Source organism: Neopelma chrysocephalum, unplaced genomic scaffold (genome assembly GCF_003984885.1).
Source record: "Neopelma chrysocephalum unplaced genomic scaffold, ASM398488v2 Primary Assembly neopelma1_88, whole genome shotgun sequence".
In the NCBI taxonomy this organism is placed as follows: Eukaryota; Metazoa; Chordata; class Aves; order Passeriformes; family Pipridae; genus Neopelma; species Neopelma chrysocephalum.
Genome location: NW_020897750.1, coordinates 294,542 through 366,630, shown reverse-complemented (window position 1 = coordinate 366,630; position 72,089 = coordinate 294,542). Strand labels below are relative to the sequence as shown.

Genomic DNA, 72,089 nt, shown 5'->3' with positions numbered 1-72,089 from the left:
AGACAGACCCACACAGAGCCAAACTTTATCAGCTCCCCTGTTAAAGGAACTGCTTGTTCCACCCCTGCTGTTCTGACAGTAGTAACCCAAAATGACCTCTACTCCCAAAGAAGTGTAGTAACACAAAACAAGTGAGGAGATGAAGGGATCAAACCGCTTTCCCTTGGAAGTAATACAATGCTGAGGTGCACTGGTGGTGAACCCATGTTCATTATGAGGCACTTTTACACTGCCATTGATGTCACGGAGCTGAAAAAAATAAAAATCAGAATAGTCCAACAGGAAAATTCACCACGTGCTTTCTGACTTTTCTGGCTATATTCAAGCAGAAGTTACACAATCACATTTATGCCATGTCCCAATCACTTGATCTATCATTTGCCAAACAACCTCAGTAGCAAGCAGAGGCTCATCAAGGTCACTGCAGAACTGCTTTCGTTCAAGTAGTTTAGCACAAGATCATTCTAAGTATGCCTTGAATTGTGTGAAGTTTTGATGTAGAAACAAACGGGATGTTCTTTTTCCCCAACAGTCACAGACTCAGTTTTGAGACCAGTTCTGCCAAAATTGACTCTGAGTCTCCAGTAAAGCTTCGCTGAAATCAGCAGAGCACTGCATAGCAGATGGCAGTTCAATTGGACATCAAGACTGGGACTGAAACTCATGTGAAAGAACAGAGAAAAATAGGGATTCCTAAAACATGTTATTAAGTCTAAGCATTTACTGGATAATAAATTATTTGCTAAAACTCTAAGATGAACTGAAGCCTTTACTGTTAATTCAATCATTCTAGAGTTCTTGATGTTAAGTTAATTAATTGTTGTTGGCATAATTATGAAATATCTTCAGTTTTATAAGGGGTATAAAGTTCTGAAATATAAATTGAAGATATCTCACATTTTTAATAGTTGTTCCTTAACCTTTAAGGCATTTAGTTTTGTGTGGTCAATGAAGACAATGTGAGCTTTTTTCAATTACATAGAGGACATTATCTGAGATATTATTTATCAGGCAACTGAACAGGCAGTGTTTTGTCTACTTGCTCTTCCCTATTTGTCCCTCTGTGATGCAGCCATACCACACATACATTTGTGGTAGTTCATCTCATTCTGATGCTCAGCAGATGTACCAAGTATGGTCTCCATTTACTCCATCCTGCCCTTTTTCGGTTTATGTAGAGTAGCCTCTCACAGAAGCTGCAGGACAACTTTCTTTCATTCAGTGATCCAGGAGATGCAGTGGTCTCATTCCAAATACATGCAACAGCATTATCTAAATAGGCTACTGCAAACTGACAGAGATGATAAAAACCAATATGCCAATAATACCTACAAACTAGAGGAATCATGCTACAACAAAACAGGATAGTGACACTGTTATCTTGCCTCTGTGGCCACTACAACCCACCTCAACCACTGTACAACTGTGCCATTCTATTCAGCATGCCCTCTGTCTTACTGGGTAGGCACAGGCTGCCAGTGCATCACCCAAGTGCCTCTTTCCCAAATTGTTGCAATAGTCCCTTACAGGAAAGGAGTCAGATTGGTTTCCAGGAGGTTATCAAGTCTTGGCAACAGCTTAGTAGTGGTTAGATGGCCTGAATGTATACCTCTCTTTGCTTTCTATGAGATGACACTTTATTCCTGCTGTGGTTGCACCAATACTTGGAGGATATCCTCAAAAGCCAATCATTAGGGATGGGCCTCCCAAAAACCTCTGTTGTCTATACCTTGCAATGGCCACACTGGGGTTCACAGGCATTATTTCCACTCTCCTTCCACAATGACATTATAGTAAATATCTCCCGATGTACAGATCATCCTCCTTAACCAACTCAGAGCATTGTCAACTTTCAGCTTTATTGAGAGGCACCCTACAATTCTTTGGGGATCCAGTCTTGCCACTGTAATGCCACACCTCTCTGAATGATCACTTTTCAAGGAGGGTGGGAAGCTGAAAGATTTCTAAAATGTATGAAAGTTTGGGTTCTAAGAAACCTGGAGATAGAACAGGAGTTAATGTGACCACAAGCTCAGCTCAAAAATGACTTTTTCATGGTAAATGAGAAATTACAACAACCAGAGATTCTGGGGGTTGTTTTTTCTGCACCTCTTGTTCCTATCAGTCAGCAGAACGTCAGATAAAACTAATTCTTGAGGTGTTTCTTGCCACCCTGTGCCTTCCAGAGAATAAATCACATCTTTGGGATACTTTCCCAAAACATACACAGTCCTAGGGAAAAATTCACCCAGTGGGATCCATTGAGAGCTACATTCAGAACTCAGCTTCTCTCTCAAGGATTCCTGAATCCATCAGCTTAATTGAAAAATAATGAAGATGCCCATGCTTAGCATTTCCCCCAAGGCTGTTGACTGCTACAGTCAAGCTTCTTCACAGACATGTAAAAAATGCTTAAAAGTGCTCATATTTCTTGGGTCTTGCCATGCTGCTTTGTTTACTGCATGTGCAGGACATAACTCAATTAGTCAGAGGTGGTTGCAGAATCTAAAGACATGGCTGGTATTTAACTTGACTATAAAAAAATTATTTATTCCTTCTTCTTTCAGATCTCCAGGAAAGGATTTAAGCTTAACATATGAGCTGAAAAAAAGTCACATTTTATACAATCATGAACATAGGTCATTACTAGTTTCTGACAAGGCTTAATATGTCAGAAGCTAAATCAATTTGAGAATTATAACATTTCAGAGTAAAAGATGCCAAAAGATGCCAAACCTCATAGATTTGAAGGGCAGTGCACTACAATATAACATAAAAAATTAGCCCCCTATGAGAAGCTGTAAGCTTAAAACAAAATAATTAAACAATAGGCCCTAGTGGCATCACCTCCACAGCTTAACTTCAGCAAGACAACATCTCTGCAGTTCTTACCCAGAACTTAACATTGCCATACCAAAGAGACCACCCACATTTCTTATCCATTCCTGTTGCTCAGCTTCAAGCTACAAGTTTGATGGAGGATGTCCTTATATAAGCTTTGACTATAAACTTGAGACTGTCATTTATTGATGCATTCTTACTACATATCAAGAAAATCTGGCATATTTTATGAGTCTGATTGCTGTCACCAGCAATTAGCTTGTTTTAAGGCAAGTACATTACACCTGAGAGCATCATCTTCCAGCATCTCACATCAATACACAGTGCTATACTGTTGTTTCTTCCAACACATAACATAAATTTTGAACAGAGATGATCTTTTTACTGAAGAGCAAAAAGCGGTGAGAGCTAGAGTTTTCTGTTCCCATTTTCCCCTGATCATGATAAGCCTTAGGCCCACTTTTGGACAAATGGGTTTACCACCTCAGCTGTTCAAGAAAAACACTGGCAGTAACACTCTTTTAATGACACCATTGCCCCTATACACTGAAATTCATTCCAAATTGATTTTAAGTAGATCATCCTTTTAGGATTGATGCTGTTTCCTTTCACTTACAGGTCAGGAAATAGTCCATTTTAAGTCATAAAAAAAATAAAAATGTATAGACTTCCACCAAAACATTGTCCCTACCAACTGCAGAATATTCTCAAGATCACAATTAGTAATATGGTATCTGAGATATGTTTCCTTTCATCTATGAAAACTCTGCCTCCATCCATCAACAAAAACAAAGTCACTGGATTCCGTTAGCCAAAAATATCAGTGCAGTGATGAGGCCGTGGTAAGCTCTGTTCTTTATTCAAAGCTGGTGATACTGGGTTTTCTGACTGTGGAAAGAGATACACTGTATTCTCTGCATGCTTAAACATGATTCAAAGTGGATTAAAAACATACTATCAAACCAAGTTTAGCATTGCAGAAAAGAATATCACATGGATAAATCAATAAGCCTCACAAGATACATAGGGAGATGATAGAGAGAAAACCATCAACTGTAAAAGAGTTGGGATTGTTCAGCCTGAGGAGGTTAAATTGGATGTGGGACCTAACAGTCATAAAATATATTAAAATTCTGCTACAAGCGAAAAAGGAACTTTTTTCTTCCTTATTCACAGTGGAAAAGCCAAGAAAGAATGTCCATAAACCATGGCGACAGGAAAAAGAAGGTTAGACATGAAAAACCTTTTAAATGAGAATTATGATGAAGCCCTCTGACAGATCACCTGGACAGGCAGGGAAGCCTCCAGAAAGGGACATCTTTAAACTCTGAATTGACATCCATTGGGAATAACAGAAGTATTGCTGGGCTTGCTTGGAGCAGAGGACTGCACAAGACTGCTTTCAATGGTCCCTTCTGACCTGTTTTTCTACAGTTTTTGAAGTTAATTCAGGAATGTAGCTATGGTAAAAATCACGGCAGTGAAGGGGGGAAAAACTCTGCCTTTTTTAGTGAAGGAATCTGCAGGTGCACATGTGTCCCAGTAATTTTATGTGGAGGAACGACACTACAGATTAAGTCTAGAAAGACCTTACAAATTAACACTTTATCTTAAAGGTGAGAGAACAAGCCATTCAAAATTGGATGCCAAATGCTCCCCCCAGTTTATTTCAAATGTTCTATTGGAAACTGTGTAACTACTTAACAAAGACAACTTCTACTTACAACCTACACAGAAAAAGACAAGTGGGGAATGGATACACATCAGGATGATTGGATATACTCTAGGCTCAGGCAGCTAGGTGAAACACCAGGTCTCTTTTCAGTAGACCATGTTCTGAGGAAGAGGGCTGCAGAGGTTTGTTTCACTAGAGGAAATAACCTTGGCTATTTAACCTGTCCCATGTACCATATTGCATGTTGTGATACATCATCTTCATGGAAAGTTAAGATCAGTTTTGAGTGATGTGCAGCCATTTATTGTTTTTGTACACAGCCACCACACAACCCCCTGCTCGGGTGTACACATATATTTTCTGTGGTGTAAATAGCTCAGTGAAAGGACTGTCTCTAAGTATCTCTAGCCTTGCATTTGTACAGCACCTAGCACAATACTGCTGAGATCATAATTAGCTTCTCTGTGATAATCTGGAATAGAAATGTGAAATACCAAACAACAAAGAAGCAAGTGTTTAAAGGAAATCTACTCACTGTCAGAAGTGGTAATTTGATAGTACATACATTTAATGCTTTGTACACATTTAATGCCTTGTACATTTAATTACATTCAATAGTCAATGTGTCATGAGGCAAATCACTGGTAAAAGAAGTTTGGGGATCCCTATACCCCTATGAAGCCCTCTTTTAGAGCTGAGTCAAAGAAAAGTCAGGCAACAAAAAAAACCTTCTCTGCAGGAAATGTTTATTAAAACCTCTTTGAGGAGATTGGAGTGCTCATTTTATAAAGCTTCCAGTTCAAGGCTCAGAAAAGAAGCAAATTTTTAAAATGCTAAGTAGGCAGAGCTTTCCATTTGACTGTTTGGTTCAAGAAAGTTCAAAGGTTGCTCTTGTGACACACTAGGCTGAGGCTATCATGGAAATCATGATAAATGTGTTTTCCAATGTACTGACCTGGATGTTAGCATATTTTTTGCTGAACATTATGGGGTACTTTGCCTAGTACATAATTGATTTTCCAGTAAAGCTTAGACTCCTTTCTGATTCCAATAGAAATCTGCAAACCATTTTCTTTACTACCATCATCAAGCACCAGGGTGGGGTGCAGGGTGGGGTGAGGCAGGAGGGAGCAGATTGTGAAAATCCAGCAGCATTGCAGAGCACTAGTTTAGTAGCTCTGAGAATAACCTGTTGAATTCTTTGTGTGCACATACCCACACTCATATGTTCACTTAAACAAGGACATTTTCAAAGACCTAAAGGCAACTGGATGTACCCCCACCACTTTTTCAAGTATTCGAAGACCTTGCAATGAGACCTGGTAAAAACTCAGAGCTGATACTTTCTTTGTGTGTTCTGTGTATGTTAGTTTTCCCCCTTCATCCTCTAACCTTCAGCACAATTATTTTTTTTCAATTTTCAGAACCCTTCTGTGCTAAGCTATTTTTTTATTCTTTTACCCTTCCTAAGGGTAAGGAAAAAACAAAAATAAAAATCAAGGAGCCTTGGTATATATATTTGCTTTTGACACATATGTAAGATGCAATTTGAAAAAAGATCTCAGGGCACACAGTAGAGGAAGCTGGTGTGTACAATTTTTTATTAAAACAAGTGTATTATAAACAAGTGCATATAACAAATGCCACATATGGTATGCATCATATCACCCACTTGTAATTAGATCATCTACCATATGTAAAGTTTCCCATATAATATATACCATTACTTAGGTCACACTGACAAAAAAAAAATCTATTTCTTCTCCTACTTGACATATTCAGGTATTCAGGCTACAGAATTTATTATTTCAAGAGTGCTTTCACCCAAGGCATGGATATGTATATTCACCCTGCTGCCCTTCCAGGGCAGCTGCCTTCTCCAGGCATTCAGAGAGAGAACTTAAGACTCCGTGCCAAACCAAGGGAAAGGTGCTACCTGTGACATCAGCTTGCAAGTTGTGGAATTTCTTTACAAAGCATCATCGGGAGCCAACTGGCTGCCTGCTGGTCTCACACTGTCGTTCCTGTATATGTCACATCGCTGTGCTCGCACAAGCTCACATTATGATTTCTTTGACAGTATCTAGATATGCAAGAGTCCCCCTTACTAGTGAAGAGGCACAGCGCTGGACAAGGCAGAAGCCCTCAGCCCTCAAGGAAGGAAGGTCCGAGCAGGAAGTTAACAACAGCCATTAACTGCCATAGGGGTATACCTGGCACCTTCCCATTAAATTAGCCAACTTGACCCTCAGGCTGACCACTCACTGCTAACTGATGCTCTTTTCCAGAATAGTTCAAATTAAAACTGTCCCCCAATGTAAATGTGAAAGCCCAAAGCAATTCTGACTCCTTTCCCCTCCGTAATAATTTACTTTGCAATCATCCTCTTCTTCCAAGAGATCACAATGTACGTGGGGAAAAAATGAGCACATCAACAACAGTGATACGTGGAGAAGGCAGGAAGAATGTACCAAGTGCATCAGTGTCTCTATGGGTTTGCCAGAGCCCCGTTTGTAAAAAGGTTCATCATATTCCAGCAATGATGGCTTTGACTGCTTTAATTCAGCAGTACGTGTCCAGGGGCTAAGGCCACCTTGTCATTGATACACTTGACTGGCAGGCATGGATCTTCCCTGTCAAAATACCCAAGTGTTTAAGTAATGACTAGTGCCACTTGAGTGGAAAAAACTAGGCGAGCTGTCAATACAATGGGTGTCAGAAGCACATTGTTACTCATCCTAATCACAGTAATTGTACACAGGGACAGGCAGGGAAGAAAAGGAAATGAATGCCTATCTGCTGGCAACAATGCAACTTCATTTAACCTTAACAGACCAGGCATTGATATCATTTCTTCCTGGCACTCTCTGCGATCCTGATGTCAAAACAGCTTCTCATTTGCAATGTATGACAATTTCCTCACATCTGAAAAGACACTGCTGCAAGTCAATAGACTATAAATTGCACCTGGAAATGGGATCATCTTAACTAAAGCCTGCCTGCTTTCCCCAGGAGGCCCAAGCCCGCTCCCCCCTCCTTTTAATAATTTGTATGTTTAGGTGTTCGGTCAATTTACTCTACACTTGTAATGTCTTATAGCCAAGACCATCAATCAGATTCGGTGTGACAAAAATATCCTGCTGCGATATTACAGGTTATTAAAGGGATGATGGGAGAAGGCTGCATGCATTTACTGGGCCCCTTTTTTCTCATCTCAGGAAACCTGTCACAGACCTAAGCTGGTGATTCATCTTCTCTTCACTATCAACAGGTAGCAGCCAAGAGTGGACTTTGATGAGCTGCTTTCACTACTCTTTTCTTCACACCCTCTATCCTCCTCTAGCTGCCTCCCAGCCCTATATCACAGTCATCCCCACTCCTGGGAGAACACACAACCATGGAGAATGATGCTGTGAAGGCCCAAATGGGTAATTAGCTAGCACAGCTTCCAAAAAGGCCAGGGAAGAACTACAGTGTCCAATGAAGGGCTTTCAGGAAGGGGCCCATCACAGTCCAGAGCACTGTATTTTTTCAAGGAACCAAATTCACCCTGCAAACATTTTGCATAAAGCTCTAAACCAAATCTTGATGAAGCGCTATCGTTCAAATGCTCTTCTTAAAGATTTTAAAAGGCAAAATAAGCTAGTATATATATAATATAATTACATTCATTGAAACGTAAGTAATTATACTTACTAGGACCCACAGCATTTTTCCTGAGCTTTGCAGTCTAGGGCAAAGCAGGGAGAAACAGAAGGGCAACAGTTCACTCCCTGATTTCCCAGGCTACTAACTGTCTGCACACAGGGTGTCTATTTATGACATGGCACATCACCACCAGAGCCACATGTCAATCCCAAAATTGAAAAAGAAGGGGGTGATATAAAGTAATAAGCACAAAGAACAATGTGAGGCCTACACTCTACCCTGGGATTTCTACAAGTGACAGCCTAGGTCAGCGAGGGTCTGAAAGGAAACTGCAGCCAGCGCACAGACCCCAAAGAGATGTGTGATCTCTCTTCCCATATTTAGTTCAGTGGGAGAGTGTGTCACACCGACTGCTTGTGATATTCCAGCAGCCTCAATATCTTAAGCCAAGAGTCTTATTTCAATTTTGTAAGATTTCCTGTCTTCCTTTGGAATAAAGATGATACCATATGCATGACCCATGACTCTAGTGCAGCATCTCCATGCTGGCAGATCTGACACCAGAAAATCTCTGGTAAAACCAGGTATTTCTTTCCTGCATCATGTCTGGGTGGTGATCATGAATGGGGACAGTGTTGTTCTCACAATAAAATACATAACTGAACTGGTGAAACTATACTGAAAAAACAGATATGCACAGCCCATGTGACCTGTGTACTGAAATATGTTTATTATATGCATACAGAAATACCTAAGTAACAGATCAACTCAGGCCCCATCACCTTTTCTAAAGCTTTGCCATATTCTGTTCATCTTTAATACCCTCAGACTCCCAACAGCAAAGCTCCATACTACCAAGGAAGAACAACAAGCTGTGTCCAGTGATTGATCAAACTGCAAAAATCTAAGTGAGACACCAGTATTAGTCCTCCAGCCTTGCTCAGGACCAAGTCTTTAGCAGGACACTATTTAAAAGTCTGATGTCATCATGAGATACAATCTGGCTCAGTACCTAGGAAACACACCAGGTAATTCTGTTTTCAAGAAGGGAGTGCCCACCAACAGCCATCAGGCAGTGAAATTAATGTAAGAAAATGATGAAGCACATTTACATCATTTCACCATGTTTAATCTGTTCAATCTCAGATAACTGTTTTACTATGTGCTCACTACTCAGATTCCTCCGCACTGTCCTTGTAAGAAAGAAGGCACTAGACTAGCCCTGGAGGAGGACGTTTCCTACTCTGCTGCCCTCCAGCCCTGTGTGCAGATTGAAAACCTGCTAGTCAGCCCGCCCTGAAATACAGTTTCCCACTAATAAAAGACAAGGCAGCATTTCTCCAGGGCTATGCAGGGCTGGAAGGTCTTTTACATGGTCTAATACAGACTAAGACAATGATCACATCATTAGACAGAGAAGTTAACAGTTTATCTTCAAAGAGATGGAACAATCAGTCCCAGAGAGACCACTAAACACATAATGCATGAGTGTGCAAATTATATCTAAAGCTTTGTGTGGAATGAGCAAGAAGGAAAGACGGAGAAAAAGCATCAGTTGCTGGAAAGACCTCAGGACTCTGCTGATTGGAAAGGAGGTGGCAGTGCACTTTTACCTTCAAAAAGGTGTTTCAGTTGCAGAATGTGAGCTACATCCTGTGAACCAGCCACATGGGCAGCAGAACTCCTGCAAGACTTCCACAGGCTGGCAGGCAGGGGATATGCAGCACAGGGACCCTCCAAACCCACATTTCTTCCTAGATTTTTGTATGTTATTGGTGACTGATGCCAGAAAGGCTTTATTTCCCAGAAGGGAAAAATGTACTAGCAGGACAGGCAACAAGGAAAGAAAAGTGTGTCTAGAGCTAAAAAAAGTGATGGAGCCCCAGGCTTGTGTTCTGACCTGGATGTTTGTTGGTGCTGAGGCTGCCTAGAGTGAGCTCCCTCTTCTCCTCCAGAGGTTAGCTGCCGATGTGCCGCAGACCAATCGGTCAGAGCTGATATGTCCCAGCCGCATTGTCATGGACTTGGGATGCCCAGGAAAGCTGTGAGAAAATCCACAAAGAGATAGGAAAGGTGAATACATTACAAACAGAGACAAGACTGTTAAAAGAGACAGGATCCAATAGGAAAAACAGAAACACAAAAAAAGATATACAGCATTAGAGGAACAAAGCTCATGGAGACAGTCTGACGGGTGCAGCCAGAACAGGGCCAAGCACTGAGAGCAGCCTCCCTTGCCAGCCCAAGTCCCAGTTGGCCAGCAGTGCCCTTCAGGGGCATCTGGCAGCTGGTATCTTTTGCCTTGTGAGCCAACAAAGCATTTGGGTGGCTATGTGGTGTGGAGGCCTTGCAGTGGGGATGTTTTCCCCATCTTTCCTCCCTGGCTGGCAAAGTCACCCCCTAATCCACCGGTGCTTTCACACCTACATACTTTTTCTCTTCCATGTTTGCATCATCATCGTTACCCAAAAGCATTTTTTGTTTTTGTGGTTTTTTTAAGAATGCAATTTTAAGCATGGCTGGTTTTTGCATACTGTCTATTAAGAGAAAAGGTCACAGAGATTTTGCTTTGCAAACCATTAAGGAGGATATTCATAAGGCTCCAGTCCTCAGTGCAAATTAATACGGCCCTGAAACAACCCTGGGCTTCACAGTTTGCTTTTCCTCAGCAACAGTGTTTTCTGTAGTCTAGGCAGCCCCACAAGAGGGCTGCAGGGCAACAGCCTTATCTGCAAGGCTGAGGAGGAGGGGGATGAATCTAGTGAATGCATTTTTTTTTTGAGCAGTGATAAATTTAGAAGGAGCAAAACAGCATTCCCAAAATTATAGGCAATTTCATTAATTTACTATTATCTAGTGTTGCAGAATTTTGACAGCAATGGCCACGGTGTGAGTTACTGCGAGGTGTGTTGTAAGATGCTGTGATCTTTGCACAGCCAGCCCATTTTTTTAATATTGAACTTTGAACACACTGTAGCGTCTGTGCCTGTGGAGAGATGGCCCAGGAAACAGCTAGAATATTAAGTACCCAGTTATATGTCTCCCAAAGGAGGCTGCTGCTAATATTATACATTACAACAACATTGCCTGAATGGTTTATTAATGGTAGCAAAACAGAGTGAATACGACATACAATGATAATAACAATAAATGTTATTTATACGGTGCCTATCCATGACAACGCTCTAGAGGCCTCACAAAAATACACTTAAAATGCTAGCATTGCAGTATTAAAATATGCCCAAAGCCTCAGCAAATAAAATGGATTTGGCATTTAAAATGTGATTTACTTATACACAGTGCCCTTAGCAGCAAATTTACATTTTAGATGGACGGATAGAGATTTCCAAAATTACGCATGGTTATCATTGCCCAAGTGTTTGGAGGCCAGCTCAAGCTGATATAAAAAGATTCTGAGCCCAAGCTATCTGCAGGTTCCTTTTAGGACTCAGAGCAAATTACATGGAAAGAGAAGGTCCTGAAGCAACCAATCGTATTGGTTTATGTGTGCACACAATTAAAACTGCAAGGTAAATATAAATGAACTTGTTTTTAAAATGTAGCTAGAGTGTAAGGTAGCCAAGATAAACAAAAACATCTCTGGTTTCTTTGACCCTCCTTTCATACTGTTCGATAAGCAGTGCTGCATGTTTGACACTCCTTTCTTTGCTGTGCATTTCCAGCTTTGGAAACACCTTTCTCAGAGCTTATCACATGTGTTGGGATTTACGTCCTCAAGCAGCCTGTGCAGATGAGGTGGTGATGGTGAATGCAGTGTCTGTCTCCTTGCCTCTGAGCCCAGCCTGGCTTTCCATAACAGAGTGGAGCAGGTATGCTGTCTCATACCTTCACCATGCCAGGTCTCCTTCCAGTGTCCAAAGCCTCACCTCAACACTCTGGCTCTAACCTCACGCACATAAAGCAGGGTAGATCCTCAAGTGCCAGTATCAGTGTCAAAATGAGCAATGTTTAGAGGAGCAGTAAGCACCAAACTGCAAAGCCAACAATTTTCTGGGCTTGCCTCTCCTCCAGTATTATAGGGTCTTTCTTTTCATCATCAAAAGTTACCAGTAAAGAATGAAAGCTGCAGCTGTCAGAAAGCTCTGCAGACAAGGCTGCAGAAAGCAGCTGGGCAGTAGGAGACAGAGACTAAGTTAATGCATTTAGTTGTAGTTGGCAATGATAACTGGGTTAAGTGCCAAATTCAAACCTGACTCTTCATTCTTAAATGCCATACCTGATTAAATAGCCAAAATCACATTCCACCACTGCACCTGATATGCAACTACAGAGCCATCTTCTAGTTCTTTTTTTTATTAAGTGTCTCACAAGTCCAGAGATACCTGACCACATTTGAAAGGTTTATTAAGAGATAGTAACAAGACTTCAACTAATGCTCTATTTACCTGCTAAAACGCTTCCCAGATGCACTTCTGATGGCATCACAGCATAACTAAAGGGAGCATGAGTTCATCTTTCTGCCAGAAGACTTCTCTCATTGAACATTCAGAATTAGGACCCAAAACATCCCATGTTCCCTCACCTCATCTTCCCACACCCAATAAATTTAAAATGGAAAACACTGAATATGTAAGAATTTTGTGTGGCATAACCCAGAGGCATTCTGTGCTCATCAAATACTATTTTACAAAAATCAATTCCTACATATACAAGCATGTGTGTTTGTATAGACATGCATATTTCTCACCATGCAGTTTTCTGAAGCAACATTGTCATACCATATAGACCACACTTGGGTCCAGATTTACTGTGCAAGAGGCACAAAACTGCAGGGAAAATCCAATTCTTTGCCCTCAGTGTTACTGACAATAAATAAAGGTTATTAGCATTTATGTACTTTAAGCATATTTAAGTGTATAGTTCTGTTTTTCTGTAAAAAATAAAAATCTCAGGTCACTTAAAGGGCAAAGGTCTTAGGCTCCATGGAACAGAATCTGGCAAATGAGTATAACATGAGGGTAAAAAAAAAAAAACAAAAACAAAAACAAAAGAAATCACCTTACAAAAAATTATCAATTAGTAAAAATTCAGTGGATTGCAAGTAGTAACAACATTTTAAACCACCAGACAGAAAACCTGGCCCCAAATTATCCACTGAAGATATAAAAATAATTACAGTAAAACTATTCTTAGTCCCAGGGTTTCTCTGTGACCACACAAGGATCTTCTGCCGTCCCTCTCCACATAATAAGCACAGCCTTTTTCTTTATCTGTGAACAATGACAATTTCTCCATTGTCAAAGAACCTGGGGGAGAAAAATCATCTTGTCTTTGCATAGAACACCACTCGTTTTTATGCTTTATATAAAATAATAATGAATGTGGAAGGATCGCTAAGTTTCAAATCAATCACAGTCTTTTGATGTTATTATTAACTGCACATACTCCATTCTTGTGGTTTATGGTATCATCAGAACCCCTCAATTGATTTATACCCTGGTGATCTAGTTGTCTCTATTCATTATCCCATATTTAATTAATATATGCCTCAGAAGGAGTTGTCAAAAGACAAAGTTAATTATAGCAGAAAAAAAAATCTAGTTGAAATCATGTCATATTTTAGTTTAGTGACAGCTCCCACAAAAGACCATTTTATCTGCTTCCGTATTTTTTCTGCTTCTCTGAATAAATACTATCATGTTTTCCCATCCAAGTGAGAAAAAAGACTTGTCTCTACTATTTACTAGGCACTTTAGACCACAGAAAGTTTTCTTAGATAAATTATGTTTTACTAAGTATTTGCAATGTTTGAGCTGTGCCGAAAAACCTGATCCTGAAGAATAGAGAATTTGGCAACAGATTATTAATCTTATTCATTAGGCTCAAATAGCACCTTTTATGAGGGGAAAGTGAGTATTATACAACCTATAGGTAAATACATGAGAATCTTTATTCAAAATTATTCCAGCTGTGTGGGCAACCTTCTTTGAGATGCTTTCACCATGTTCAAACAAATGACTCCTTCTGGAGGAATGTTTGTAGAAACAGTACATTTTAAGTTCATGTTGGAAAATATTGATGTAAAATGAAAATTTTAAGTCTTAACTATAAATATTCACTGTGGGAATTCAATTCAAAGCTTTACAGTCATCCAATCAGAGGTGTGAGGCTCACATATCCAAAGAAAGCTGTCCTGCTTGCCTTGACTTAAGGTATATTTAAGTTATATCTGCCAGAGCCCACTTCCAAAAAAATATTGATTTTAAGACATTTGCAGATTTTTAGTGAATTATTTTGAATTATGAGTATATTGAGAAAATCCTATCTGTTCCCGGGTATAGCTTACTAAAAGAAACAAAAAAACATTAGTCTTAGCAAGCTGGGGATGCTGAGTGCTGCTATGTACATAGCACTTGCACTCTTTATATTATATATGCTGATGCAGGGAAATTGTCAAGCTGATGTTTTTAATGCTTGTTGTTTAGGATCCTTTTCTCAGAGATCTGTGTTTTGCTAGTGAGCTTTTAGTCTAGGTCTAATAATAAAATCTGAGGGTGATGGCAAAGTTAGAAATATAAATCATGTCAAAAAGTGACCTAAAACTATTCCATCCATTAAAAATGCCCTTATTCCATATTCTCATACCTTCCATTGCACACAATCTTACTGTTTACAGCACCCATTTAGATCCTTTAAAGAAATCCCTTTATGGGACTTCATCAGGCAGCTGATGTCCCTTCACTACAAAGATTCCCAGACATTTTACACTAATAATTGCTGTCACCCCCCAAATATTTTTCCACCTCTGGCACTTCTGCCTAGAAATCTGTGGTTATATAAGTGTTATTCCAGGTTACAGGTCTGCAGACCTGTCACAGACTGCTTATCATGACCCCACAGACCACAGACTGCCATTTGGGACCCAGGGTTTTTAGACTCAGCTTCCAGCTGTGCATGTTTGCATCGGGTCCAACAACTGTTTGTGAGAAACATCTGTGGAATAAATGTTATTGCTGCAAAGCATTCGAGGACACCCATATTAAGAGGCACAAGTCTGCTCTTGATTACAGCACTGGATATATAAACCCACAATAACACATCTATTTAATTTCCTGAAATATTTCAAGGGTTACTTTTTTTTTTGTCATTAGCAGATTTTTAAGCAAAGTGGAACTTCAGGCTTTGTTTTTTCCCCATCAGATTTGATTACAGTGTTTCTGACTGCCATTTTGCAATGCTGCCACTCTGGGGTAATTCAATCCTTCCCCTTTTCAAAACTCTTCTGAACACTGTTTCTGATTTGGAACTCTAATATTAGCATCCACTACAGCCATACTGCACTGCAATGTGAAACTGAAAAATGTCTGTCTGTGGGCAAGAGTAACAATATCCTATCAAGCTGGAAAGCACTCCCCAGTATCCTCATTGCCCACTGCAAGATAAACATCGCCTCGTGAGCCACCTGTATGTCAGCAGCATGTCACAAACAGGGATATGGCAGGAGTAGTTGTTGCTCTTCTTTAGAAAACAGTACCCTATAAAAAAGACTTGACATCCTTCAAACCCCTAAAGCTGGCATTTCAAAATTGGGTGGACAGAACTGGATTCCTTGGTCAACATTTCAATATTTGATGTTTTGATCTTGCAAAGGGCATACTCACTCCTTTCTGTGTCACAGTGTGTTTCACCCCAAGAACGTCACTCCTCCACTGACAAAATTGATTACATTTTTCAGTGCTTTGCTAAATTTCCAAAAGCTGATCCAAAGATGCCATGGCAGGACACACCTCTCTTTCGTTACAGTACCCCTAAAGGCGTGATCCTGCATATTCCCCGCCACCCACAAATCCCAGGGAATGCAATTTCAGGAGGAACTATAAATGTCTAACAGAGATGGTCAATTTATTCTTCATTAAGTTTGCCAGAAAACTGAGTGACACTATTTTGATTCATTAACCATTTCTGAGCAGGCTTCAATTTTTTACCTAGTCATTTACTGTTTGTATCCATCTAACAGAAACAAGTTTTAGCATCAGAGAAAATATTATATAAGCCTCACTGCTTATTTAAATTTCTTGAATGTATGGCTTAAAACATTTGAAATAATTTACACAAATAAAGAGCATAAGAAACAAGTACAAAACAAATATGGATAAATATATTATTATATAAAATATTGTTTAAATAACTACTACTAATGATATATTATAATTATTATAACTAATAATAAATAAAATAATGTTTGTATAACCACTGTCAATATATAACAACACAAGTATATACAAATACAAAGAACATAAAAAAGAAAATATCAAAAATCAAGTTAGACACTATAAGTATCAAAAAAAGAGTTGTATCATGAAAAAGTAATTAAAAAGTTGAATATACATTTTCTATATCTGCAATATTTGACTCACTATGATTTCTAAGAATCAAACTGACCATAGAATACCACAGATTATAATCATTCCACTTATATAAATCTATTTATAGGCTTTCATGTTTCTCTCTTAATTTTTAACCTTGTTCAATATTTTTTTCTCCTGAATATGCATGCATTCACAGGTTTGGGATTTTCTAATAAATTTCTTTAGAATAGCTTATTGGCATAAGTTAATAAAGTATTGTGCTCTTTAAATTATATCTCAGCTGGGACAGTATAGTGACCAGAATCAGAGAGCTACTCTGTCTGAGTGGGGAGCAGACACTTCCCATCATGTTCTGAGGCACTCCCTGCTCCAACAACTGTGTATTTAAGGATAGAACATGATTTCCTTGCCATAGTCTTTTCAAGTAGTGGATGAACACGTGCTGGCACTCAGATGCAGTGATAATGGATGTGGGCTGAGGGGAAAAAGGAAAACAAACCTGTATAGAATGGAGGGTATCGATATTCTTTCATCAATACAAGGACACTAAAACCACATTTTAAAAAGCTTCATCAGATCACCTGTGTGCATTCCTGTCACAAATCACCACTGTCCTCATGAATTTACAGAGGAATCTAGTAAGTAAATACCTCTTCTTGACTTGTATAGTAAAAATGGAATGAAAAAAAAGGTTGTGAAGTGCCTGCTTGGGAGTATATACAAACTAAATCAAAGGTATTGTTCAAAATTTACAACAGGTCATCTCTTCTTTTTTCCTATTTCTTTTCAATATCGAATGAAGGGCTGACCAGCAAGGTCAAACTTTCCTTATTAATGAGGCATTGCTAGAGCTTTGTCTCATTAGGGCACTCAGAACTATGCATTTACTGCAATTTGCAGCACTTAATAGAGAAAGGTCAGAGCGGGTTACGTTCAATTTCCACTTGGCAGAGGGAGGAAAAATGGAAGCAATTCATTTGCACAAATTTGAATAATTCTTCTCAGTCTCCTTTTCTTTATCTATGTCTAGATAATTCCTGCATCTTAGCCCACTCACAATCATCCCAAACCTGCCAACAGCCGGCTTTCTATGAAGGCTGTAATGGAGCTGACAGATTCTATGAATCCAGGTGTCAAAATAAAGCCATTCAGCTCCCCCTCCTCCCTCTCTCACAACAGGGAATAGGAGCTGCCTCTAGTGAGCTCTTAAACTTATCATAAATGTATCAAGATTGCTGTGGGCCATGAAACAGCTGTAGACAATTAATCTTTCCACAATTCTTCGGCATAAGAATTGCTTTCCCTGCGAAGTAACATCTGCCATGCCGAGGTGATTATTCATGGGCAATGGGCGCCACCATAGTTTTATGCATAGAGCCATCAGTGGCAATGAAGCAAAATTTATAGTTTTCCCTGGTTCAGTAAAAATAACATTTCAGCTGCATTAAAATGTCATCCATCAGCATTGTCCCAGAGCACAGGGCTCCATCTCATCCAGAGAAATTAAAAAGTATTCATTTTAATGGTAACTTGCGAAGCTTGCAGTGACATGGCTTTTTTTTCCCCTCTTTTTTTTTTGTAAGCAATATTGAGGAGGAGGAGGACTGAAGGAAAAGGTTATGTGGTGCAGCGAAGCTGAGGATTAAATGTGCTACTAGGGAGTAATGATATACCAATTACTGGGCTGCTGGTTCTTATTTATTCATAACCCTGAACGCTTAATCAAAAATCCTTGAATCAAATTGAACAACTAAAGAAGGAAAGTTATTTCACAGAGATAATGTAATTCTTCAACTTAAAAAAAAAAAAAAAGAGAGAGAGAGTGCCAAATGGATATAAAGGCAAGACGTGGCACTTGCCAGAGTGGTAGGGTTAGTCTTTTAAAACATTAGCTTAAAGGAGTAGGGAAATTTAAGCCGGAAATGTAATGGTCGTAATTTACAAGCGAGTTTCTATTCTAACTCGTAGAGTAAAGCTGATTAATGTCTGCTTTGGCAGCATTCTGGAGGGAGAGAAGTGTGCAAAAACTTACTGTGTGAGTTTAACACTTCACTCCGTGTTGCTCATGCATCATTGACACCACTGGACTGTTCAGGGAGCACCTTGCCCAGAGCAAGCACCGACAAGTCAAGGTCTGCTTAGGAACTGAGGGGCCATTCACATGAGCAAAGATAACACATCCCGGATTTAAGACTATTTGGATACTTAAATGCATAAAAGACATTTTTCCTTAGTAAAGAAGTGACCGAAACAAAAAACTAGCTACACCTGCACCTTTTGGAACTGGACCTGGTCTGTACAGACTCCACAGCCCAAAGGCAGTGGAGAGCTGCAGTGGGTCCAGTTCACATTTCTGATTTATTCTAGGGTGAAAAAAACTGTGTTTAGAGTAGGATATTATGTACAGAAAAGATTTAAAATCTCCAAGAGCTAAATCTAAATATGTCTGCATTCAAATTTTCAGCAAAATTGTGCTGATTTAATTTCTAAAGCATATTAATTTATCAGGGATAGCAATCTGCACATGAAAAGTCTTTTGGAATGACAATTAGAAGATATCTTAACCTTTAAGGATAGACTATTTACAAAGGCATATAGACATAAAATACTAGGTGAAACACTGCACTGAAGGAAGAGCTTCCCCACTAGAGCAGACTTGGTTCCAGGCAGCCTGGAGCACTCATAGAGCAAGTTTTATCTTACCTGAGGGTGTCCACAGACTGATTTTACTGATCAGTTTTAGAGTTGTACCTTTACCCATTCAGTTGCTGGTTTTTTTTCCATAGCATTTCTGTGGAGACAAGCTTTTCCTGGGGGTTCCAATCCTCAGTGTTTTGTGTTTCTCTCTCTTATGATCCACCTCATTATGACATAAGTGCCCAAACCAAAAACTCAGGCTTGCACCATGAGTCAGATCTCAAATCCTTGAAAAAGTTAAGTGATACCAAAATATATGCTGCTGAGTCCAGAACAGTTCAAATTTCAATAAAACACCATGGACTTTTATTATACAATCTAATTCTGAAAGTACAGCTTGCTCTAAGAAAAATACCTCCTTCTCTTTTCTGAGATCCTCTAGAAAACACCAAACACACAGTAAGAGACAAATTCCCAGTCTAGTGCTTTTATCTGAGAATGCAATTAATTATGGTCAAAAGGGAAAACTAAATTCCCTTAAGTGAGAGTCAGGGCTCTCAGGAACTTAGTGGTAGTGAGCGACCCAATGAAGAACAAACAGGTTTGTGATAAATTGTTACATAAGATGCTTGGGTTTAGTTCCATTCTTCTGTTTCCTTTGCAGTAGGGGGACTGACTCAAGGCCCACATTTAGGACAAAGGAGGCTTGAACTGATCTCTAATGGATCCTACACTTTACCGTTCGCTACAGAACACAAAAAACTCACAATGCTATGAGAGCTATCCCCAACACAGGAACCAACAAAATAATTTTGATGGTTTGCATAAATTCCTTCAATCCCACTGCTGATTCATTGGAAAGGACAGGTTCAGCTCCTGGGTCCTGACTGACCTCACTTGAATTATGAGGGACCTTGCCTGGAAGAAATATTACTGTTGGCAAGATCGGAAAACAGCAACAGTGCCTGCCAGGCCCTCTTGAGACTTCAGCGATCAGCTAAAGTGGCATGCTGAAGGACATGAGACTCAAGAGCAAAGAAAATACTGAAGGGGAATTGCAAGTAACAAATCCTGTATGGATTCAGAGAGAGAAGGGAACAGCTAGTGAGAAATCAAATGAGAAATACATTTGACTTCAGGAAAAAACACAAGTTGACTCATCAGTGTGGAAAGGAAAAGACATCTGACCAAGAGCCTTCTCAGTTTCCACCAGCTATCTGAACTTTCCTGGATTCAACCTATTCACAGGAAAAAAGTAACCTAGCAGAAGTACATACTTGGTTTTTTGCGAGGTTTTACTTTTGTCTGATTTTGGACTGCATTTCTGAATCTTTAAAAAAAAAAAAAGTCCACAAACAACAAAACAAAACATGAACAAAAAGAAAAAAAGAGCAGATTCTACCACTTTTTTTTTTTTTCAGAAAGATCAGGATAAAACAATCCAGAAACTTGAACAAACAAAAAAGTCTGCTAAGTTTCATATGCTTAATTCGGTGAATGAAAATACAACAACCTTCATTTTGTGTGATACGGAGCTGCCTGAAGGCTTATATCAAACTATATAAGTTATAGAGTAAGAATTGGGTTTTATGAGCACCAAGAACGGACTCAAGAACCATTCAGTACTGGACCCATCTCTGAACAGCTAAAATGGCAGACTCCCTAGGAAACTGCATAAGAACAAGACAAAGCATTTCTTCTCCTGGGTATTATCCCAATTTCCAGCAATTAATGTTTCAAGAATCTCCAGAACCAGAAGTTGCTTCTTTGTTGCTTCTTCCTCTTACACTTGTAATATCCAATCCTCCTTAACAGTGTAATTGTGCTTTTGATCAACTAGCATTTTCAAGCAGCTCTAGAGAGCTGCCCTTAACTCAGTGCTATCCCTACCCCTTCCAAATACCACCCATCTTCGAGGAAGAGCATTAAGACAGATGTCGTTCAGTGCTACTGGCAATAGCCCAAGCAGAAGAGCATCCTGTGAAGGGTTCATGGGGAGTTTGGCCTTCCTTGGCAATAACCCATCTTGAGCTCTCGAGCTTTTCCCAGCAGCTCTCAGGGTATTTGCCTTCCTAGGAGGCCAAGTCTCTTCTGCATTCAGAGGAGAGACAGAACTCCTCCACGTGACTCCTTTGTGTCTCAAGAGGTGTCCAAGTAGATGAACCCTCTTCTGGAAGTTAGCAATACAAGCATGATTTGGCTTTCAATGTTTCTACTGAAATGGTAAGCCACAAGGCTTTTAGATTTTGGCTCTTTTTTAAACTGTACAATTACCCTTCCCAAGAAATGTTAGGACAAGACAATTAACCATGTTATTGATTTTCTAAAATAGCAATCTTACTGTGACTTCATCAGGAAATCTGCTGATGTCGGGCCATAACTGCACTCACTGGCCCCACCAAGTCATCTTTTCCAACTGGGAAGGTCTCTCTCACCTTGAAAACGGTTGGGTCTCACCATAACACAGGCTGAATACTTTTAGGGATTCATGATGAGCTCTTAACTATCATTTATTTTCTGGGGTCCAGAAATCACAGTGGAAGCTCATGCTCATAATACAGAATTGCAGAGCATTTTCCAATATCCCTGCTCTAGCTTTCTCTAACACAGTAAAAATGTTCAGGGAAGCACCAGTCCCATAAGTTGCAGTATATCTCAGCAGCCTGGGTATGTCCCGAGGGCCTCCAGGGAATCTGTATCTGAGTTGCCAGGACAAAACTGAACCTCTATGTCCTCCCATCCGAGGTCAATCATGCACTAGATTTAAGTCATCAGGCTCCACAAGAAAGTACAACTGTGCTTCCCTTTTGCTGGGCAAATGTACCATTAATTATGAACATTAATTAGGAACAGTGTGTCAGCTCCAGCCAGAGGAGTTACCCGTAGGTAGAAAAGGATAGGGAAACCTGGCAGATAAGTAGTCTGTTATCCACTTCACAGGTGAGGTGATGAGGAGATTACAGATGGCCTGGTTAAAGTCCTGTGGGACTGCAACCAACCTGGGAACTGTATCTGCAGTCACATTCATTCATCAAGCACTCCTTCATACTCATCTTCCTTCCTGGTACATGTCGAGAGGCACTATTGTCCAGCAATTTCTCAGCAGCAACAACCATGTGCAATTTAAGGAGAGCTGAGTCTTCTTTTAATTTAGCAAACCACCATTTTTTCTGTCCTACCAAAGTCACTGCAAGGAGAGAATCTGCAGTGAGAAGGAACAACACATTTCTGCAACATCAACTCTCAGCCAAAAGCAACTATTCATTCACTTTCTAGCAGTTACAAAAAACATGAGGTGTTAACATTTGGAGCCAAGGGAAGAGCAAATTAAATCTCTTCTTGTATTATTCCCATGGACCTAAACACCTTTCTTTAGATATATATGATTATTTACTATAACTTTACTTCATTAGTGTTAAAGACATTATTTTATGTTAAATGTTGTGGGTCTTTTAAAATAGGACACACTGGGGAAAAAATAAAGGGTTGCTTTATCAAACACATTAAACTCCATCTCTATCTGATTTTAAAAAATGGTGAAGCACAAATTATCCGGAGCTTAGCACTCAGTGTCTCTTTCTTGGCCTATAAAGTCAACAGTTATGGTGTTAAAGTTTAATCAATCCCATAAAATGTTACTCAGAAAGTGACCCTGGTGTTATGGCTGAAGTACATCTCCTACATTAAAAAGCACTTTCGTGGAAGCCAGAGCAGTGTTTTTGAAAGAGAGAGCTAATAGGTGTCTAGATGAGGTTATGAAAGGGAGGAGAAAGTAAAGGAGAGCATTGGGAAAGGCAGTCGAAGGAGGAAAGTAAGAGGAGAGGGAGGAGAAAATCCCTTTTTTTCCAACTGGTTCCCCACAAAGCAAAATGTAAATACATGAACGTTCAGGCTGAAGGATAAGAAGCTCTTTTGACAGTTGCTCTAAAGCAGAGATCTTCATGAATTTCATATTAAAGCCAGATGCAATTTTCACAGTCAACCCAGGAAGATTACAGCAAACAAGACCCATGGTAACATCACTGTCGACAGATGACAGGGCATGACTGATTCCTGCAAAGCATAGGCTTTTTGGATACTGTTAAGATGAGGTTAATTAAACTATAACTTCATCAGAACATTATATTCGCTGGCAAAAAAATAAAGCCAAAAGATCAGTAATTATGGTCTGTGAACATTCTTTTTGACCATTATCATCCTGACTATTGATTCACTTCCTAACATCCAGCTGTCTTCCACAGCAACATGCAAGCACTAGATAGAATACAGTAGGCCTTGCCACATATTCTACTTCTTGTATGTTTTGGGTTAGAACAGCCAGCATCCTTCAATATTTATGTCATAGTACATAACTCTGTTTGGAAAGTGTCATTGGTGAAAACAATGAAAGCACACAAACTCTTCTGAGAGAGGCAATATGGCTTAAAATCAGAACAGGCTACCAAGCCTACCAAGAAGTATAAAACTGCATAGCATGTTGCCAGACCTCTGTATTTCACCCAGCAGAATTTAGACGTCACCATTCACTGACCGATTCATAAAAGTCTGACAGATTTCAGGTCAAGATTATTTACTATGCCCAACCTTTGGTGCAATATATCATGTCTTCCAGACCCACACCCAAGCATATACAAACCACTAAGATTATCAGAGACATTCAGAAACTACCTAAGTTAGTACCTTACCAGAAATAGTTCCCTATGTTAGATGCTATGCAGGAAGAACTAAATTAAAAAGCAGTCTGACAACAACTCTGTTTTGAGAAGCAGCTAAACAAAAGCTATTTTAAGATGGAAAAAATTATTTCTCTTTCAAAGCCCTCTGTCTCCATATTACTCACCAGAGATTAGTAGTCTATTTTCAAACCCTAAAGAAAACAACATTTTCTTGCTTACTACCTTTGGTGAAGGGTCTAGAGAGAAAGTCCTATGAGAAGCAGCTGAGGGAGCTGGTGGTGTTCAGCATGGAGAAGAGGAGGCTCAGGGAAGACTTTATCACTCTCTACAACTACCTGAAAGGAGGTTGTAGCCAGGTGGGGGTTGTCCTCTTCTCCCAGGCAACAAGTGACAGGACAAGAGGACATAGCCTCAAACTGTGCCAGGGGAGGTTCAGGTTGAACATCAGGAGGAATTTCTTCATGGAAAGAGATGTTAAACATTGGAATGGACTGCCCAGGGAGGTGGTGGAGTCACCATCCCTGGAGGTGTTCAAGAAATGACTGGATGTCATGGTCTGCTTGACAAGGTGGTGATCACTCAAAGGTTGGACTCTATGATCTCAGAAGTCTTTTCCAACCTAAATGATTCTGTGATACTTATGAGAAATTGCAAGGGACTTTTTTCTCGGGGATATGGATGAGGAGCAGACCATGTTTTAGAAATTGTTTCAAGTTAGTTATACCCTGAAGTGAGAATGTCATCTGCAGCATCAGATATAAGGTGCTAGTATTTCAGCCTATTTTAACTAAGGTAATTAGTACTTGCTATTTTATTAAAAGATTATCTAAGCCTGATCTGAATTGGATTCCAGTACTGCTATTCCAGAGCATTTTTGGGAGCAGTATTTTCCTGTAGTTCTGGAGTGGAAAACAGTAAAGCCCTCCTCTGAAGAACAGCTAAAGAAACATTAAGATTCACCTCTGCAAGGTTCATATAGAAAACAAGGCTGGACAGCTCCCTCCGCTGCCGGGCTTTCCAAGGCAGACCCCGTCGGAAGCCAGTCTTCCTGTCACAGCTGTTCTCCAGAATTTGTTACAGCACTGGAAAGGAAACATTCTCCAAACTAATTTGAGTTACATCTCAAATAACCAAATGCTCATAGCAGATACCTGTAGTGACTCAAATGAGTGTAAATCTGAGGGCTTTGCAGGTTAGACTGTGTGTCAGAAACAACTGCACAACCTAAAGAGTAAATTATGAAAAGTTATTCCAAATGTACATGCTTGCAGTTCTGCACAAGCTAAGCTGCAAAGGCCATTATATGCTAGAACTCAGTTGAACAAACTTGAATATACAAAGGCATCAGAGTGTACCTTCTAAGGCTCATCCAAATTGTACTAATCTGAATTTCACTTTGAACCTCTTGGTTCATATAATGTGGAATTCCTTCAAGTTTTTATGGTGTTCAAACTGGACATTTTCAGTAGTTGAATCTTCAAATATATGGTAATGCAAGAAATAGTTTAATAAATATAATCCTTTGATCGGGAGGGAAATCATAGTAAGAATTCAGTTGTTACTTCTAAGCAGGACCACAACTAAAACACCGAGGCATTCTGTACAGTCTTTATACTTAATTATGCCAGAACTTGTCTTTGACATACCTATTGTGACTTTAAGGTAAAAGTATTGAATAAAACAATGAGAAAGCCCACCTTATTAATTCAAAGACATCAAATTGTTCAGGTGAATTTGTACACATGCAGAAGTTGACATCAATGGAACACAACTTCTCAAGTCCTCAACTTTCTTGATGGATCCAGGTCCTCAGAATGACCAAAGCTGCAAGTGGAAAAGACATATTAGTTTCTTGTATCCATCTTCCATTCTGCTGGGGCTTCATATGCTTTTTTATTCCCCAGGCCATCTTTAAACAGCTTTAATCACATTTCCCTCCCTGTCAAGAGACTACTGCAAACCCATGGCTGTCACCACCAAATCTTTCCTTCAATATTTAAACTAAACCTTTTGCCCTCGTTTTCATCTTGCTGTTTTCATTTTTTATGTCCTATATACAATAAATAATTCTGCCACGTTTTAAGGTTTTTTTCTGGTGAAAAGTATTTGTAGACCGTGATTTCTTGCTCAAAAATTGAGAAGTTTTTAAGGCAAACAGTAAATCATTTGTTTCCCTGCCATGTCTCTGAATAACAAAAATCAAAGTGAAGTTCTTTTCAAATAATTTCACACCAAAATAAAGTTCTTTATCACTGTTTTGACTAGGAACACATTGCTAGTGAAGACATAGATAATCTCCAGTGGGAGGGTGTTCAAGTATTTGGCAGAGATGCAATGAATTATGAATAAATAAATATAACTACAAAACCAAGATACAGATTAGTGTTTCAATCTCCCCAGCATAGAGGGAGGGTTGCTATTTCAGCATTCTTCTGATCAGTCTATTCAAATTATGAGCTAAAAAGGGCTTTTTTTTTTCCCTTAAATAACTTATTAGTTAAAAGGATGTGAATTAACTTAGAATGAATGTTCAATTCATATAGTAGAATCGCCATCATCATTATTACAGGAAGCTCTAATCATTACGCAGCCACTAATATAAGACATTCTGCTAGCTTGCCTTTAATGAACATGACTCACATTTCACTTTAATGACTTCTACACCCGTGACTCCTCTGCGCCTTCTCCTTCTACCCAGTCATGGGGGAATGGTGGCCTACATTGCCTTTTTAAAGGTAAAGGGATACCTTTTAAGAAGGGAGTCACTTCCAGTACCTCTATTTTATAGGAGCTCACACTGCAAAGCCGTGCAGAAATCTAAAGTCCAGAAAGTACTCAGAGCCAATTCCTTTCAAGAAGTCCCCAACTGGGCTACCCAAAATGGTGGCACAACAAAGGAATGATTTCCTCAAGGGAGCTGAACCATCTGTAGCATTTCCTCCAGAAGAGTCCTCACTTAGCCAACTCACTATTTTCTGAAAAAGAATGCAGCAGCTTAAGCAGAGAAATGCTCACAGGGAAGGGGCTTGCATTGATGGCAATGCAGAGGTGCACTCTTCCTAAAGAGTCTGTGGGAATATTCCACAGAGAAGCCCAGCATCTCACACACTCCTCTCTCACTCAAATCTAGCTTCATCATAAAAATCAAAAAAGGTGTTGAGATACTGAAGCTCTAGATTGCTAAAGCAGTCCACATAGTGCACTTACCTCCAGTTCCTAAGGTCTTAAATATCTTCACAGCAGAGGAAATTTCTCAAAAAAAATCCACCTCAATCAATCAGGTCAGAGTCAGAAATATCTCTGTGGCAACTATAATCTAATGTTGGAGAAGCATTGTTAATAACAGCCAGGGATAAGCACAAATTTACAAATTTAGCTCTTTGTGTGTCTGCTACATTAAAAACCAACCAAACAAAAAAAAATCAACCACCCAAAAACCCCCACCAAACCATATTAATGGAATGAGGGATAAATAAAACTGCTGATTTTCACAGGAAACCCATTAGATTCCTTAAGCTTTTCTTGCCATTAACTATACAATTCAACTGCAGAATTAATTTCACTACAAAGTCCATGATTCAAACAGAATTCTACTCCTAATAACCTCACAACTAGAGACAATTCTATGCCACCTGTTATCACAGCCTTCCCATCGGATAAGACTTCAGTAGTTTGATGAAGTCAGGTTCTGGTTTTATGGATGATGGTTACAGGTGTAAATAAATTACTTACTTACACACAAAGAAATTCTCTATAGCACTCCTCAGTCAAACAGACTAAAACATTTTACAGCATTCCCTGGAAACAGGTAAAGAAAAAGCAGACACAACTTCACAGAACTTCCCTCACATCCATCCCATCCAGGTGTGATGTCTGGATAAGCACAAAGCATTCAGCCACACAAGGCCAGGACTGAACAATACTACAGCCACTTAAAACACTGGCATCAGTCTAGGGAGGAATGACTGTATTACTCAAACTGTTTGAAAAGTTAAACATTAGAGTTTTCTTCCCTTTATTTCATAGTCTTTATTTTTTTCTTAATTTTTACACACACTAACTCCTTCCCTTCTGTCATTAAACTTAGAGAGGCTAGTAAAGTTAAATATCACTAGCTTTCTTAAATTCCTTTAATTGTCCAGAACCTGTTTAATATCCAGTCTTACAGGCAGCACTGTACAGGAACAAAGTTTGGTCCACTCCTGACTTGAAGGCTCAAAAATATAACTGTCACTGGAACTCCACAGGGTGCTCCTAGCAAGGGAGAAGGAATGCAGTTGGCACGTCAAGAGACTTGATTGCAAAAAGGGGTCGGGGAACATTTGAGGAACATCAAAATGGGTCTCTGATCCTGCTCTAAAGCAACTACACTTTTGCTACACTCTTCAGCTACCCCTGTATGTGACATTTATGCCCATGCATAGCTCCCCAGTTTTATTTGTTGTCTGTTTACAGGACATCTCTTTATGCCCAGTGCTCATAAGAGATGTAGGACTTTCTTCCATTTCAGTTTTGGAGGACTATAGCTATTATTTCATGCATTCAGCTCTCCTACAGTTGCTTCCTATTACTCCTTAAAACCATACAACAACCTTTTCTCACTCTTTGGTCTGCAGCACACAAGGATGTACGGGATCACAGCTGAACTACTCCTGGAAATGCTAAACATCTCATGCCCAAAATTAATCCGTGGTGTAGTTCAGCAGCTCAATCCATCATCACTCAGTTAGGCCTAATATGTATGAATAGTTTTGGACCAGGAATGGAACAATGAAGTCAGCTAAAACATTTTTGGTATGAAATATTGATCAAATATTTTAGTGACCCCAGAACAAAATGTTTTCCTTTTTGGTTTTGATGATAACAAAATTAAGATCCTCTCCTCAGTACACACCTGTTACTATTATCCTGCTTCACATCTGTTAGAATCAAGAATACAAGCAGAACTCCTCATTACCATCAGGAAGACTGCTTTCTAGGCTGACCATCAGGAAGTGTGGTACAGGTTGAGAAGCCTGCAAAACCACTCCAAGGCACCCAGGCAACGCCCAAAGTCCCTGTGTCTTTCAGGCCAAATTCAGACGTTTCAGCTGGTGCTGAATGGCATCTTTCTCATGTGGCTGCACAACAAGTGACTGTGAGCCCGGGAGTTAGACTCTGACCTCACAGGCTTGTTCAAGTTCGCAATTATCCCAAAACGTATTCTTGTCAACAACACACAATTTTCAATACATCACTTGCTTTTCGAGTCAAATTAACACTTCACAGTCAGATTCTGCTTCCTAGACCACTCCATCCTAATTGAGACTTCCGTGATTTCATTTCAAGAGAGAGCAAGAGCTTTCATTTGTGATTTTAGCTGCACAGACAGATAGATAATGAACTGCGTATGTTTCTCCAAACAAAATATCACGTCCCCTGAATGCAGCTACCTGACAAAAGACATTAGACTACAGGAGCTGGGACTGTGCTTAAGCTCAGACATGTATTGTTAAATGTGACATGCTCAATTTATCATTAGTTATGAAGTGAAAACGGATGAATACACATTCAATTTAGTTCTGCTGCTTTCTTCATTTATCACACTCTTTCATCATCCATCATTCTTCCCTGCCACCCTTTTGATTTGAACAAATAACACACTTTCATAAGTTTAATCTAATTAATCATAATTGTAAGGTAATGTTCCCTTAATGAAGCGTATATTGGGCTCTATAAAGTTTGTTGCAATTTTAATAAAATCTGTTCCAGATAAAATCTACAAATGTTTTCAATGGAACCAAAACCAGCCCTATCTCTCTCCCACTCATTACTAAGGTTGATGATGATGTATCAGTACAAAAAGTTGCTCAAGCATATTGTTCTTTTATAGAACCACTGTTTCAATAAATTGGAAAGCGTTCATCATTTTATGAGACAAGACATGCAGTTAAAAAAGTTAATTGAAGTAGAAACAAATTAGAAAACCAACCTAAAAGATTTTTCACACGTTATTGCTATGAAATACACAATACTCGCTATCTTCTGAATGCATCTCACATGCCAAAGTCAGTACAAAGAGGAAGTTTCTCCTCAGCAGCAGAAGCACTGTACAGAGCTACTAAGTTTTGTTGCAGTTTTCCAACTGCAGATAACCCAGGACAGAGTCACTTTTATAGCAATGCCAGTGAACATGTATCTTCATACATCAAAGTCCAGAAATCTTGGTTCTTCTCAGGACAACTTGGCTTTGGTCACTGAAATTTTTTGAGTCATTATGACCTCAGAATTCCTTCACGCACCCCCCATCCCCACTGCCTATGCTACACAAAATTTCCTACCTTGTCTTGCCATGATTTTCAAAGATCCATAAAACATTTTGGAGCATCTGGGTGGAAAGTGCTGTAGAGATCAATATTACTTATGATGATTGTTAATGAGCAATTTAAGTTGATCATTATTAACATACATGGACTCTTCATACCAAGATTAACATAACCTCCGTTTGCTCACACCATAACATACTCATTTTTATCTGTTTCCACTCTTATATTGGCAATTATTTCTAAGTTGCAATAGCAGACAGAGGACATTAGAAAACTGACTTATTTTCCCATTGGCAGCATTTCACATCTCTGGGCCACTAATGACAGATGTTTGTCCTTTTCAAACACTGGTTGAAAGCTTTACTTCTTTGCCCTGGGGATTTTTTCCCAAGTCAGTACCCTGTCCCATAGTATTGGGAAGTTTGTACTCCATCCATCCAACCATTTTCAAGTGCAATTTTACTAGCTTTACTTCAGCCTTTTTCCAAACCAGTGAGAAATCTCCATAAGAGGAACCATTACTATTATAATCTCCATCAAGATGAACCATTACTACTATCATCTCCACCAAGATGAAGTTTCACTTGGCAAGATGATGGGTGAACAACCCAGAAAGCATCTATTTCAGCATCTTATTCTGATACAAGTCATTATTAGACACTTTCGCCTTTCATCAGGAAGGAAGGAAGACAATGTAGCTCTACAGCTTGTTCCCTGGTTTACGTAAGGAGTTGCAGAGCTTTTTCCTTCCACTTTGTGAAATGAATGTGTGATGGTTTCTGGCAGACTGTTACACAAAATGTGATTGTGACTCTCCCTTGTTGCACACAAGATTAGAGCTGCACAGCTGCCAGTGCTCCCTTTAGACCTGGCAAGTTATTTTACATACCACACAAAGAGTGGCGGAAAATAGGGATTTACTGGTTACAAATACAAAGGCAACGCTAACAGGAACTAACTTCGTTTCTAACATGGACTTACTGTAGCCAATTGCCTCTTTTAATAGCCACTTATTTCTGTACCTCACCCCTTGAAACACAGGAGTACGGGGCTTAATAATCCACCAAGGACACAGAACACCTGAGCAGTGATGCCAGGAAGAGGAAATAACACAACAGCGGTAACGAGCCCTTGCAGCTGCATCTCACTGCAATAGATTCATCTGTAAAGGAGCAGATACCCAGGAGAGACACCTGGGTCAGCCTCTTTCTAGGTAGAGGCTGGTGCAGCAATACTGTGTGAGAGGGAAACTTCAGATATTTAACATTAGTTCTTCATTTTTCTGAAAACAGAGAAAAAAAATGAGGTCTTAGCTGGTAAGGGAGAAGTTCTTCTCTCAGGACGGAGGAGTTTTCACATCTTCCCAGCTAGGAGGATTCCTGCTGTAATCCCCTTTCCCAGCTCTTCCCCTTATTCCTATTTTGCCCACAACATTTATGTGGGCCAGTGGCACTTGCCAGAGGTAGCACTTTCTGCTTCCTTTTGCTCTGCCCCTTCACTTTTTTTTTTTTTAATTTTTGACTCAGAATAAGTGTATCTTCTAAGTTGCTAGAGCAGCCAGCGCAGCCAAAGCACTGATACCAATTAAGTTAAGTACAAAGTATGAGATCAATTAATCATTCATTATCTTTACAATTCAATAGCTGAAGCTCCAGGGTAGGCAGTCCAATAATCCTTACAACCCCCAAGGTACTCATCTTCTTCTAAGCTGATCATTCATTACTCAGAGCATATCAGCATAGAAAATTCTTCATTTTCCAAGGCAATCAGTCTAGTAGAAGTGACAAGTCTTTAAAGCTCTGGTCCACCTTAAATACATGAAGTTCAAAAGGCCTGTAAACACATCAGTGCTTTCAGTAAAAGCAAAAGAAAAATTCACACTGAGCACTTAGAATTCAGGTTCATTTCACAACAGTAACAAAACCAGGTAACCTTTAAAAATGGTAATCTTTACAAGTGCACTGTTCTGCCTTAAGTGTTACCTCTGTCCTAAGGCAGAAATATACAAGAATCCAATCCAAGGGATGCATATGCAGTGAAGAAAGCTGCCTTTGGTAAACTGAATGAGGCAGGAGCCTTCAGGCTTCTGGTATATGAAAGCTAGAAAGTGCATGTGCAAAATAGCCCAGCTCCTGCCTTCGTCTCTCTGAAATGATGGGTGAACTCTGACACAGAACAAATAGCAAGATGGCAGCACAAATCACACAAGTCCCAGGAGGCACATGTGTAAGTTAATTCCTTACTAGAAAATATTCGGACACAAAGTGATGCTAATTGTCTTGTGCTATGGCGCACCCACTCACTTTTGTAACACAGAGGTATTTTACAATGAACCATCTCAACTTTACAGAGGAAGATTCTACAGGGGGAAAAAAAAAAAGGTAATGCAATGCATCTCTGCTCCTTAAAACAGGTCAGTAACAAATGGAAGAGAAAAAACAACCCTAAGAATATGCTGAAGCCTGTGACCTTAAGCTCTCAAAACAGGACCATCCAGAGTAATATAAAGCATTATTTAGAGAAAAGTGAGTGCCAAAAAGAGAATAACTGAGATGATGTAATGGGAGTGTCCAATTCAAAGGAACATGCTGGTCAGAACAGACTTTGATTTACCACCCTAAGATCACACAGCTGTTTCTCCTACTTCATTTTGTCTCCTAAACCTCCTTTCTTTTGGCCTCCAAACTCCAAGGCCTCCCACACAACCTCGTTTCCCTGTCAAACCACAGTTCCTGACACGGAAGGTGCTGCACAGGCCACAAAACAGATGGAGGTTCTGGGACCCTTCATGCCAAGGCAAGGCTGGCACTGGGGCTGGCTGAGTGGTGGGGTGTGTGCATGTATAGTCCATAACCACCACCTGCAGCAAAAAATGATTTAGCCAAAAAGTAAGACAGCAAGCAAGGAAATAAGAGGTTTTCAGCTCACAGATCTGCAGGGGCAGCAGGGCTTGGAGAAGGGGTTTACGTGCTATCCAGATATGGCTGCTCACACCAGTAGCATTCAGGAGAGCTTATACAGCTATTAAGTGCCCTGGAGCCTATGCAGCTATTACACAGTTTGGAAAACTTTTCAGATGTAGAATGGCATTCAAAGTCCACTCAGACATCAGTTTAAAGAACCTTGCCTCCAGTTCTATCTCCTTCCATATAGTAGGACTAAAGAAGTTTGCTCACATCTGGGAAATGTAAATGAGTAGAAATGATATTTCTCAAAGAAATCTGCTCCAGCTTTTCTAAATAGAGATCTCCCATGCGAAAAAATCCAACAACCACCTTTCATCCAAAGTGGAAAAATAAATACAACAAAACCTCAAACCTCAAAATCTGCTTTCTTTCTGTCTTCTTTCATTTTTTTTTATTTTTTGTAGAAAACTGATGAGTGGGAAAATTGTTCTGTGTATCAAAGTGTTTCTCCTGCTTTTCCTTGGAAATTAAAGGGGAAGAAAGGAGAAATCTTAACACAGCTGCGTTCTAACATTGCCTTTCCGCTAAGTTCCTTCCAAATTCAATTCGTTCCTGCAAAGCACATTAGAAAAGGAAATTTAGAGGTTTTCCATGGCAGTTCCCATAGTATTTCCACCAACTCTCATGCAAAGAAACAGAACCCCCAGAGCAGACTGCATCCCTCTGAACATCTCCAAACTAAGGGTCTAGAAGCATCTTCTCCATCTGAACAGCAGTGCTGCCCATGTCTGCTTGACACACAACAGTTGCAATGGTGCTGCTTCTCTTCCAGCTCAGCAGGCAGGGAGCGTGCAGGAGTCAGCCCGCACACTTTGGCTTCACCTGCCCAGTAAAGGCTGGAGCTGCTGGACTTGTCCCTTTACTCAGAGCCAGTGGCCAAGACAACCTTGCACCCCATTACTTTTTCAGTAATTTTCTCTTCTAGTTTTCCCACCCCTGCAAAGGACTTGAGGCCACTCAGGGGTTGTGTCCTACTTATTATTGGCAATTGTGTCCACTTCAGTGCACTCATTGAGTCAGGAGGCTTCATCCGGTGAAGCTGCTGGAAGACCCTTCTATTTAAGAACTAATTTGTTACAAAGAATGATCTCTTACATTTGGTTGTTGTTTGCCCAGGGAGTTCCTTTGTCATTTGCTTGCTTGGTGCAAGGTATTTACCAAGCACTGCATTCCTGGCAGCAGCACAGAAACCGCTTGGACTCAATTCATTAGCGTTTAACCTTATATTCATAGTAAGATCCACCACTTAAAAAGCACTAGCAAACGTTGCCACCCTGTTATGCTGCAAGCACAAGATAAGAAGAGGAGAAAACGTACTAAACATCATCTTTGTTACATATGTGCCAGCGCTAACCTTGCTGTGTGTGGCCATTATAACCTTGCTTTCAACTCTACAGAAACAGCTCGTAAAATCTGCCTCTGCTGTACAGCACTGTCTCCTCACACAGGGCTAATGTTTAATTAAATGGATACTTCATAAGAAAAGCACAAGGAAAGACAAGTAGCCTTCCAGTTTCAGCAAGACCATAACTCACTCACACACAAAAATATCTGCTGTTTCAAGTTTATGAGTGTATAACAGCACATAATCAACACATCCCAGCTCCTGAGCTACCCAGGTGTATTTGTGCAACATCCACACTCAGCATAAGAAAACATTTCTTTTGGGCAAGAGCTTGAATTAGAACAAAAAATCATAAAAATCTTAATAGTAGGTTACCACTTAAATTTTCTTAAGCAGGCAATTTTTTTTTCTTTTGTTTTCCAACTTTTGGTTGAAAAGGTGTTTTCTTGGAATTGCTTAAAAGAAAATTGTCAGATAATGGAGCTGATCAATTAATACCTGGAAAGAAGGATGTCATGCATATGGATCAGTAGAGAGGAAGTGTAGGGAGAAAAAGAAGTGGTAATGAAGGGATGGAGAAGGAAACAACTTGAGTGTTTCCTGTGAACTGTCTTCTGGATGTTGGCACCTTATCCTGGCTTTTAAAAGGAAAGACAGAGTCTAGAGAGCAAATTTAGCAGTGTCTACTTGAAAGGTAAGAGTAAACTTAGACCCTGACAATTACTAAATAAGAACATAATTAATTATTCCTCCAACTGAATAGTCCTGAATCCTACCACAAATCAATCAGCTCTTCTTGCCTAAGAAGCTCTGACTCTATTTTAGCTCAATGAAAACAAAATCAATGAAGGCCAATTATAGCCCATCTCGTTAGAGTATGCAAATAGTGCACCGTATAGCCGAGCTGCTGCTGCTTTAGGCACTGCTGGGTAAGACGTGTCAGGCAAACACAAACGTGAGCTGGTGCTGGCACCTAGCTGCGTGTGCTGTGATACACCAGCTGCTTCCAGTTCCTTTGAAGGGGATGCAAAAGTAGCAGAGACCAACTGTGCCGAATAGCAGTTCTTCGTTAGCCTCCTGCCCTGTAATTTCAGGTGCAGAAAGCCCACCAGCCCGTCTCAGAAGGCAGATTCAGCCTTATTTATGAAAAACGATGCATAAAAAGCAGCAGAAAACTGAGCAAGCCCGCCGTCCTTTCATCATCTCACACTGAGAAGAAAAGGCACTTTAAGAAGCACATAATTATATTGCAAGGAAAGGATTTCATCCAACTGCCATCTATATCAATTAAACATCTTGCCCTCTCAAATGACAACTGAGAGCTCTGAGTCTCTAGAACACAACTCTGGCTACTGACTTAAGGCAGTAGTACACATCCACCCTGCCACCACTCTGATCTGAGCTTGGTTTTCCCCCCCCCCAGTATTGTAGCATTTCAGGAAGCTTTATCCCCTTCCCTGTGAAAATTCAAAAAGTGAAGGAAAAGTTCACCAAAATTTTCACACATACTATGAATGCTCCATAGCTGTCTGGAGACACAAGGCTACTGTTCCATGAACTAGTTTGAGTTTAACCTTTTTTTTTCCTGTCATTGCTAACCCAGCCACATGGGAGTACTGACACAGTGGATAACAACTGTATGCACATCCTTGCAGAACACAAGACCATGAGATCTAATTTCATACACCCACAAAAATCTGGCCTTCCCAAGTCCTGTTCATCCTGACCAATTTTCCTATCATTTGCCCAGAACAGACAGGATCATTCCTTTCAAGGAGCTGCCTGCAGGGACTGACTTTCCCAGTTTTCTGGCTACAGATCAAGGACATTTTTGGCCAAAAGCCTCGCGCACAGAGGCTTTCTACCCATATAGTGGTACTCTACCCTTGGCTCTAGAGCCAACTTTGACAGATTCATCTTCCCATTGGTTACCTAAAAATTATGATGTAATACTTACTTTCCTGCCACACTTGTCAGTGCTGCCAGGACTCGGGGTAAACAATATAACAGCATTTAAAATTCAATATGCAACTTTTGCAAGATCAGGGTGCCTCTAATTTTGTTTTGGATGTTGCAATCTTGATATCACAGCACAGCCCAGGCTTTTGGGCTGTGTTTGTTTTGGATCTTTAGCTTTGGGATTTTTTTTCCTTCTTGTTATTTTTATGTTAGTCATTATAGCTAAGGGGTTTTCTGAAGCATCTTGAAAAGGAAGATAATTTTGCTGTACTTGATGCATGGAAGACAAACCATTTCTGTTTTTAATTCTTGACACACATACCTAGGAGATGTGAGAAGCCAAACGTGGGAGTTCAACTGCTCCAAACACTGCTGACCCTCACTCTCCTTCCATATTTGCTGTTAACACTGAATTCTAAGCTAAATCCTAACATTGGTATTTTTGACATTAATAAAAAATCTGCCTATTTAAATACTGTACATCTCTAACTTCAGGAACTGAAAACATTAGAATTGAAACTTTTCAAGTAAAAAAGGAAAAAAATTGTTCCTTACTTCATAAGCAGCTATATGCTATGAAAAGCACCCTCTTCAGACAGATTTGAAAACAATGAGCAAACCCTTGTGCAAAAGTAACATGATGCTCAATAGCATAATAGCCTCCCTGCAACAGTATCTTTAAAAGTTTATTTTATCTCTCTGCTAAGAGAATAGCATGAAATATCCACTTTTATTTCAGGATGCACACATAAATGCACACAACTAGAAGGCTGTTCACGACATTGCAGTAAGGGAATTCTGTAAGCTGTAGCAAGGTTTGCTGGAATTGTCATCACATACCCATGAAAGAAATCTCAGGGCTATCAAGGGCATTCTCTTGACAGCCCTTCTCCTGTCGCATCCTGGCATGTATTTCTTCTGCTTTCTCTCTGGGTCACGACCAATTCAAATAGCAATTTTCTTAATAGGTGAGAGTTTTACTCCCTACAGCGTCCATTTTCTTAAAGGACCACAGTGACATATACAAGCAACCTTACTCTTTATCTGTTACTGATCTATCTCTCTCTTTTTAAGCCTACAAGAAAAGATGGTCCATAAACAGCTGGAACACAGCAGCAGACAAGAAGAGGAAGTCTGCCTTAATGATGGAAAATCCCAAAGACAGCAACAAGCCTGAAAAATTGGCAGAAACAACATACCTTGCTGTGAGGAAGGAAACCCTGTGTAGAGGGGACTAAAGTGCAATACTGTGCATGGCTCAACAGTGGGCCCATTTACACAGATTCCCTCCCTCCCCAGTTTAATTTCAGTTGGTGATGTGGCAAGGCAAATAAAGCTATCTCAAGCAAAGATTAATCCCGTTGAAGGTCCCAAATTATTAAGCCACTTCAGCGTTGCAAAGCTGGACAGTACCGGTTTAAGTAAGTAATTTTTATCTTTTTTTAAAACAAGCCTGGACTTGGCTTGTTTCCTAAGCTGGATTTCTATAACACAAGTTTACTATGACTTAGCCAGATCAAACAAACTCTGTGAGAGAAGCTGGTGTGCATTTCCACCAGGAGGAGCTAAATAGTCTTATTTGCTCCTAAAGTAAAGCCAGTAAAAGAGAGTAGTGGTATCCCTAAAGCAGCACACTTAGCAGCTCCTGGTCCTGCCATCAGCAAGGACCATAAAACCCACACCTCATGGAGAGCCCATTAGAGAAGCAAAGTCTGAATGATAACAGTGATTTAAAGAAAGTAACAGCATGCCTCAATTTTGGCAATTGGAGATGTCACCTATAGCGGTGATTAACTAAGACAGGCTGGTTAGTACTGGCAAGTGAGCAAAGACATGCATCTCACCTTAATCTTTTCTCTGCACTACATAGTAATGTGACAGTGATGCCACTCTGGGTAAAAGTTAACTCTCAGACTTAGCCCCTAGAACAAACCTTAGCCCTTTTGCCAAACCCCACTGCAGCCCTCTAAGTGTGCTTTGGAAACCTCTGTGAATAGATCAGTAAGCACCCTGTTCAAATACGTTAAGGACCAGAAATCAACATGCCTACAGAAAACGGAAGTCCTAACGGAGATAGCACTGATGATCAATTCCCTGTGACTTTTCTTGAAGAGCTAAATGAGTTCACGTGATTCCAAGGGAAGAAGAGACAAACACTCCTGCCATCCTCAAGGTTTATTTTGAGCTCCTTTGAAACCTAGTAAATCCTGTTTCAATAAAATACTGGTGGAAATGGGAACACAGGTGAATCCTGACCAGAACACATTCAGAATAGTGAGGACAACATATCAAGCTCAAACACAAGCAAAGATTTTGCACCTTTGGTGCATGAAGACGTGGTCATAAGACTGCCCTCCGCAGCTCCAATAGATACTGAGATCAGTACAAACTAAGGACGCAGTTTGGCTCAAGGGCTACATTTTCCAAGCAGCAAGTTATTTCAAAAATCAAAACTGCACTCCCTTCCCAGTCATGTCTTCTTTTTAATTCATGTGTTATCTGTAGTTTCACAGAGCTAGTTTGAGCCTGTGCTACTTCTGAACTTCATAAGACTGAAGACTTATATTTGGGCAGTACCTTTCTCAAGGTATCAGGGACAATTTCCAAAGATCTTTTGGCACCTGAAGATTAAGATAGAAGTTTTTCTAAGCATCCCTAACAGCATCTAATTAATACCCACCAGGCACTTAACAACCCTAAAAGCCTAAATACCCTCCCTCACCATCCAACTCCTCGCCAAAACCTCAGACATGTTTAGTTTTTATCCTAAGCCAGGTCAGCTAAATAAACAGGTGGGTTTGGAACTTCCAGTTGGTCACTGGTTTCTTCATATGGCTAGCTTGGGGAGTGACAAGCTCCTAAACATCATTATTCCTCTCCCTCCTCAACAGGTGGTGTCATTAACTGAACAGGACAAGGAAGAAATTTCTGCTGCTGACAAGTGATCATGCTTCTGAATTCCCATCCCTTTCCCTAAGCACGAACCAAGCATTAGGAGTCGAGTGCATGAGTAGAAGTTTGATTGCAATTGTTGGAAAGGATTAATCCCTGCCCAGGCTGCTGACTTCCACAGTGCAATAATTAAGTGGAACGGTTGCACAAGATGAAGCATGAGGAAGAAAATTAGAGTATGCCATGCGAGGGTTGTTTTGTGCTAGAGCTGTCCCCACACGGGTTTACACTCCATCACGCTCACTTTATGCAATGCTGTCAAGCATCTGGACTAATCCATTATCCCAGGATGAAGTGAGAAGAACACAGGGCCAATCTCATCGTTCTTCTGTGTAACTAATTGCAGGAGACAGTGACTTGCTACTGTATGGGAATGGAGGCAGAAAGACAGAGCCCACAGGCAAGAAATGAGAGAAAATCAAAGCTGGAAGTACATACAGACATCATTCTTCAGCGACAAAACTTGTGCCTTTCTTAAACATCAGGCATGAAAGCGCACAGCCAGAGAACATTAAAAAAATAAATAAGTAAAAACTAGGTTACAACAAACATGTGGCAAAAAATATAGAAAGGTGGAAAGTCCTGATGAGCAAAGCATGCACAAAAACATGCTGCTGTCCAGAAAAGCTCTGACTCATGTCAAGTCACTTCAGAAGCCAAAAGTTTTGGCATGCCTAGCCAGCCAAACTGAGGGTGGCAGCGCTCTGCTGACAATGTCCTTTACTTGAAAACTCCAAGGAAGACTTAGTTGTAAAAGGTATGAGTTCCCCACTCACATCCTAGCTCAGTGCCAATTCGTTCCAAAAGTCCTCTTCACTATCCAAAGCAAGAACATTTCCATTATTTTGTGGAAAGATAAGGTTGCAAGTTATACCCCAGCCAATTCATTGCACGAGGTTGTAACTTGAGGGGAAAAAACAAACCACAAAACCCAATAAATCTTCATGCAGTCATCAGCTGATAGACAGGGCTGGCTTAAGCACTGAGACAGGACACATATTCCAGGTACAGCTAAAAACCTCACTCCTGAGATCCATTCCCCATTCTGGATAGATGCCCCATTCCTGGAAGTGTTCAAGGTCAGGCTAGATCAAGTTCTGAGGAACATGGCCTAGTGGAAGGTGTCCCTGCACATGGCAGGGTGGTTGGAAATAGATGATCTTTAAAGTATTTTCCAACCCAATCTATTCTATGATTCTTTAACAACTGACTTGACTGCAGTAAAATGAACTAAGTTACACTGGTGGAATAGTGTCAAGCCATCACATGACAGAAGTTAAGGGTTATTAATCTCTCATGCTCTCTCTGAAATTAAAATCCCTACAAATTAGGTCTCCCAGACATGTTGTGTGCACAGAACATTATCTGGTGTGTAGGAAAAAATTGGGTGCATTCCAGCCTGTGAATTGTACACTACCATAGCATAAGGTCACAACATAGTCACCTGCCACCGATGGGAGCACTGGAAATGTCCTGGAAGTCAGTGAGGCCAGGTCCAGGCTAGGGGGTCCTTCCCACCACAGGGATGCACAAACTGCAATCTGGCCACCTCTAGCTGACTTTCCACCCCTGTGCCATGCCTGGTCTACAGAAAAGAGGTAGGAAGCCGGCAGGGATTTCTCTGTACCGCCTCACCAAGCTGCAGGGCAGCTCTGCTGAAGCTCAGATATGGACAAATCCATACTTTTCTGCCCCAAAGGTGGACAGCAGCACCAGTCCACAAGATGGAAAACCAAGCCACACACATTCCCATCCCATGCTATTTAACAGAAGTATCAGCCTTATCCATGGCATTATCATGTCTGTCTTGTATTTATAAACAATATCATTTTTCTTATTAGCCCAAGGGTAAAAAGAGGTCACACAAACCATTATACAGCCTAAAAGCCAGATATTAATTTTAAAAGACTGTAACAGCTTTGTGCTCTGCCAAAAAAAAAAAAATAAAATAAAATCACCATTTCAGATGATGTCTTATATGCACTGGCTTCTCGGTAAAAGGAATTTACCTTTTCATTATTATTTACTGACTGTGCTTGTATTTCATTTGTATGGATTTTATCCAGTGAACCGGTGGAAAAGACAGCAGCCTCAGAAAAATTTAATAAAAAGATGGAGACAGTGAACAATCATTGGAGTCTGTATCTTGACTCTTGAGGTCATATTTCTGCTTCTTTTATTATGCTCATTTCAGGGAAACAAAAAGCATTTCAGGGAAACAAAAAACTCCTGGATGGGAACAAATCAGAGCTGGTAATGGCACTGCTAGATTCTTCAGGAGCAGCAGTGCCCAAAAATATGTCTGCGACAAAATCAAAGAATTCACCCGCACTGTTCAGCTTGAGCAGCCAGTTTGTCACACAAATAAATATTAAAAATCCCCAAGACTTTTTAGCAGCTTTCTAGTCCAACTGCACATACTCTCACATGGCTGAGTCAAGATCTGTGTTTTGCAGCACACACCGGTCCCTCAGAGGGCTGTACTGGGACCAGTACTGTTCCACTTCAATGACAGAGGGAGCAAGTGCACGCTCAGCAAATTTGCAGATGACACCAAGCTGAGTGGTGCAGCTGGCACACCTGAAGGACAGGGATGTCCTCCAGAGGGACCTGGACAAGCTCAAGAAGTGGGCCCAGGGAGATTTTGTTGTGGCCTTTCAGTATTTATAGGGGGCTTACAAGAAAGATGGGGACAGAGTTTTTAGTAGAGTGCTCAGTTATAGGACAAGGGATAATGGTTTTAAAGGAAAAGTCAGATTGGATGTAAGGATGAAATTTTTTACAGTGAGGGTAGTAAAACACTGAAACAGGTTGCTCTGACAGGTGGTAGGTGTCAAATCCCTGGAAACATTTGAAGTCAGGCTGGACAGGGCTCTGAACAACCTGATCTATTTGAAGATCATTCTCTGCTCATTGCAGTGGGGTTGGACTAGATAACCTCGAAAGGTCCCTTGCAATCCAACCCATTCTATAGTAACACTACATTATACCACAACAATTAGAGCTTGCAATCTAAGTTGAGGCACAATTGTATATAAAATCAGGCTTCATTAGTGCTTCTACTGATAGATTCCTTTATCCAACAACTACGTAATAGCCAACATCCACACCAAAGAAAAAAACCAGAACTAGGAACCTAGGAATTCTCCTTTGAGAGCATTAGTACTAATACCTTAGTGAAGTCTTCAACAGCCAAGGTCTGCTTTGATCTTAGTTATGTCTCTTCAGGGTTTTCTTTGCTCCTTTCCTTAAATATCTCAGTACTGTTTAAAATCCTTTCAATTCCTCAAGCAAGAACTTGCATATTGAATAATATCAGGATTGACCAATTCTTCAGAAGTACTAGTTAAAACAAGGAAGAGCGAGAATATATCCCATTTGCTAAGTCTGATGTTTGAAGTCCTCTACAAGTTATACCAGACAAATATTGGGGAAAGTGGGGGAAGACCTAAATCTTAACTAGAAACCTTTTATCTGTCTGTTCAGTAATGGAGACAACAAGGACATTTTTAAGTACCTTAAATCCCAGGGTAAAACCTAATTTAGGTTTGGCCCAGGAGCTTCCAGAGTCAACACTGAGGTTTTTGTAATAAGTTTTCAAGGATTCTGAACTTGAGGGTTTTTTTTCACTGGCTTCCTTCATGTCAACTACGAGCTGTCTATAAGAACAGCTTTCATGTATTAAAGGCAGAGCAACTTACCAGGATACAAACAGAATCTTTAGCTATACCCACTGTGCTCAAGGAAATAACACATAGATTTCAGCAACAGGAAAATAATATTTGAATTGGATTCCATCACCACCTTTAAAACCAATTAGCTGGGGTTTTTTTTCCCCCAAGACCAGTGAGGTTCTGTCTGAGCTGAAAAGAGGCCAACCCTTCCCTAAATCTAAACAAATATATGTACTTAGGTCCTAAAATAAGAATCAATGCTCTATGTGCCCAGCACTAGAAACTAAGACTTCAAGTTCAACCACTGGATTTCTTGAGCTGTCTCTACTGATCCCACCCAAAACAGCTGCAACATTTCCCATATCTGTCAAGGGGAAAAGGAAAAACACGTACAAAAAGCTTTCCAAAGGCAGCAGAGAGTGGCCTAGCTGGCACTGAGTCAAGTAACAACTTCTATGCACTGGCCTCCTTCTATTAGTCATTGTAGTACACATCGCTGCCCTATAAAAATACTTCTCCAAAGTTAATAAAACCACCCAAGGAATGTGGATCTCATGTCTGTAACAAATCTGGGATATGGTCCAGAACCATCTATTAGTAGTCACCACTGCCTACACAGCCTCCCTGAACACTTTTTCAGACAAGTCTAGGGACAACACCAAACACCTATCAAGAGTCAAAGAACACACAAAAGGTCTTGCTTAGTAAAGATGTAAAGGTTCAAGAAACCTACTCAGCTTATTCATTCACCTACACCTTTTCCACTCATTCAGCAATTAAGAACTGACTGCCTTTCCTCATGGTCAGTGCCACTCATACAGCTCATCTACACATTTCCTTTATAAATTCTCTCAAAAATAAGTCAGACTTTGTTAAAAATTAGTTCAGTGGAGGCTATTTGTAATGAATTACAGAATGCCTTTTGGCTTGTCAGATAACATTTCATTACAGTGTCATTGTATTACCTCATCATCCTTCAACTTAGCTGGACTTTTTGCCTTAAAATTCAGTTTTGCCCTAAGTGAGAAGCAAACTGCAGTCTTTTGCACTTTCCCAAAGCTCACAATCCTGTTGCTGTAGACACGTGCACCTAACAGAGCACCTCAGTGAGCATAGTCAAGATTTCCTAAAACCACTGCAGCTCAGTTACTGATGATCAACTCCAAAAGCAGGAATAGAGCAGAGGGCTCATAAAACTGACCGTGAAGGTTCTCTTAGGAATCACACATTTAAACCTTCACCAAAACAGTTCTTGTTCCACCTACAGAGAAATATATCACAATCCATACCTTGAGAAATATTTAAAATATATATACACACATCAATATTTATACATAATAGATTTTTAAATGTGTCACCTAAACTGTATTTTATATGTGTATGCACAGGTGCACATGCAGGCATGTTTTTAAAAAGGTAAGTTGTCCTTACAAAGCTTCCTATTTTGAGTGCAATCCAGGAAAGCTCAAGCTCACGGCTATATCCATAAATTATGACAAACACATTCATTAGCCCAAAGCTTGCAGGACCAGTTCATCTTAATAGTAATAACATAACTCAGTTCACAGTTGAGCTAGGTTCACATTAAGCAAAAGACTTTTGCTGTGTCTCACTTGTCTTACCACTCCAATCCTTTTAATATAAACAACTTCCTTCTTAAAGGCCTGCCATGCTAAACCTGAAAACACTTCTCTGAAAACCCCTTCCCCGGTGTTTTCTCCCAAGGTCACATACCTCCAACAGGCTTCACAAGCAGATTTCCAAGACACAGATATGCTGCATGTCCATATAATATTCAATGAATAAATATATTTGTCCTTGTGCAAGTGCACGAACTGAGAGATAATGAAAAGCAGATCAGGAAACCCTTTTTTTTGGAAACTATGTTCTAACATTTTTAAATTCTGATTTGTAGAACAGTAACATATTTTTCCAGCATTACATTTAAATTCTCTTTACCGCAGGAAAAAGTTACTTAAAAAATGAACTCTTAAATTTAGAAGCTAATAGTTTTCCAGTTAATTATATATTCATTAGTTTAGTCTCCCTGTTATGGTTTCATGCTGTAATTTCAAGTTCAGTCTGCATGAGGAGTCACTCCTACTTAGAAAAGAAAGGATAAACACCAAGCCATAGAGTCCAAGGAGAGGGAAAATAGGAAAAAAAAAGTCAGGTTAGAAATCAGGTAAGAGCTCAACTACAACTGGTCCTTTATGTCAGTGACTGAAGTTTCCATGACTCTAACATTAAGTTCTCAGGAAGTATAACTGTTTTAATTACATACATTTAGAGAACAGTATAAATGCCACACAGACCCATTAGAAATATAGAATTTATTTTTCATTACATTCAGACAGCAATATGTTGCATATTTGGACATGCCACATCTTGTATCATAAGTGACTTATGGAGTCTATGTTTATAATTGTGGTAGCTATTGCTAGCCCAGAAAATACAAAATGTGTTTTTGGAGTGGTTCTCTTGATAACTTTAAGCCACCAGCAGCAATTTTTGCAGAAGGGTACTCTTGAAAATCCACTTCATAAAAATTCATTATCCAACTGTTTCCTGTCTCTTACCTTTACAGTTTCAGAGCTCAAGAAAGCGATTTCAACAATAGCAGTAGGCAGGGAGATTGAGGACTTGCCCCTTATCTTCCCTCAGGTAGCAGTTCTCAGTAAAGGTGATACCACATTGTAAGGCCACCAAATTCCTCATGGGCCATGAACTGTGCTTTTGGCAGGGCAGCTCCTTTCCCATCCTTTAGGGTCTCTGCAGCCCTTGCTTCCATTCCCTCCTTGCACATCCAGGTGCAAGCTAACCCAAGAGTGAATCTTACAGTTCTGACAATATCCTAAAACATGTTATTTAAAAAACCTACAACAAAAACTCAGTGAGCCACGGGGAAAAAAAGACAACATTTTGTTATGTTTAAACCTTCAGTGTACCATAGACAAGAGGTATCTTCACAAACAGTTTTCCTGACAGCACCTGTTCTGTGTATTTCCCTTCATCCTTACAAACTCAGAAAAACTGGGGTACTGTTCTCCTTGTGTCTCTTAACTCTGCTGGCATTCAGCTCAGGAATACCAGGAGCTGCAGTGCATCATCACATAAAGATGGGGAGGGGTAGGAGAGTGAGAAGAGTGAATAAGGAGGAATACAGAGACACTGTCCTTGGCAGGCTCTGCACCAGCCATACAGAGAATATGCATACACGTGATGAAGGGTTTTATTGTTGTCTTGCTCTATTTTTTGTCCTTTTTTTTTTTAATTAAAAAACATTATTCCTGCTAAGGCTGGTTGTGCAAAGTTAACTTTCAAGAACCACCATTCAGTCTGACTCCGTTCCTGTCGACAGGCTTCCTATGGACCCATTTCTCACTAGAATCCTGCTGTAGTTTTTCTGCTGTTCTTCTCTGAAAGTATCTTTGACTTTCGCTCGTTTCAGACCTCCATCCCTGAAACAGAGCAAGAGGGAAAAGTAACCCATCAGGACTGTTATGACTACTGTTATCAAACTATGCATTACATTAACTGTAGAGTCTAAATCTAAAATATTATTGTTAAAGGATTTTCTTTAGAACTTCTATAACATCCAAGTTTAAGCATGTTTATTAAAACCTTTACCTAAAGCCAGAATTTGTATGAAGTCCAAATTTTGAGTCTAGCCCACTAAAGCAGCCTACTCATGTTGGTAACAGGCTGTACCTACAACAGATATCTTTGGCAATCTGGGATGCTGCTTCCCTAGTCTGTAGGGGAAGTCAATCTTGTGCAACACCATAAATGTCTCTTGCCTTACATCATTCAGAGGGCCAGCTGGGCCTCACAGTTGAATCTATTTGCCCACTCTTCATCAAAATCTTGCTCTCAAGTTTGTTTCATATGAAATCTAGGCATTGTACTGCCACTTACTGAGGTAGGACATGAGAAAGTCAGAGCAGAAAGTCTCAAGCCCTGTTTTCTTTTTTGTTCAGGCTTGCCAAGTAACTTCACTTCTGCTGCTTAATCACAGCAGAAGTCTCAACATGAGGAACAACTGTGAATGGGCTGCTTCAAAAGCATCAAGCCTTCAGGTGAAAATCATTCCATGTTACGCACTCCAAAGACTTTGTGCATCTTTATTTTTACTTTCACATATGTGCATGTGGATTTACTCCTTTGCTTTCTCCAGAGTGTAATAAAGCAATGTTGAATGTTATCTGTCACAAAGCTAAGGGAGGAAGCACCTCTCAATCAAACTAACAGAAAGCCCATGAAGTCTAACAAGGATGGCATTACTCACCAGGGAAGTTCAGTCAGTCCTCCTTTACGAGCAATGGCTGACCTCACTCTGTTGGCAAACTGAACAGCATCTTCATCCTCCTTCAAGGGTCATAAATTCAACATAATCAAAGCAGAGAGAAGTGAATTGAAACAGACTTTAATAACATTTATATCTGCTGCCTCATCAAATGAGCTCACTGCCAAATGATCTGTCCCTTATCATGCCAACATCACAATCTGATGTCCCCTTGTGGTAATAATTTAATTCATTTTTCCCCTAAAGTGTTGAAACTAGGAGAAAATTTTGCTCTGGCACGATGCAACGTTGACACTATTGTGATGGTACCAAGCTGCATCAGGAAAAGCTAAGTCCAGTCATACATCAGTCAACACTGACAAAAATCCAATACAAAACTTTGATATGGGGCATGGGGTAGGTAGAGGTTTTTGGGAAAAAGAGTAAGACGGCCCTTGCAGACACAATCAAGTTCTTAAATAGCAATTAGTCAGTCAGATGCTAGATTACCTCTCTAACCATTGGTGGCAAGTACCACACGTTGCAAACAATGGCCCAGCTTGTCATTATTCGCAGCAGGTAGCTCACGATGCTGTATTTGCTGCTGTTCCAGAATGCATCTCCAAACTGAGGATCATACTGCAAAGGATCACAAAAAACAAATCATAAAACCCCTTCCCCACAGACCATCACAGCCTCCCAGATCTGTGATTACATGACAGAACCAGCAGCAGATGTCACCCATTTGCCTGAACAGCCAAAACAGCTAAGTCTGCTGCAAGCAGCATGCTTCTCTTCCCTTCAGCACTGGGAGGGACTAGCTGGATCTCCCTTCCTTTCTCCTTTCTGGAGGAAGAAGCTGATCCCCTCAGGGACTACCAGCCAGGCTCCATAGGCCAAAGGACTTCACTTTCATTTCAGCCACTTTTACTCCAGGAGTTATCCACAGCACACAGCCAATTGCCAGAGCTACCATGCCTTCAACAGCAGCTGTACTGAGACATCTTCCTGCCACCCAGACAAAAACAGATCCCAAACTTTGAAATTCAGCAGCCAGTTTTTTCCACTTACTTTGATTGCAACGGGATAGATCGTCCCTCCTATTTCAAAGCTCCCCTTCTTGAACATCATCACAGATGTATTGTTTATGCAGGTGCCTGTCCAGAAGATAAAGTCATTGCTTCACACAGCCTACCACATTTCAGTAGCAACACTGTATCAACATACAGGTTCTGCCCATAAAGGTCTGCATTTGCTGCTCAGGGAGTGTAACTTAAGCATCTCTCCCCTCCTTACTTTTATCTTTTGTCTTGTGACTGACTCCCTGAACAAAGCCCAAATGTGTGTGAGACAAAAAGTACAATGCTGAATTTAAATCTATAGGATAGTGAATTGATATTCACAGGGCAAAATAAACAATCTTCCCATTCTTCTGCCTAGAGCTTCTGCCAGGAGAATCAACAGCCAGAGACAGTATTGTGTTGTCTCCACATAATCTCATATGAAAGATGAAAAATAGGAATGCCCTAACCAAGTTTATGCCAAGGGTGAAGATACAATTGAGCAGCAGAAGCCATGGAAAGAGAACAGGGATGACATCTACTTTGAATGGAGATAAGTAGTTCAGCTTCTTACCTTCTGGAAAAATTAAAATTGGAAGCTTGCTTTTATCCGCCACATGTTCCCTGAGTCTGTAAAAGCAGAAGGAAAGCTTAAAAGACAATTCCTTTCCAGTCTTCTTTCCCCAGGCAGGTGCATTAAAAATATCTTTACATATTATGTATTTGTTTGAAAGCAAAGGCTTTTACTAGACACTAATTTGTACTTGCTTTTCTGTTTGTAAGAAAACTGAAGTTTTGTGCAAGCCACCCCTTAGGCCTGTGGTGCACTACATTGAGGCAACATCCTGTTTTCCTTCCTCTATATTATTTTATTAATGACTGTCAGGCAAGCCAACAAATGTATGCCATCAAGTCAGTCCAACTAACTCTGACCAACTCAACCTTCAAGAAATTACCCATACAAGAAAAAAAATAAATTGTGCAGTGGTCCATCCAGGTTCTGCTTACTTAACAGCAGATTTCATAAAAAGTGGGTTCCTAAATGCCTACAGCTCACACTATTTGAATAACACTTGGATAACTTGGCAAAGCTGTCCTGCTGTGCATAGGCAAATAAGAGGTGGTAAAGAAGTTAACCTGTCAAAATTAACCTAAAAATTCTTTAAAAATTAGGAAGAATTTCTATCTCTGTACTACTGTGTCCACAAGTATACCTTTGGTGACATTCTGCAGAAAACCACTTTTTGTAAGCAGCTCATTCTTATAACTAGACACATTCTGCCCCTCACCCAAACAAGTGAAGCTTGGTATTTCCAGTGGCTCACAATTTCAAATGAAATTGAGAGTTTGTATCACAGAAAGCCCGTTTTATGATCAGTATTTCTCTTCAACAGAAAATCCCAAAATTTAAATATCTTCCCATCCTTTTAAAATGTATATCTGAATTCACCAGACATTAGTTATTATGCTGATGGCTACCCAACTGAGATGTTCTGTGACAGTCTGCTATTCAGACCTTACCAGAACTTTTGGGCTCACCCATGTTACTCTGTATAAACTTTTCAAGCCTTCGTTGGTGACCTTGGCACCTGAAATTTGTGACCAGTCTACTGCACCAAAGCCCACACAAACAAGCTTATTCAGGTCATTCTGAGTGATCCAGTTTCCTGCATACTACCCCTGGAACTCACTCCAGAAACCCCTCGTCTGGGTCTTTGATTGGGCAGTGACTCTCCAGGGAGTCAGGCACCGGGAGGTAGCAGACACACACCATCCCACGCCTCACCTTTTCGTCACTAGATGGCGATCCTTGATCTCGGAGCGTTCGAACCAGACGTGAGGACAGGCCTTGACTGTGGCTCGCTGGATGACTCCCATCAGCCCACCATGAACCTGGCCAACCTGCAAGCCCAGCAAGGCACATCAGCATCTAAGACACTTGAAAAGCAGAACCTCCTCTTCTCCATCCCTCTTAGAAAAACCCCCAAATGCACAGGAGACTGCAAACCAGGATCAAGCGGCAACCACAAAACTGTTAAACTGCATTCACTTGAGAGGACCTAGGTGCACACAGGGAAGTGTGTCCCCCAAGTAGTTCACCAGATGAAGAGCCTAGCACTGACACTGCCAGGACAACTCACCAGCATGTAAACTGTAGACCAACTTCAACACTAGTGCTCAAGTAGATATCTCTAAACCATGAAAGTTTAATACTGAAGTCCACAACCGATACCCCACAATCTTTCCCTCTCATGGTCCCTCCTCTCCCTCTGCTGTGGTCATAATGGATCTGCTCATACCATTGCATAGCATCCATCATTTGTCAGAATGATTGCATCTATCGGTGATGTGTGGTTGGCAACACAAATTCCTCCTTTCTTAGGTCTGTTTTCCCTGCAAGTACATATTTTTTTGTTAGACTACTAGTGCACTAAGCACCACATTACACACACAACAGTTCCATAAAGCTGCCAGGTGACTCAGCATCTAGTGTGACATTAACTTGCAGGTAAAAAAAGAGCAGCCCCCGTTTCAAATGGGATGCTCACACACACAGAAGTATACACACACTTTTGCTATTGTCACTCACTTGTTATGATAATGGATGGTACCAGACAGAGCTCTGACGAGGATGCGGGAGCACGTGAGGTGGACCAATTCACTCAGGTAGTTTTTCACACTGAAAGAAATCACAGATGACAGCATCCTGGAAAGCAGTTAGACACACATACAATATTCTCCAGCCTACTCAACACAACTTGGGACTGAAATTTTCCTGGTGTTCTGGAGGACAGAGGGATATTCCCAGTTCTACCACTCACTTGCTATTGCAGCTCAGCCAAGATATGTCATACTCTTGGTGTCACTTATCTAGGCAAGGCTGTAATCTCCTTACTGGACGTTTTTCATCCCAACACCATTACCTCCACTACAACGCTCCCTTTGAGTCTCTCCTGAGAGCATGAGGAGCCCATCAGAGATCTCAGTGCCAAGCCTGGCAAGAAGCCAACCTCAGCCCAAAATCAAAATGCCGCTAAAAGCAAGGTCACAAATTTGTGGTTGAAGTGGACTATCAGTAGTCTGTTTGTAAAATCTGTCCACTCCTCATCTTCAGCTGTTTGCACTGATGCAACTTGGCAAGTTCATCCCTTACACACAGTACCTACCTGCTGTTTGGCAGCTGGCCTACTAACGTTGTTCCCACAATCATTGACGTAATCCCAATGGCAGCGAGGGTAATGCTACACACAACACAGACATTAAATCAAAATAAGTATTTTATTCATTGTAACAACACTTTTTCACTACAAAATAGAAAGGGATTGCAGAAATTCAATTATTCCTCAGATACCTGACATACAGTTCACTAACTCAGTAATTCCCTGACCTGTTGCTCAAAATCATGGTCTAGCAAAGGCAGCAGATTCAGATACAGTGTAAGGGAGCTTTACAGCTCACCCACCTTACACTTATACTGCCAATACACATGACTGTGGGGAAGAATTCATGGGAAAAATGATCACTTAGCCCTAATCTACACTCCACAGTGAATGACAAGATAAAAATATTCTGAATGGCATCTTAACCATTAAAAGGAGTCTTTAAGCAGGTTAATCTTCTGTATCTGCCAATGTTGCCTTTCGACCAAAAGAGGCTGAGATGACATTTACCAAGAAAACACAAATTTATGCATTCCTAGGCTGCCAAAATCCATCAGCACCCACGAGCTTACCGTAGGGGCAGCAGGAAGCAGTACCGCACTACAACCCCAATGACCCACACAATGGTCAGCCTCAGGCTGATGTAATGGAAGTTGACATTAGTCCTCGTCAGGAGATTCCAGGAGAGCAGCTCTTCTGAGGAAAACCTCTGGGTGACTGCATCATCCACAATATCCGCAAACCCTTTTCTGCAGAAGTAGAGAACGTCACAGAATACGAAATTCACATCTTTCAGACGTGCCATTTCTTCCTCCATAGTCGTTTCATCTCTTTCAATGATACCTTTGGAAAGAAAGGGTAACCACATGAGGAAATAATTCTGTGAATTAACAGTCATTCTCCGAATCACTTGTCACTCTGCATTACCCAAGGATATAAAATGACTTTCAGAGCCCCTCCTATGACAGCAAGATCAGCTGGGTAGTTGAACACAGCATACTCTTCAGTAGGCCAGTTCCAGCTCCCCTTCCTCACATCAACTTCTTGAGCAGAAAATACATCAAGTTCTGTCGCCTACTGAACACGAAACAAGAAGACTAACCCTTTCCCACCATCTAACATGCTCTCAGCTCTGCAACTTTATCCAAGACCATCTTATGCTTTCAGAAGAAACCAGGTGAGACCTTGTCCTTTACATTCCCTTCTGTGCTCTGTATATTTATAGGCATTTATTCTTCTCAATGGAGGCTTTCCTGTTCCCTAAGCCCATCTCATATTGTGGTGTCCCTCAGCCACATTCAGCTGAAATGTGTTCTGCTGTTACTTGCCAAAGCCCCAGACCGCAACACTGTACATGGACCAGCTTTGAACCAAATGCACCTTCCTCCCTTCACAGCACAAGTCTTTCCTATAAGTAACCACACAATTTTTTTATTTTAGTTAAAATCAAACAAAGAAACATATCAAAGTCATGCCTAGAGGTGCCTTACTATAATTTACTTCAGTTGTGTTTCAGTTGAACTCTGACCACGTAATGCCTGGCAAAAGATGAGAAACCTGGACAGTTCAGAATTGCAGTAGCAATAGGAAGTATTCCCCCTTCTCCTCCCCTCTTTTCACTTTTTATACTTACGGTCTGATAACCTCCAATTTCTCACTAGAGCTTTTAAAGGCAAGGACAAATTGTGTAAGCTAAATAAAAAGATCAAGTAACTGCTTTCTGATAAGCAAGTCTGGCTCCAGAAACTGATGACTGAAGAAATTTAGAGTAACAGTTCACCAGAACAACCATCCCCTGAGACACTCTACTTGGATTACAGAGGTCCAAGTTCAGGTTGCCACTCTGTCAGACATCCTCTGACAAATTGCATAATCCTTGTGCTTCCATGTCGAGATAAAAAAGGGAAAGGACATAGCACCAACTTCTTCAAGCTACTAAGAACTTTCCACATTGTAGAAAGTGTTTTTGTAGGAAATCTGCATCCCAATGAAGTCTTGCCAGCAGAAAATCTCTGAACATATTTGCTATGCAAATCACACACAACATTTAAATTACAAGTGACATGGAAAATCTTCGTATTGCACTGTAGCATACATACGGGATAACACAGGAAGCTCCAAAGATGCAAGGCCCACTAAGTACTGAGGAAAATGCTAAAGAACAACATCTAAGAGATGTCACACTGAAACAAAAACTATTAGCACCTTCAGCTTTGAACCTGGCAGCCATGACTTCCAATTCCACCATACCACCTCACTGCATCATCCTATCACAAGCCTACAAATATAAATCATTAATATGGCACACCAAAAAACCCACATGCCCTTCAGGATCTAAATTATACAAGCATGCATCACAAACATTCACCAGAATAAACTACACTTGTGTTGTATTTTAAACCCAAATCAGAGCTCTAGTTTGTGGTTCAATTTTTCTCTCAGTCAGTCCCTTAAACCTCTAAACTTTGAAACATCCAGGACTGTAGGCAAATCAGTCCAACCTGTCTGCTCCACACTGCTGGAGACAGGTTGTAGGCAAGAAACCAGGGGAACTCTCCAGCACCCATCACACAAGTATCACTCTTCTCTCCAGATGCCAGAACTAGGAACACTTCCTCCTTATCCAGACTCTGGTTCAGTACCAGTTAAGCATCTGGCTCACCTGGCCACAACTTCTTGGCTGAAACCAGCCCAGGGTTCAAGATTATCTGCTAGCAAGCTGAGAGAGCACAGCTGTACTGTCTTGCCTCATCAGCCTGCACTGTCCTTGTCACATGATGCCCCCATGCACCAGCCCTGGGACAAGCTACTCCAAGCCAGATCTCAGCAGCACACGAAGGTATTATGAACAGAATGGTAACACATGCTGCTCTGGTCATGTACTTAGCCTTCTTGTAATCAGAAGGAACATTTAATGGCCTTTAATCTTTGGCCATGGGCAGAGTTGAGTTTGCCAAAGACAGCACTATGAAGAACAGCCAACATCACTCTCAACCAAACAAAAAGCCATAGCAGCAGCTTTACTCAGCGTTGCTGCACAAGCCCCAAGCCTTCAAGCTCACATACTCTAGGTCAGCTGATTCTACAAGGCTCAAATTTGACACTGTCTACTTACACAGTAAGTATATACTACATAGTAAATAGATGCTACTAACATTATTTGCTTAAACTTTTAGTGGATGTAATTTTCAAAACTGACTTAATAGCATTTTTGTCTTTTTTAAACCCACCAGCTTGAAGACAACACAGCCAACACCCACACAGAGCTGAGAGCTGGTTATTCAGCTGTAATGAGATAGACATCAAGCCTCCAGCTACCTGCTCAGCCAAGAGCTACCATTGGCTCCAGCACAAACACGCTGCCCTCTAACACAGAGGCACCCTGAGGTGACAGCACCAGGTAACTGCCCAAAGCAACTGCACTTCTCCCTGGACTATTCCTTATCACACCACCAGTGCAGGGGCAGTGGCTGCCATTTCTGCCAAGAGATGTGAAATACCCTGGATTTGGTACTGCAGAGGAAGGTGGTGTCTTCCTCAGTTGTGCTCACTCATCTTTTTGTCTTTTTTTTTTTATTCACGGACACAATTTTAGGGTGTTTGGGAAGACCATTTTTGTTCTGCCTGCAAACAGGAAAACTTGCCCTTGCACATGCATCTGCAATGCTCCCTTCTATCCTGACCCAACTCTTAGTGATGACTGGATGGTCAGGAAAGATGGAAAAGGTGATACACACTCCCCTTTCAACACTTAACATGCACATGCGTACACACAAACATTTACCTTTACCCTGTTTTATCAACTACTCTGTAACTCATTATCAGCAGGAATTTCTCCTCCCTCAGTAAATATTGTGTAATGCAATTGGGCCTGTCTGCCTGCTCATGTTTTGTCACCTCAGGGGATGCCAACTTATATAATGCACTGTTAGACCTACACCTGCCCTGACCCTCCAGCACTTTCATCCACATACAAGAATCCAGTCTCCTAATTACAAGTCAGTTATTCCTGTGCTTAAAATACTCCCAAGAGCAACACACAGAGCACAGCTTGGCACAGCAGGCTTCATATCTCCCCTGCTTCCCATACCTTCTCAATAAGTAACAGTTAAGACTAGCTTCCTGCAGAGCCATCTACAGTGGGGAAAGGTTTTAATCTTTTATTTCAAATATAAAAAGGACATTAAAAAGTGGTGCTTCAGGCCACCATTGCAATTCTGTATCCCCATCCATAAGACCACCTGAACACAGCCCCCATGCAATCATCTGTATGAATTATCTCAGACCATTTTTACTATCAAAAATGCTGCTCCAGACAGTGGAGTACACTCAATTTAGTCCAGTTTCTGAACCACGGCACATATTAACACTATACACCCCTCAGTCACGCACAAGACAAACAGCTATTTGGAGCTTTTTGGAAAGATAGCTCATTGATATATCTGCTAACTGGGACCTCTCCCTTTACTTTTCTTTTCTAGAGAAGAAATAATTATGTGTGAGAATGACCAGATGTCTAGGAAGATAAAATCTTCTACTGCACAACTAAAGCAGCACAGCTGGATCTCTTGCCCTTTCACTGACCCATGGCATGATGGGACATTATCAGCCTTACAAGAAGAAAACAGGTATCTTGCTGCATCACTGACAGCCTGTGAAGCACATACCAGGGCACTGACATTATTTGGAAGGACCTTGCCTTCCCCTGCCATCCCCCAGAAATACCCCACAACCGTCAGGACACTGGTGTGTGATATAGGATGTACTTTTTCTCAGCCACTTTAAAGTCAGCAATTAAATAAGACAAGTTTTAAGCTGTTTTAAGAGCTGCTGGGCAGTATCTCCAGTTTATTATTACAGGTGCTGACACTTGCATCTGCTACCATCGAAGCCTGTTTCATGCCTGGCCTGCAGATAGTAAGATACCAGTGTTTACAGTATTGATAAAGATACTCCTCTGGAGATGAAACACGCACAACCAGTTCAGCAATTCAGTCCCCATTGCTGCGTCATGTTTGCACGAGCTAATTCCTAGAATCAGGTAACAACTGACTAGTCTACTAACTGGCAAGCTGGGCCTGTTTCCAGCTGTGCTGCCTAATGAGGGAGCACATAGAAAATGCTGACACTGCTGCCAAATGCTGTCAAAACCAAGCAAATGATTAGCAATACTGAGGCATTCAGGAACCAGGAGAAAACCGACTGCAGACTGCAATGCCTTTTGAGCCTTCTCCTGTTTCCTAGGCAAACTCAGACTGCTCTCACAGCTCCCAAGTCTTACAGCCAACTCTGACCTATTACAGCCTACCAACTGACCTACTACAACTCACACAGACTATGGGTTAAGACATAGTAAAAGAACCAATTTCAAAATTAGGCTAAAGGAAGAATTATGAAGCAATTTTTCAGCTGTCTTTCTACAGACAAGGAGTGTAAGAAGTTTGACAAACACTGATATAAACTCCAGGGGGCAAAAGGCCAATAGAAGCAGACTGAAAAAGGGGAACGAGTATAACACCACACACTTTAATCTGGCAGCCCTACAACAGGAAAGCACTGAGCTTGGGAAAGAAAAGTACTTTCAAATAAACATTCAGATCTCCTCAGAGAATATTTTAAGTGTACTCTGATGCTGTTAGGACTGAGATAGCTGGCCAGCAACGCTGCAGAAAGTGACTTAAAGAGATTTCAAGATAAAAATCAACCTTATATTTAAAATTGAAAACTTCCATCAAGTTTGAGGATGGTCTCCATCTTACGCTCTACTTTGTTTTGTTAAACTTAATGTTATTTCATACACTGCATTTCCTCATCCCCTGTTTTTCAACCATTCAGTACAAGCCAGTAAAAAAAGCATTTCATCCTGCAGGAACAGCAGCATTGCAAAACAATTAGATGTATCAGAGTGCTGGTTTTAGCTGGGGTAGAGTTAATTTTCTTCATGGTGGCTGGTATGGGGCTGCATTTTGGATTTGTGCTGAACACAGTGATTATAATACAGAGATATTTTTGTTATTGCTGAGCAGGGCTTACACAGAGCCAAGGCCTTTTCTGCTTTTCATACTGTTACACTGCTGAAGATGTTGGGGGTGCATGGAAGGCTGGGAAGAGACACAGCTGGGACAGGTGACCCCAACTGACCAAAGGGATATTCCAGACCATATGGCATCATGCTCACTATATAAAGTGGAAGGAAAAAAGAGGAAAGAAGGGACATTTGCAGTGATGGCGTTTGTCTTCCCAAGTACCTGTTACGAGCCATGAAGGCCTGCTCTCCTGGAGGTAGCTGAACTCCTGCCTGCCTGTGGGAAACATTGAATTAATTCTTTGTTTTGCTTTGCTTATATGTGCGGCTTTTGCTTTCCCTATTAAACTGCCTTTACCTCAACCCACAAGTGTTCTACCTCTTACCCTTCTGGTTGTCTCCCCAGTCTCACTGCAGGGGGAGTGAGCGAGTGGCTGCTTTGGGCTTGGAGGTTGGCTGGGGTGAAACCACAACGGTCAGCGTGTACCCACCCCACATCTTTTCCAGTTCTCTCATGCACACATCTAACTAATTCATTTGAAAAGGACTCAGTACCCTGATTTTAGAACATCAGTCTTATCTGACTTTACCCCAGGCTCTCACCATTAGCAGTAGGAGTCTTTAGCATCTGTGGCCTTGGCTTTTTGGCACCTTTTTCTATCCGTATAGTGGCCCACTGTCAAACAGAAAGAAAACATTAATTTCACAAACGCTGTATTCACTCAAGGAAGAAAAGTCACCTAAATAAAAAGGCAACAGTTAATCAAAGAGAGGCTGTGATGTTCAAAGAATATCTACACCAGGTAATCATCACCCATCTTCCTCAGATATATTCACAAACCCAAACCCATACACAGTTCCTATGAAGAAACAAACAAAGAAAGAAAAAAAGCAAACAAACAAAAACCACCAGAACATCCACCCCCAACACTCATTGCTAGTCAGTACTTCCCAATTGTGCTTGTCAGTCTTCAGAGCTTCAGTTCCAGTTCAGACACAGCCACTAAGAGCCTGAAAGACCTCTGTCAGCCTTGCTACTTGCACACCGGCCAGCAAATCCAGGCTGCATGGGAAGCTCCAGGAGTTCAGCTAGACAACACCCCTCGAGCACACAGCACAGAATGTTCACAGAGCTGACAGACACATCACAACTCAGCCAGAGTAGCTTCACCATGCTGAAGTAGAAGAAAGTCCTAACTGGGTTAAGTCAAACTAAGGCCTGCACACAGCTAACTCCACTAAAAACCAAGACAGCATTTGCAGTCACAGGAAGCTTCATTTAAATGCAGTCTCAGTACAAAAAAGGACTGCACCCAAGATTTTTCCAAGCTGAACAAACCAAAAATTCCACTTGACTCTGCAACTGCTCATTTCTTGGCATTTTCAAAGAACCATAGTGGTTTGGGTTGGAAAGGATCTTCAAGTCCATCTAGTTCAAAGTCCTCTGCCATGGGCAGGGACACCTTCCACAAGACCAGGTTGCTCAGAGCCCCATCCAGCCTGGTCTTGAACACCTCCAGGGACAGGGCATCCACAACTTTTCTGGCAACCTGTGCCATGGCCTCACCACCCTCACAGTAAAGATTTTCTTCCTCATAACTAATCTAAACCCACCCTCTTTCAGCTTAAGGCCCCTTGTTCTATCACTGCATGCCCATGTGAAAAGTCCCTCTCCAACCTTCTTGTAAGCCCCCTTTACATACTGGAAGATGCCATAAGGTCTCCCCAGAGCCACCTGTTCTCCAGGCTGAACAGCCCCAACTCTGTCAGCTCTCATTTTAGAGCTCTGAGCAGCAGAGGAACAGGCCAAATCCCCAGCTCTATTGATACAGCTGCAGAGAGCCCCTTCTCCCGCCCTTGGGAGGGGCTGCCAGCTCACTGGGGTTAACCTGCTCTTTTCCAGTGGGTGGGCTGAGAGAATGAAATTGCAATAGGTGATAAAGTAAACTCTGCCCTCTCCAATGAGTATCAAAGCTTCCCAGCTGCCCTGCAAAACCCCTTGGCAGAATCACACCAGAATCAGGAGATTTCCTCTCACTTCCAGTCCCAGTGAGGCTAGAGCCAGTTTAACCTGTTCTCAGGGCAAAAGACTATCTTGACCTTCGTCTGATTCAGTTCCACAGAGTGCTTTTATTACACCCTGCTATCTCAGCTTCATTTTTACTGAGTTAACAATTACACCCCCTTTTCCACCCCAAAGCCTCTGATGTCAGAGTAGCCCTTCTTGCCTGGATCCTTCCTTTCCCTACATGGCAGCTTTGCTAAGGGATGGAAAGCTCAGCCAATGAGGGCTGACTCTGTGGCTCCCCACTATGCACATTAATTCCTCCTCCACAGGACTTCATACTATTTCTAGGAATATAATAGGCATATTCAAGACAGACAGGGGATCTGGGAGAAATGAGCTCATAGGAGAAGATCAGGGTATTATCCTGTTCAAACCTTAACAACTTAAGGAGCACACTTTTTAACAGCATACAGGTGATGCTCACTGGTCTGCACAGGAAGGACCCAGACCAAAGATAAACCATGCATTTTCCACCTCTCCGCTCCCCACTAAGCTGTGGGGCATTTGGAGATGCAGTTCCCTTTTGGAAGGTCAGCATCGTGACTCATGGCATTATCTCCACCACACAGCTTCCCAGTACGAGCCAGTAGTGCTTCATGTATCAAGTCTTGCTGAATCACAACCTACCCTACCAATATAATCATTTGTTTTCTCAGTTCTGCTGCTGCTAAGGCCAGGAACTCAGTACTTTCTGGCTACACAACATCCTCAGTAGTGTTATGACCATAAAAGTTCTGGGACATACCGAATTAAAATACTGTTCAGTGAAGAAACTATTCACAATACTGTCATTTATACATTTCTTCTATGAAATAGGGTTGGGGGTACAGGAAGACCAGCACACCCAGTCATTCTCTGATCAAGTTTGAACCACTGAATTCAATGAATTAAAATCTCCACAAAAAGGTAAGTCACATCACATAGAAGAGAAAGAGCAGACTTGGCTAATGGTCTCAGCCAAACACACTAGCAGAAAAAATAATTTTTCATCTTTCAATTTCTTTCAAAGGGATAATCAAAACCTGGAAGAACATTTTCTGCTTGGTGTTTAGAAAGAGCATTCAACAGTCCCTTCACAAAGCTTTTGCTACAGAAACCCTGCAGTTATGGGTTCATGCTAGACAGTGTCAAAAAGGACACAGGTTATTGAGACACACCTTTGTAATGCTCAAAAGCTTGCAACATCCTACTGTACTGCAGTATCCTTTGTCATTCTGCTACGCAAAGGAGGCACTGGACTCTTCCCAAAGCAGACAGAAATTGCAGGGTCGTGTAACTCAAGTCAGTTTCTACTGCACAGATATGTTTATCAATCCTACTGAGAAAAGTACATTCCTTCTTCCTAAATCATCTAATCTTAGCTCCACAGGTTCATCTAACTCCAGAAAGGTTCAGCAGCCCACCCTCACGGGGGTGGAAGGGGGGAACAGTGGCAGAGAGAGACTAGAGCAGACAGCTCCCTTTGCCCTCTACCCATGCCTTCCCAGGAGTTGGGAGCACTGCCACGGGCTTGACACCAGCGTGGCATCTTGTACAAAGGTTGCGCAGAGTGTTCCAGGGAACAGCTGACTTGTGCTCCACTACTCAATAGCTGAGGCAGTTTTGTGTTCCACGCCAGGTCTCCCACGGGATTTAAATACACTTAAATAAAACAGGCAAGGATGAGACCAGCTCCCCCTCTTTGCCAGGAGCCTTTGGGCATTCAAGGATCCACATCTACCAGATGCTACAGCAAACAAGCTTTAAGTCCTCTCTGTCAGCTTTCTTCTTCCCTCAATCCATCATATTTCCAGAAAATATGCATGTTCCAGCAACCAAGCAGCAAGACATTTTTACTTAACTTTAACTTACCATCTAATTCCTCCACTTATTCTCAGGCACCTGAAATAACGGCACTATCATCAAAGCCAAAATCTGAACTTTGATCAAGTGAAAACCTTGTTTATATCCAGGTTGAAAAACAAAAGAGACACCACATGCAGCAGTGTGAGTAATTTCACTTCCTTCCTGCAAACTAGGGATATGTACCATCCATCGCTGTTTCAGCTGGTTCCTATGCTGGAGGATAACTTTATGCTACAGAGAGTGATCACAATGCGAGCTGATCCATCCTACAGAGGGGAAAATAATGTGTTTATGTATTAGAGATCAAAAAGCACGAAACAATTACAAGCCATAGCCTCCATTCCACTCAGGAAATGAGCAAAAAGCAGTCTGGCAGGTCTTCTGGATCTATCAGTAACATTGACACAAATCCAGGTTGCTTCTCCCAGCTTGTGAGCTGGCACTGAGCAGGTAGTTTTAAATGCTTGGTGCAGACCTAAGTTTTTAGTAGGGATTCTTGAAGTTGCTTTTCAGAATTAGTATAAAACACCAGGCTCCTGAGCAGATTAAAAACAGTTCTGCAGCTGGGGCTACCCACAGAACTACAAATGCAGTTAGAAAGCAGCATGATCACATAACTACAAACATCACCACAAGTCTGATCTTGAAATTTTAGTATTCCAACTGCTCACAACAAAGTAGCTTGGATGCTCTAATCACACAAGGCAGAATCTGAAGATACCACACTTCACTAGGCAAAGAAAACACCAACTTTTCCCTAAAAAGGCCTCCCTCTCATCCCCCTAGGAAAGGCCTTTAATTTATCAACACCTTAAAAAAAAGAAGAACCAACAATAACAAAACCAATTTCACATATACATCACTGAGCAATTGCCACACATACAGGACTTATGCAGTGCTTAGAGAAAGATACAGTCAGACTTCAGAGTCAAAAATCACACATTATTTACAGGAGATGTGAAAAACCCTTCCCAACTCCAGATAAGACAGTTGCCAAATAGTCAACTACCTTCAAAGACAAGCTTGACATATTGTTTCATGAAAGCACATCTACAGATACTTTGCTAGGATCAAAAGTCAAGTTATTAGGAACACTTCAGAGATTTCCCGTTTCCCTAATAGATGGAGCTTAGCCTTTCACCTCATTTACCACCTTTACATCACCTCTGGCTTAATAGCAATGTTTGATGATTATTCAGAAGAAGAGAGATGACTGAAATCTGTAGTCATGTGAAGTTAGACCACTTGGTGTTCCTCTATTTAAAGGCACTGCCAGATAAGAGCCAAAAATTTATACGCTAGTTTAGGTGAGTACTCCTCCTTGGAGTCTCTCCAAACCTCAATAACAACAGAAAGATTTCATAGCACCTCCCACACAATGCTGCCTTGTTTAACACAGCAAAATCTGCATGCCAATTACTGGGTTATTTTGTGTGAGGAGAGGGCACCAGCACCATCAAGAGGAGCAATCACTTCCGAGTGAGGGTAAAAGGTCCTCTTGATCTCCCATGAATCTTCTCATCCTGATGGACATCTGCCACCCCAAGGACCTTTCCAAATTGTTCTGCACACATGACCTGTATAGCAGGTACTTCATGGTAGACAGGTATCCAAAGACCAAGAGTCCAGCTTTACAGGAAAACAGTAAGGGCATCAGCAACAAAAATGCCAAGCAGCTTCTTTTACGCAGCTTCACAAACTCTTACTTTAAGGCAAGGTTTGAATACAGCTGCTGTTACTTTTTAACAGTATTTGCTTACCAACAGTATCAGGAATCCCAGTGTTTACATGCTGTGAAATTGAGAGCAGCTTCAGATCAGAGTTATTGACCTGGAAGATGCTGCATTAATTAGTGATGCAACCACAGCAGAGGATAACTCCCAGCTCTGCCAAACTTACTTACATGCAAGGAGCCTTGATTTTTAAATCTGTAGTAAACATACAGAAAGGCCTTCAAAGGACTGGGGTCTAGGTTAATACAGGCCAGGAATTTACTTCATGATTCTGCAGCAAATTTGCTAAAATACTATTCCAAAAGCCAGTTCCAAGCTCTGTAAACAAGGATGCGTCATTCACATCAGGCATGTCTCCAAGACATGCTCCTCATTACCATCCGAGCTGGCAGCTTTCAGAGCCACTCTCTCACTTCAGAGCTCTCAGATTCTCCTCTGCCCAGCAGTCCTTGAAGGACAGCAATTACATAGACAAGCCTTCACTGACACCGTGCAATGACATTAGTCAGCAAAGCTTGCTTCAGAGGCCAGCGAGTTACAGAAGAAACAGTCAAAACCCACAATGATTCATCTATTTATCAGCTTACATCTTCTCCTTTTCCCTTTCCCCACCCTTACACCCAGCACCATATGCAACCCTAATGGTGACTCATGGGAAGAATCACAGAATCAACTAGGTTGGAAAAGACCTCTGAGATCACAGAGTCCAACCTTTGACCTAACACCACCTTGTCTATTAAGTGCCATATTCAGTCTCCTCTTCAATACCCCCAGGGTCAGTGACTCCACCACGTTCCTGGGCAGCCCATTCCAATGCCCAATCACTCACTCTGTAGAGAACTTCTTCCAAATATCTAACCTAAGAAGCTGCAGCCTGGCATACCTGGGACAGGACATAACAGTCCATCCCACCTACCCTGCATAGCCACAATCTCCAGTTTGACCACAGGCACTGAAAAGTCCTTTTTTCCCCACAGATATATTTTTCTCAAGTTTAGGTCCATTCATATTGCCAAGGTCACCTGCAACACAAGTAAGTTGGGCTTAAACCTCCTAGGTACCAAATAAAGTTACATCCTTGTCCAGCAAAAGCACATTCCCTGCAGGGCAGCATAATAAGCTATCAGAAATTGCTTCTGTTAAAAGGGGCTGCTATTAAACCTCGATAGATCACTTACAGGACGAGAAAAACACCTATGACTGCAAGCATCTGTTGTGCATTACAGAAGGCAAAGCCAACCACACAAGAAGTGCTCTCTCTGCTAACTGCAAGCCCCACAAGGAGCCTCGAGAGATTGGGGAGCAGGATAGTGCCTTCAAAGGGCTTGCAGTCATCCACAAACCATTAGTCCAAAAATAGACAATAATATGATGTTAGTTAATAGCCAGGTTGTTTGTTTCCTGACACAAATGTGACCCAATAATTTCAGTTCCCTCGGGCCTTCTCATTTCTTAATATTGCACAATTATCATGCACCACGGTTTCTTGTCTTTAAAAAAGACAAGAAACATTCCCATTAGATAGATCAAGCAGAACAATTTGTACAAAGTGTTGCTGACAGCAACCCTACTGTGTCAGGTAGCTAGGCACACACACCAAAAAAAAAAACACAAAAAACCAAACAAAACAGCAGACTGAAAAAACACCAAAGTACTGGAATTAGTTTTAACAAATTGAACTGCAGTCTGTCAAGCAAAGATCATCACTGGGGGGCAGGGGGTTCATTGCTACTGCCAAATATATGGACACGCAGTCTAAACAAGTCCTCCAGAACTTCTACAAACTGATGAAAATAGAGAAACAGATTGCTCTGTGGCAATGGCTGCTCTATGGGCCTCAATGAAAGACAACTGACTTTCTGAAAGGCTGTGTTTCTCAACTGCTTTGCAAGACAGCTTGAATGGCTTGCAGGGGCCTCACCAGCCTCAACCATATTAGAGCTCATAAAAGAGGCAACAGATTGAGACAGAGGAAAAATGAGACCGAGAGGTGAAGATGCACTAAGTTTACAAATGGAAGCTATCTGATGATGTTGAAAACCAAACAGGCAGAAATGCAGCATGCTTTGATGATTGCAAGAGGCAGTCTCCAGCGTTCTAGCAGTAGGAAAGATTTCTGCAGCAAGTGATTTCACAAGCATCAGCACAGCAGGTGACTAGCCCAGATGGGCTCCTCATAGGGGTGAACAGCTGCTGGAGATGTTTTTTAAAACCATACTTCTATTAACACTGAAAGGGAAGCCACAGGCAGAAATGAGCAGTTTCCTAAAAGTCTGCTGAGTTTGGTAAGGCAATTCAGAAGCAAGTTAATGTACTTTAAGGAATACCCATGTGATTGGGGGAAGCAGGCTTTCTAATAGCAAGTGGTCTGCCTGCTGTACTTCATTTCTCTGGTATTAGCACAACTGGTCACAATTTTCTATTCTTTTCCCCCTTATCGCATAGAAAAAAATATAATCACATTGGAAAAAAATCTACTTATATTCTCCATACAAAGCTGGTAATCCCTTGTGCAGTACTTAGGGGTCAAATGCAAGCCAACAGAAGCACATCCTCATCTGTACATATTGCATTTTGCTTAGAAGCATGTGCCTTGCTGAGGCAGCTCAGCATAGAGAAAAAGCTATTGTGCACCAACTGACGTCCCTTGTCAGAAATGTCAGATGGTCAAAGTACAAAACCAATTTGTTCCTAAAAGGAACTTTCCCATCCCTTTTCCTGGACCATGCTTACAGCACTGGGAACAGGCTTCTGCCCTGCTGAAACAAGCTGAAACAGATTTTTTTCTTATTGGCAGGAAAAAATCCAAGCACAAGTCTCCTGCTAACCTCAACTTGCTCCTTACCACAGCCTACATAACAACTGAAGAACACCAGAGACTCATATGCTATTTCATCTGACATGACAGTGGACCAGCACATGTACCACAGTGAACTGTAAACTCTCCATCTATTTAGTCCCTGGACTATGGATAGACTTGGACTCTCACAGCAGATTAACTTTAAAAAAGCACGTTTTTTACCTGACAACAGATGCCATGGAGGAAACAAACCACAGTCACTGTCCTCCCACTGTGCCCGCTACATGTCAACGTGTGTCCTCCCACTATGTCCTCCCACATGCCAACATGGGGGATATAAGCAGGCAAAACCAGAGAGCAACTTAGTATTCAGTTGGGGTGCACAAACAGCCACGACTTTCTGCAGTTCCTGTGATCAAGCCCATCAAAGAGACAACAAAGGCGGTGGCAGCAGCACCATCCTGACTGAACACTCTGCAGGCCCAAGGGCTCCCCCTCCTCCTGGCCAAGAGACAAGGGAGACTGCCTGGGAGATCCAGGGCTGGAAGCTGAAGAGGAAGCTTAAGGCAGCTATTATGTTAACCACTGTTGTGAAAAAGGCCTCAGCCCATCAAAGACTGCAGCATCCTCTGACTCCACATAGCCAGGAAACTCCTCTCAGGAGAAAACCTGTGTGCTTGATTCAAAACCCCAGGCAGTTTCAGACATCCAGGCAGCAGCTGTGTATTTAGCAGTTTCCACCCTTAAAATGATTTTGGAAGGGGAAAAGTCAGGGGCAACAACATGTATCTTCTCAGGTGCTCTTGCAGGTGCTGCTTGGAATGGCTGGCAGACAATCAGCTTGTCTCTGTCAGGCTTCTAACCAAGGCAGACCTGTGAGCCAAGGAACAGGAGTCATTCACAACAAACCACTTCCTTTCAGGGATTCTCTCCATGCAGATATTCTGAGTACAAAGAATTCACAGGCAAAGCAAGGCCAAATAGAGGTAAATGGACTACCTCGGTGGATTGAGTTTCTTCACTCTCCTGCAGGAAGTTCACCTTAGCTGACTCTTCTCCTCAGAACACTTCACAGTTTTTCACTGGTTTTTCTCTTATAGATATAGTATTTTATGTAGTATTTATGTTCAATATAAATTCATATTAATATAATTTTTAGTATACTGACTGGCATGTAATTTCCCAAAGTATTTCACACAAAAGTAATGGCAACTCTCGAGATAAGTAATTATTTCCTCCCTTAGGCTCTTGCAATTAACCACTGTCGACATGCCGTCAGATACTTCTCCATAATTTTGCCCATGCTGTCAGATACTTCTCCATACTTCTGCCCAAAACATTTTGAGTCACCCCTTGCCACAACATTTGATGACACTAAAAAATAATGATTAGTGATCTAAGAAGAAAGAATGCAAATTGTGGTTAATCACAGGTGAAGGCAAGTCATCCAAATAATACTATCTCACTAGGACATCTGGATTGTTCCCTCAGGCAAGTGTGACCTTCACCCCCTCACATTCTGCTATCCAAAAACTTTCTTCCAGTAACAACTGCATCCTCTGCCCTTAACAGTTATCGTCCTACCATTCGCAGCCTCAGATAGTACTTGGAGCAGATTCATTCTCACCCAAAAGCCTTAAAACATTTTAACTTGAGGCATTTAACAGATACTATTTAAATAGGTGGGGTTTTTTTTTAGCCAGGCTCCAAGGAACTCGAATGCACTGAAATACACGAACAAAGTTTGTCTGAAGACTTCAAAGATGAAATTATACAAACCCTACTTTTCACAGCCACATACTCGTGTATACATAGCACTGACTATGCTGTGATTCATTTCACTTTTCCTCCTTCGTTGGTTTGGGTGCCCCTCCTCCTTGGGAAAAGCGTAATAAAGATTTAAATCTGATCATTTTCATCAGCAATTTTAAAACACTGTTCCTCCCCACCACCAAGAGCTTCAGAGGAATAATTTTCACACACATATGAAATATGCCCCATGCAGAAAGCGAGAAACTAGCTACTCCAGAGAATTCAGGGAAAGATGGCAACTGAGGTGCTGGATATGCTCAGCTTGGACGGGAGTCCGCATCTGTGAGCATCAGCACTCCTGGCATCCGCCGTCGCAGGCACCGGGCGTGCTGCCAGACATTTACACCCGTCCCAGAGCGTGACCCGGCATCATTTGTCTCAGGCGGGGGAACAGCTGTCCCCGAGCAGTGACAGCCGCGCCCAGGCCATGGTACAGCCTTAGGTAACAAGGTTTTATTTCGCTCTCCTCTCGCGGGTTCAAGGAGCACACGCCAGAGCCTGCACAAGCCACCAAATAAATCAATAGAGACTTCGAGTTTTGCCCAAGGGCTTTAAGTGCAAAACCGTAAACGGGCACAGGTGATGCCAGGCAGAGGGCGGCCCAGCCGCTCTCCTCTTTAGCCGAGGCGAGGGCACAGACGCATCCCGGGGCTCCCCAGCCCCGCAGCGCTGCCGGGGACCCGCACACCAGCCCGCGGCCGGAGGGAGCCGTGCCCGGCCAGCCCACCCCGCCGGCCCCACCTGGGCACGGGGGATAAAACCGGCCCTGGGAAGGGGAGCGAGGCCCAGCCCCCGCGGGGGACACCCCACCGGGGACACCCGCCCGGAGCCGCCCTCCCCCGCCTACCTCCAGCGTCTTCACCAGCACCCACATGTAGGCCTCGGAGATGCCCAGCGAGACGCCCAGCGCCGAGGGCACCACGATGAGCCCGAGCACCAGCGCCAGCCACACGGCGCCCACCCGCGCCGCCACCGACGCCCACACGTCCTCCATGGCCGGGCAGCCGCGCACGACGCCGCCGCCTCCCGCCGGTACCACCGCGGAGAGGGGGCACCGCCTCCCGCCGGCCCTAAGGCCCCGCGGCCGCCCCCGGCCCGCCCCCGGCCCGCCCCGCTCCGCCCGCCCGGGCCGCGGCACCGCCCCAGCGGGCAGCAGGGACAGAGACGCCGCGGGGCGGGGGCTGCTTTCACCCTCCCGGACTGGGTGACTTGTGAAGGGCAGCAGCGGGTGCTGCGCGCCGGACGTGTTGGGAGCAGGGGAATGTGCCTCGGGAGAGGGTGCTGGCGGAGCGGAAAGCAACTGAAGACGGGGCACGGCCGCGCTGAAAACTCCTGGTGTGGGAAAAACGGCTCCAACGGAGCGGTGCTGCAGGGGCGCGCTGAGGGCTTCGTGGCAGGAGCGCGGGCAGGGAAGCCGTAGGGAGAAGCCGAAAAGAGCAGCCAGGGAAGTGGAAGAGAAGAGGAAAATTGGGGAAAGCCTCTGGATCTGTGAATAGTGAATAAGGGCAGCTAAAGAAGGTAAAAGGGACAAGGTCTGCTCTTCAGCCTGCAGCACGCACCGTCCGTCTGGGCTGTCTCGTGCCTTGGGCTAGGAGGAGGGATTCACTTCAGCCCCCAGGGTACCCCACCAGGCATTAGGCCCACTCGATGAGACATGGAACTTTGTGGGAAGTGGCTAGGTACAGCAGTCCTACAGCACTTGCAATTACACAATATATTCCAAGAAAGTGTTGTTAGCAGAAAGGGATGGCAGCCTTGACAAAGCATCCCAGGGAGAGGGAACAACATCCTCCTCCAAGAAAAAGTCATTCAATCTTTCTGCGTGTATCTTTCATAAGCGTTTCATAGAAATGGGATGTTTTATTTCCCTCTCCATATTCAAGAGATCAGAAATCTATCTAAGAGCCAAGTGCTTAGTATCCAAGAAAAAAAAACTGAATTAGAGTCCAAAACCTAAAGAACTATTTACAGGAGAGTCATGTGGACAAGGATGTCGCATTCTGGCTCCTTTTTTGCTCTGGCACTACATCATCTTGGGCAAGTCTTCTCTGCTTTCAGTGTCTTGCCTCTCCTCCTACTCTTTGCCTCATCTGGTTAGATAATTTCGCTGAGGCAGAGACAGGATGATCCCTGATGAAGCCTCTAGGGACTACAAGCACAGAAACAATTGTCCAGCTAGATCTGACATTCCCAAACACAACTTCAGTGTCTTCATTTTTCTAGGTGTTTAGTTATGATCATGCCCAAAAGGCCCAGTTAGGACTGAAGGAAGTAGCCTGCCTGTGCCATAATGGCCAGTCTTTGTGAACAAAGATTCTGGTAAAGGTCTTTTACCTTTCCAGCCTGCGCAATGGATTTTTTTAGGTGAGACGCAGCATGCGCTGAACTGAGCCCACCCTTTAATCCTAAAGTTCATCTGCTGGGGCCAAGCAAGCTTGGACAATGGCAGTGAGGTCCTCAGGACGTAGGTTTGTTTAGAGTGACCTTCTCAGAGATGGATGGCCTAACAGGGCTAACGAGCTACCATCTGCCCGGGGGGACTGGGATTCGAACCTGGGTCGCAGTGGTGAGAGTCCCGCATGCTAACCACTAGGCCACCAGGGGTCCCCCAGCCTGTGCCATACACACAGAGAGAGTCCCTACTCCAAAGACCTGCACTACAAGTGGTTTTCAAATATTACAGGGGTGTGTAGATCCAAGTCAATTATTAAGTGCCCGAAGCCTGGAACAGAAACAATTCAGAAGAACATTAGTTTCCAATCTGGGTGATATTCATAACGCAGACACCAGTGGGTAGCTTATTTTAAATTTGTATTGTGTCTGTTGCACAGCAACAGCAGAATGTGATACAGGTCTTTTAGTACTTGCTCATGAATTTTCATCTGGGGTGCAAATGGCAGAGGCCAAAGGCTTGGTTGGTTTGTTTTTATCTGGCCTTAAGGAGCAAAAGTCTCCATTCAAAGGACAGATATAGCCCAAGCAGCAACAGTGGATGCTGTCTAGATCCTCAGGAAAACAGGACAGCATTCACAGTAATATGTCATACAGATTTGCATCTCCATTACATTTCAATATCTTCATTTAGATAGTAACATCTAAAATTGCCATCTGAAGCAAGAATTATAATACAGATAATCCTGTGCAAGGCAAAGTGTTGCCTTGTGTGTTTGTTGAGAAAACAAACCTTGAAAATTGAAAATAATTTGTTTGACTTAGTCCATGTGCTTGTTAACCTCTGCTTTAGTAAAATGGCACAGCCTATGTCAAATCTGATGGCGTGTGGCAAATTCCTGAGTCTCAGAGGGCTGAAATCCATCAGTGTACCTGAAGCAACAAAAGAAGATTCTGGAGATCTCTACTTGTAATATTCATCACATGGAATTAAGGGTTTATTATTGCTTTTTTTCTGCAATAGCCCAGCTATTGGACCTACTGGCGTTGTCCTCAGGCTCCATAAACAAAGAGTAGGAAGGGAGCAGTCTCTACCAACATTTATGTTTTCAGAGCAGGGGAAGGCAGGTTGTTTGATCCTTGCAGTTACTACACACTAGTGGGAAAAAAACACTGGTGAAAACATCTTTTGATGGGAGGCAGCCATCCTGTGTAAGCTGAACAGAACCAGGACATATGCAAGACTCACACATAAACAGAAACTCTTTCTTTATTGCATCCAGGTTTCCCCTCCATGCTTGCATGAATAATTCACAAAGCCATTAATGTTACATTGGAAAAAAAATAATCAATTCTGTTATTCAGTTGCTTGAAAAACCACCTTCTCTGCCTAGGACAGCAGGGAGGAAACGTGCCACCTCACCTGACAGCCTCCTGGTGACAGAGCTGCTGGCAAAGTCCTATCATGACTGTGCTGAAGTTCAACCTTTGCACAGATCTTGCACTCCCATCACAGAACAGCTGACTGTTAACTGCAAAAACTGTTGACTTATTTAAAAAAAACCAAGCAGCTTGCTCTCTTTGCCAAAGGCCCTTTGCCTTTTAAACATATAGCTGTTATAAACCACTTATCATCCATCTACTGATAAATTAGTTTCAAATTAATGACATCATTAAATTTTATTTGTTTGCTCTGTAACCTGGGAGGACATACAATTTCTCTGCCTCACTTTTACCAGTAAGCCTGTTTTCTTAAAAGAGGAGGACTTTTTTCTTCAAGCACTGAGACCATACTTTCAGCATGGGTAAGATGGCATGGTTCCATTAAAGACATGGAAAAAGTGCTAGTTTTAACAATTTTCCATGCTTTCATTTTTTTCAGGGCCTATTTTGTGTACAA

The 72,089-nt window shown here is 41.6% G+C and overlaps 1 protein-coding gene across 1 annotated transcript; it reads right to left on the bottom strand.

Moving 5' to 3' along the window:
* Positions 1-45,324: 45,324 nt before the first annotated feature.
* On the bottom strand, positions 45,325-68,888 carry LOC113972080 (glycerol-3-phosphate acyltransferase 3). Its single transcript, XM_027692755.1, has 12 exons — positions 68,646-68,888; positions 58,144-58,216; positions 52,088-52,358; positions 51,522-51,596; positions 50,945-51,034; positions 50,655-50,748; positions 50,141-50,256; positions 48,929-48,984; positions 48,365-48,450; positions 47,804-47,932; positions 47,297-47,376; positions 45,325-46,469 (listed from the first exon to the last, which is right to left on the bottom strand). Exons 1-12 carry the CDS (start codon positions 68,790-68,792, stop codon positions 46,343-46,345), a joined length of 1,344 nt encoding a protein of 447 aa, XP_027548556.1. The 5' UTR covers positions 68,793-68,888; the 3' UTR covers positions 45,325-46,342.
* Positions 68,889-72,089: the final 3,201 nt, after the last annotated feature.

What these genes read in the sequence shown, in the direction of transcription:
- LOC113972080 (XM_027692755.1), bottom strand. Translation starts at nt 68,792, where the DNA reads ATGGAGGACGTGTGGGCGTCGGTGGCGGCGCGGGTGGGCGCCGTGTGG. An exon ending in TGCTGGTGAAGACGCTGGAG is followed by an intron (nt 58,217 to 68,645) that starts GTAGGCGGGGGA and finishes TCTGTTTGACAG; the next exon opens with TGGGCCACTATACGGATAGA. An exon ending in AATTTTAATTTTTCCAGAAG is followed by an intron (nt 48,451 to 48,928) that starts GTAAGAAGCTGA and finishes TCTTCTGGACAG; the next exon opens with GCACCTGCATAAACAATACA.